Source organism: Lipophrys pholis, assembly GCF_963383615.2.
Source record: "Lipophrys pholis genome assembly, chromosome: 19".
Taxonomy (NCBI): domain Eukaryota; kingdom Metazoa; phylum Chordata; class Actinopteri; order Blenniiformes; family Blenniidae; genus Lipophrys; species Lipophrys pholis.
In genome coordinates, this window is record NC_137647.1 from 16,785,733 (window position 1) to 16,836,484 (window position 50,752).

Genomic DNA, 50,752 nt, shown 5'->3' on the forward strand with positions numbered 1-50,752 from the left:
CATCTTAGTTTTATCTACCTCAATGAATTTTTCACATTTTCAATAAAGACACGATTTTCAGCATCCGATTGGTTTCATAGAAGGTGTTTTGGGAAAATGTTTTTTAAATAACTTGCAAAGGAGTTTGTATAGTATTTTGATAGTTATGCAAAGGTTAACAATTTCCTCATGAGTCACAGAGCCGAGAAAACATGTTGATTAAATTTTTAGTATGTCTGAACCGTCAGCAATGCTTTTTTCCCATGCAAAATGTTTCAATGTTTCCGGATATTTGAAAATCGTCTCAAGTGTTTCTATAATAAGAGTGTCAAACATAAGGCCCGTGGTCCAAAACCGGCCCACAAGAGGATCCAATCTGCCCGCCAAACCACAAGAAACCTTTTAAACAAATTTCTTGTTGACACAACATAACACTGAGATTCGAACAGTGATATCAGTGATGCTGCCATGAAAGCTACTGTATCAAACTACAATTCGCCTCAAAGCCATGCTGTCAGTTTTGTAAAACATCAGTTGCAAGAGAGTCGCAAGGACCAAAAAAGTGAATACATTTGTTTCTTTTACGACGTTTGCATGCAAATTCCAGGTAAATTTCAACTCAATTTGCCAACTCTCTTGCAGTGCTAACAGTGTGAATCTCAGTGATAATTAGTCACTAATTTCTGTCTTCAATCCATTTTTGTGTCTCCAACTAGAGCAGAGTTGCCGCAGCCCAGTGAGACGGGAGTTCTACATTGCTGTGGAAAATGTGACTGATGCCGACATCATATTGCCACATTTATCTAGCCAGCTAGAGGAAAAAAAAGAGTACGGAGACGTTCGTTGTGATCATTTGTCAGGCATGTTTATTACCACAACATTTCCTTATTATGTAATAAATAAAACAACGTCTACTAGGAGAACGCTGCGTGATGACGACTCACGGTAAATAATCTGATTCTGCATGATAGGATGTGTGAGAAATGTGTGGCAGTCAAAATGGCACTGAAATGGGTCTAAATTATAATGCCCTGGCTGCTGAACCAAGCCGATGAGTCGGTGAGCCGGATTTGTTTAGTCATTTCATTGTGAACCAAACGAATCGGTTTGCTTTCCAGCTCACAGGGGTTTTTTACCCCCCCCTAATACGGCTTACCATCTGTTACATCTAACACAACTGATTTCAATCTCTTCAAGTTCACAACAAAAGAAGAACATCAACAATTAGTGTCATACCTCCTGCCCATCCATCCATCCGTCCGTCGTACACACCTGCTGGCCTCCATTCAGGCTGGAGCACATCCCAGTACGCTTTGGTTTAAAAGCAACAAAGCACTCAGGACAGGTCAGCAGTCCACCGCAGAATAACACAATTTCACACTCACATTCACACGTCTGGGAAAGTCAGTGGCTGCAGTCAACCTGACCCGTATGTCTTTGGACTGCGGGAGGAAACTGGAGCACCCAGAGGAAAAGCCTTGTGAAGTCAAGTCAAGTTTATTTGTACGGACCGATCTCACATAAAACGTCTCAGCGGGCTTCACGGGCTCACGATGGTTCCTAACCTTCATCCAGCTCTCGAAGAAGACAAGGAAACCCAAGTGAAAAGATAACGTGTAAAAATAAGGGACACTGGGGAATCTTGTAAATGAGACATTTCCCTTCCTCTGACAGCTGGCTATACAACAGGGACTCTATAGAGAATATATATAGAAAGATAATAGAATCATAAATATGTGTGAGAGAAACCTGTAAACACGGCTCTGAGAGGTTCAGACATGCCTGCAGATTTAAAGCCTGGATGTGTTAATGCTTCGTAGTCTTGACTTATTAGCCTGCCTGCCACATAGTCGACATCGAGTGGTAAAATACTGCGATTATAATTCTCATTGACCCCAACTGTGGCAATGAGGTATTCATTTGTAGGATTATTCTCATTTGTGAAGTTTATGATGCTTCACCTCCCAAGGAATCCATTCATCAGACAACCTTGTGGTCCAAAGGCCTGCAGAAAGGGCAAAGAGTGTGAAAATCTGCAGTCCCTGTGGTATAAACTATAAATGCTGCGATATCTGCAGGAGGCATCTGCAAGAGTGACTTTAAAACACTTCAAACTGCTCAGTTAAAAGTGATGCACATTTCACTGTAGACTGCACCTCATCCGCAATAATGTGATTTAACTAGTGACAGAAATTAATCTGTAGTGCTTCGCTTCGTGCCGTTACTGTATTTCCTGTCGTGTGGAGCCTGAAACGAATGTGGGATTGTGGTTGAATACATGCAACACAAACATTTCTCACATAATTCAGGGTAGACAATGAGTGCATAAACAGCATTTCCTTACATCTCGTGAGCTCTGTAGGTTATATGCATTAAATCGTGTTATAGTCTTTGTGGCCTTCTGACTGAAGGTTCCTGCAGGAGTTCATGCAGTACACTTGCAAGTCTATTCATATTTATGTTGTTTTCATTTCCCTATTCACCCTAATGAGGATATTCCTCGCCTTCCTGGGATAATTGTGTTGTTACTGCATGGTCATTTCACGAGATATAGTTTAAAGGGCTTGTTTTCTTTCTTTGGGCTTTTTCCCAGAGAGACCTGCAGCTGGTCAAAACACTGCTAATAAAAATAATGAGAATCCAGAGTACAGGTAGGTCTCTGTGTCACGATCCTGTGTAAATGATCAATAGTCTATTAAACCAATGCTTCGCATTAGAATTGCCAAACTTTGGCAACATTTTTGTTGATGAGCGATCATTACTGCAGTAATTATAAATTGATGTTACTGCGTCTGTTGACATAACTCATTGTTAAGCAAGAAAAGATCCGATAGGTCATGTGTGCAAGCAGAATATCAAAACCCAGCGCTACATTTTATGACAACAAAGTGCTCGAGTGTACATTGTAGAATGTTTCTCAAGAAAAGCCTATATAAATCAGCATTTTCCAACCTCAGAGGAGCTATATACCTGCATGTTTCAGGTGTCCCGCCGCTGCAGCACGGCCGATTCAAATGAACAGGTCATTATCGGGTTAAAGGGAAGTTTTATGGCGTCACGTTCATTTTAATCTGCCGTGTCGGAGCGGGGAGACAACTAAAACATGAAGGATAGTAGCTCACCTGGACGGCAGCTTGAGAATAGAGTTTTATGTTCGAAAAGATGCTCCCAGGGAAGACGTCAAGTTGCATAAAAACAACATAAAACGATGCACGTTTTTTCTTAAGAGTCAATGTAAAATATTCCAATGTATTGAGATAGTATAAGTCCAGCGTTTGTTTGCAATCAAAACAATAAGGCCTGCATTTATATTCTATAAGCTCCTTCAAACATTTCATATCAACTTTTGAACATCTAACAATGGCAGGTTTTGTGCACGTCAATCCAAGAAAACCAGCTTGCTTAATCAGCAGAAAATACGGTCTGATTTTTCCCCTTGTGCACTTGAGTTACAAACTATCCAAAGCCATGTTTGGCAGAGAAAAAGTCACTGAGACAGAATGGAAAACTGAAGTGTGGCGGTAAATCCAATGTTGTCTTTTGAGGAATTTGTACACCATAGTCGGTGTATGTGTCTATTCAGCAGCTCTCTTTTATATTGTTGGTCACAGTATGCCGTTGCCACACTGTAGACTTCAGGACTAAACTGATGTGGTCTAACGCAATGTTGCAATATTCAATACTCAAATTGTACAAAGTCAAAAATGGAACTCACGTCCATCCACCTTCTATAAACCTTTAGTCATCCTCGGGTCACAAGGGACAAGAGCTGATCCCAGCTGACTATGAGCAAAGGCAGGATACACATCTGATAAACAGACAAACAAAGAGAAAGCGTCTCACCTACAATCACCCCTATGGGCAATTTTCCAGACTACAAGTCGCAATTCTTTTCAGCCGTTTGTGTACCATCTTGTACTTTCAGATGACACTGTATAACAAGAGAATGCTGCTGCAGTCCCACCAAGCACAATGTCATCCAAAGCCCCATACACATGACGTTGAAGTGAGAATGGACCTCTTTCATTGTGTTTTGGGTGTTAGGAGTTGCTGAAAACGGCTCCTGAAATGGAACCTTTTGAAAATGCTTCATCTCTGTGTAAACGACGGAAAACCCAACCTTTTTTGAAACGCTGATACTGCACAATGCACTCCAAGGCTGTAGTAAACCATTCTTCTGCACATACACAAGTAGATGGACAATATCAACAATGACAGCCTCCAGAGTGTCATGACTCCCAGTCCATTTTCTCCTGGGACTTGGTCGCCTTATAGATGAGGATCATATGTAACAGCAATCCAATGTCATCGCCTGTCCATATGAATGTCCGTGTACTCACAATTGTCAATGTTTAAAGCGTATCGTTCTCTGCGCACGTGTGTGTGGTTTCATTACAAAACCAACCAACAGCACTCTCACTCGTGGCCCTACAAGAAAGCTACATTATTTTCAGCGTTCCTGCTGTTTTAGTGTAAACGGACATCATTTATAAAACGTAAACAGAGACTAAAAGTAGAAGTTACACGGCAAAATGTAACATACACACAGTGGAACACAGAGCGTCAAATAGTGTCCAAGAAACTGGCAATTAAAGCAAAGAAGTGCATACCTAGTATAGTTGAAAAAGAATAAATAAAAACGACGGGAGAACATCCAAACTCAGGACAGAAAAGCCCCCAAGCCAAAACTGGATTCGAACTGGGGAATTTGTCCCTTTGAGCAAAGAGTACACACATGTTCAAATCCATGCCGGATCCTTTGTGAAGAGTCGCAGCTTAAAATACAACTGGGGAAAAGGCAGATTTAGTAACTATAGCTTGGAGGAACTACGTCAGTGGAACTACGTCAGTGGAACTAACGGCGTAGAAGCGATCATGTGACCCCAATCATAGCTTTGCTGGATACCAGGAGGGACAGACTGACACTTTGAAATAGCCTTACAAACATGGAGAGCGGGCTAAATGGAAAGAGATCGAAGAAGTTCACTGCTTTTTCTCTGAAAAGTTGTATAGAATTTCAAAAAGTAATAATAGTATGCCACAAATCACAGCACAGATTTTATTTTGATTACCGAAATTCAAACCTTCAAATTTGCTTCAGTTTAAATGGTACTGAATTTTGAGAAAGAAAAAAGTTCATTATTGCTTCAGAAATATACGAAAGAACATAAAAAATTGAAATGTTCATGTCCAAATGACATGACAGTATTGCTCAGAAACTTCTCATTCAAACTATTTGAGTAAAGAAACAGACTTCTCCAACATTTCTTTAAATGGAAATGTAAAACATAGTAGATATTTAAACTATAACACGTCTCGTCTTCCACCTAATCATTTCTATTAAAAAGAAAAACACGGCAATTATGAGCTTAAAGTATAACAGCATGGGTCTGAACAACATAAACTCAATCAGTGCTGTTGTCTCACACAGCTGGATGTAATAGAAGCAGTAAATAGAGGAAAATTAGAAGTCAATCGAAGTGTTTACCATCTTCTGTTTCTTGCTCACATATATAAAACAAGCTATTAAATGCTGTCAGATACCAACAAACCAAAAAAAGCCAAACAAACAAGATATGTCAATTTGTAATCTAAAGGCAACACGGTATTTGAGTCTGCAAACAGAAACATACACATCAATAAAGAGACTCTATAGGAGTTCCTGCTGTCAGAATCATACTTTTAAACCTAATTTCTTGTAGCTCTAATGGGTGCAAGAATTACTTTGCATACATAAATATTTTTCTGCTGGTGCCAGCACAGTTAAATTCAATTCATTGTTTTCTTAATCATCTCTTTCTTATTCCTTTGTTGATAACATTTCACATGAGTCAACACATTGCGGCTCTAAGCACATTAAATACAACACGCGGCTGTAGAGGGAGACTTGAGAGGGAATCGAACCGCTCAAGTCAAATCTAAACTTTGTTCTTTATGTCTCGGTAATGCAATCTTCTTGTCTGATGCCCGGCTTAATTTGACATTGATTTTTAAGGCTTTTCATTATGTGATCAAGCCGTTGTCACGGCTAAATTTAACAAGTTTCAGTCTTGACATGCGAGATCAATGGTTCGCGGGGCTTAGAGATGGTGGATGGAAATGCATCAGCAGCGTCCTAAATCACTGGACTGGGCACTTCAAGGCAATATATAACACGTTACACACCTGTAACATTCTCCTCTAATAAAGAGTGTACAGCCACTAAAAAGAAATAAAGAAATAAAAAAAAAACGTCAGGCTGTGAAACCCAGAGGAGTCCTGCAGTTATGCCGGCTGTCAAGTTCAGTTCAGGCCATGTGGGGATACATGTACAAATGAGTGTGACGGCCTCACATGGAGCCGTGCATGTCAGCTGCTGTGAATATAGGAATATTGGAGGAGATAAGATTATTCGCGCAGGTCGAACAGCACCGCCGCATGACAGCTCACTACAGAGTGGAGGTTTAGCCCGGCATTTTGACGCAATTAGAAATGAAATTGAATTGTTCAGGCACCCTATAGATCACTGTGACTGAGAGGAAGAGAGATAAGGCCAACATTTCAGGATAGGGCTCTCCTTGCTTATTTCTTTGGAGGAACAGAATGGGGTGTCAGAGCAAGCCATTATCTCAAATTACATTCAACTCCTTGGAAAAAAATAAAAAATATCACAGACACTTAATTCAAAGGCAGATGCATTACAATATAGGGTGGATTGTTTTAGCAGCTGGCGCTACAGAAGATATACAGCCCTCATCTGAACGAAGACACTTTACCAACAAAGCATGTCTAATTTGAAAAAGAATGAGGCGGGTGTTGAGTTGGGGGTGAAGAGCAATTTCAAATGAGCCAAGAAAAGTAATGCATCTGGCCCAGCGGCTCTGTTGGGAGTCTATCAACCTCGGTACGAGTGCACAGATTTGCGTGGTCATTCACGTGCCGGGCTCTCCAGCTGAGAAAGAACACAGATGAGCTTCCGCACAGACCGTCAGAGACCTGCTGGAAGCTTCACCTCCGCATCCCCGCACTCTATGCGACCGCTGAGCTGAGTGACATCGGGTCAAACACGAAGCACCTACAGTACGCAGGTGAGTGCGGAAATGTCAAACGTGCAGTTTTCACGGCCAGTGAATCAAACATTGATTTGTAGACGTGGTAACATAACCCAGGAGGATTTTTCAGAGACTCTGGGGATGTTTTGTGGTTAAAAATGGCAAACAAAACAGAACAGATTGAATAAGCCCCTCAGTCTAAGTGTTTCATCCTCTGATATATTAAGTTATCTGTGGTGACTTAGTATGATGTACTGGAGAAAAAGCAACTGCTACTGATGTACAGCAATTCTGCAAATATCCCACTTCCAGTCAATATTTTACTTAATCATACTCAAAGTTAAAGTCACGATGTTCCGTTTCTTTAACACTGCCTGTATGTTATAGTGCTCTCGTGGCTTCATTTCACACTCCTCATCTGTATGAAGGACAGAGATTAAATGCAGGCTCGATGTCATCCAACCTGTGACGTGCCTAATGAAATAAACACCATGCTTCTATCCTGTCTCAATTACAGGAAGCTATATAAAATCACACACACCGGATGGCTTCATCATCTTTGCTTGGTTCTGGGAAAAAGTGACTCTTGGTGTGAGGCCGGGACGTGTGTGTTGGCTCACCTTGTAGTATCTGCATGGACTGGATTATGGAGGGTCGGATTGTTCTAGCTCTTCTGCTGGCTGCTGATTTGAAGTCCACGAATAAATCTCTTGCTCGACACCCCGGTCAGTTGAGTCCCTGGAGATAAAAATTTAAACGTTGGGGAAATTCAGTGCTCTAACAGGGGCAAAGCAGAAGTTGATTATCAGCTTAACTGAGCTCAAAAAAAACAATGAACTTGGAGAAAAACAGTAGACAAACAATCCGAGGAACAGAAGCCTATATTTTTCGTTTGTTGGGTTTGTTGTGCTTTTCTCGTGTGAGATGTGGATCGTAGCTTATGAACTGAGACAACTAGAATCCTTCGTGACCACTTACTTCTGCATCATTGAGTACAAATACTAAGGCTATATGTCAAGTAAGAGGGGCTCAACGGGACGCTGAGGTCTGCCAGCAGCAGCCCTACTTTGACAACCATGTGATGAGTTCTCTTGTTGGGATCTGCCTCTCCAGATCCCCGATGCCAAGATTTCCAAAGGTTGGTGCTGCTGGCAGGTAGGGATACATGTGACTAGTTGTCTCAACAGCAATACTGGTCAGCACGTGGAGTATTAGGTCCCGTTTAAATTTTGTTTTGGTATTTCCATTCAGTCTCAGTGTCAACGTGGAAAAAGCTAGATTTTTCCGAAAAGAAACAGTAAGAGACACAATTTTATTTGAACCATCATGAAAATGGGTATTACATTCCCCTGACTTATTTTAATTTAGTGTATTCACAACAGTGACTTTAAGCTCAAAGACCATTGTGGGAAAATGTGAATAAGTGAAATTGTATCAAAATGTTGTTCTTCTAAGCTGCTGGTCGTGTATCTGGTTGACCAAATAATCTACTGCTACTACTAGTGGGTTCTCTCTGTGTTCCATTTACATGTTCTACCTGTGCAAGTTCATTCAAATACTCCAATACAATGCAGAGACTTGCTTGTTAGGTTACATTCTAACTCGATTAGCAGAAGGTGGGAGGATCTGGGGGGGGTTGTCTCTTGGCATTGTAGCAGGGTGTCCAGAAAGTACCCCATCTTTCTCCTTGCATCAGCACCAACAGCCCCGAGACCCCATGACCCTCATCCGAAAGCAGAAGGTATAGAAGACGAACGGGTGGATCAGAGTTTTAAGAAACCCACACGTCGACTGTGAATAGATATTTCTTTGGCATTTAAAGTATTGAAAAGGGAATTGAGAGAGACCCAGCAAAACATGACGGCAGCCGTCCAGTAGTTCAGGAGTGCAAATGTCATCTGGGTTTCAACGAGGAACATTCGCAGACCCAAGCTTCTCGAAAAAGCGACAGAACGGCTCACGAGTGGTGGGAAATAGAGGACATCTTGCCGGGGTTATGACTCCAAACATGTAACAGCCTCAGCAGCAACAGGCCATGGGAACAGATTGCTCCAATTACAGCAAGCCTCACGCACCGGACTCCCCTTGACACATGCAATAGTCTATTGGAGTGGACTTAGGGTAGTGGCATGTTGCTTTGGAGCGTTGGGGGCCCACACATCCCACTGCCAATCTGTATTCCGTTTGAACCCACAGACATCTCCTTTTAGCCCCACTTTCATTTCAGATTCTGTTCATACGGGCTGTGTTTGGCTGCCAACACAGGTGATTGGCACCCTCTCTCTGAATTTATAACAAAATCAATTCTGTAACAGCATCCCTGAGCACATCAATCTAAGAAAGATGCTTTCTACCCCCTCATTTTCGGCTTCACAGGCTCAGAGTGGTTATAGATGAATCCCTCCGTATACTTACCCATATCGGCTGTGAGAGCAGCGGCAGAGCAAGCGTGGCTTTAATTGGCAGCGTCAAGTAATGCACGACATGTTAGGAGCCAGCAGCATTGGGAATCACCTTGTTAATTGAGGGCCGCAGTTGAGAGATTGACTAATTGATCAAGGCCTTTACAGAGGTAGATAATTCATGGCGGCAACACCATGGGGGGGAGGAGCCCTGTCAGTGATGATTCATGTATCTCCTGGAAGAGAGTTGGTCTCCATGGTCTCTTTTGTTCAGCAGGCCTAGTGTGAAGGGGACTGCATCATCAGCACCAGCCCCTAACCACTCGCTTCTCCCTCTAAATCAGAATTAAAAAGGTAAGGCTGGTGTTGATAGGTTGCCACAAATGATACAGTGTTGTATGTCTGTATGCTTCCCCAGATGGCTGCCATGCTCCCCGAGCACCATCAAGATACGGGGAAGATGTATGGTCGTGTTGTAATGAAAGCATGAAGGGACCCCAAGTCACAGAGGAAATGTCTCCATCACACAGGTAGAGACACAATCATGCCCCTGCGTACTGTACTCTCGGAAAAAAAAAGAAACATGTGGCAACAAGGCAAAGCTTATAAATTGAAGGAGAGGCAGCAATACTTCTCATCAGGACATCTGTTGTAAATATTCTCTGTAATTTTCCGATTTCTGTTTGAATTTAAATGTGGGGAAGCAAACACGGCTCACAAATGCTGAAGAAATATTGGATTAGTGTGGTTGAGTAATGAAAGAAATATAGTTTTTGGCCAAACAGATGGGGTGGATGGGATGTGTGGTAGCGAACAATAATAACCGTCTACTATAAATGCATCTACATCTTCACAGAAGACCTGTCCTATAAGATGATAATACAACAGTGCAGATGCCAACAGAACTAGTTTTTAGATTTAGCTTACTAAGAGTCATAAACCAATCAGAAGCCCCCAACCGTGACTTTATAGTTCTCAGTGGGGAAGTCATATTAAGTCAATTATGATCTTTTTGAGACAAGGGCCCCCATATCAGTAACATCACTGCAGGATTTAATCCACACAGGTGTGGTAGCAACCACCAAACCGATCATTATGCTACTTCTTCAAAAAAAAAATCATAATGACAAAAGATAATAGCCCACCTCCAAAGAGCAAATGTGCCTCTGTCATAAGAAAATGGAAAAAAATATATATATATTTATATCTGTGAGCCGGAGGCTGTTTTGATGCGTGTCAAAGTTAGTCATTATTGTAACACCACTACTTTTGAAAGGATTTTATTAAAAAGAAGGGGTGAAAAGGGATCCATAATTCTTAATCTAAGCCAGGAAATAAACTATTCCCTCCTGGACATTCTTTTTCTAGTTACACCCTTAAACTATCACGTTCACTTCCTTTAATAGATAAAATAAATTTAAAATGTGAACTGCATTTCCATTTTTTAAGCACACATTTGCTTTTTTTTTATAAAATAACAGTTATAACTTCATTTTCCTCGAGAGAAAAAAAAACACTGTACTGTTCCCTCACCTTATGAAGTCTTGAAGTCACAGTTGTAGATGAACCTAAAATGGGGTCTCAGGTGTTCAGCACAGGACGCTCACCATGCTTCCTCTAGAAAAGGAAGGAAATCCAAGTAAAAAGCCTGAGTTGACTTGAGGAGGTTTATGACATTTGAGATTCCAGTTTAAAATGTTTTACATTAACAACTGCTTTTATGTATTTGTTGACACTTTTCCAGCATATTATTCTTCTAAACATCAAAAACCTTATAAACAGCCCATGAGTTTAGGACTATGTCAGGGTTTGCTGAGAGGAGGAGTAGGGGCGACAGGTCATTAAGAGCAGGTGAGGCTGAGCCCCACCTGGTGTCATCAGCAAGGACTGCATGCAAAGTGTGTGATTCATTCCACAAGATTTTCCACAGTATTTTCTTGTCTGTGAACAAAATGTCCTCCTAAATTGCACATAATTCGTGTGTGACGACTCTACTCCCTGGTTGTTGGTCTCATCATGCGGCTTCAGGCTGTTTTCTCCTCATTTACAGCAGCGTTTGCATGAGCCTCTCTGTCACCACGTGGTGTGTGTTACGCGCAGTAAAGTGTGAGTGCGCATGCTCAGACTGTGGCTCTATTCATTCGGGTCACGTGATTTTGATGACCGTGCTGATTGGCTGGCGCTGATTTAGGCTCTACTTCACAGAACCTGAGTGAGTGTTCATCAATGCCAGCTTGTGAGCAGCTAGAGCGAACAAACAGTAAAGATTCTAAATGAATTAGGTGGATTATTTACTGGACTACCAGTTTGAAATGAACTGGAGGTAACTGTGACGCGGTGACCAAGACTATATAAGAATCTCACATCTATGTAAGCTTACCATTGTTCTAGTGGTAGAATTTCTGTGTATGAATCAGCAGGCCAAGGATTGTTCCTGTTATTGGCTTTTTTTTTCTTCTTTTTTTAATTATTTTTCAACAGCTATCTCCAGTGCTCAACCTTTTCTCGCGTTCAACACCGATATGGTTGTCATAATGTTGTGGTTAGAAAGTTGCGCACCCACTTTACTTTGGCATTCAGTGGTGTCACTAGACCTGAAATAATATGTTGACCCTCCAGGTATTTACATATAGAAACGCCACTGGAGAGGAGGACTCAAAATGCCACACATTGACGACCAAAAGAAGCCACTCCCACCAGGTGAAGACAATCAGTCACTCAGGCACGTGGTGAAACACATCAGGGCATCAGACAGCGGAGGGGAAGTCGAGGAGCCAAAGTATGTTATCAGAAATTAAAAATAGCTCATAACAGTTGAATTAAACCTGAAAATGCGTTGATGTTGGCAGCAATACAAACTCTGTCATATTGATTAATGTGAGCAATAATGTACATTTCTATGTTACTTTGGCACCATCTAGCTGTTTTAACTGCGATATATATCTATTAAGCTCAAGCTACGTTAACCTACAAAACTCAACCTAAATCAAACTTTCTACTGCACGAAAATAACACAGAAAAAGATACTTCTGTTCTTTTGTTTCAGTGGAGAAACCGCAATTCGTATCAGCTTTGTGATGAAATAACATGCTGCTATCGTAGTAACCTGGACATTAATGCCACATGTGCAGTAATTTGCTACAACTTCAGGAAGTCTCTGGTCACGTCATATATTTTACATAAAACCACACTAACTTAAATGAGTGACATGTCTTATTCTACATAATCAGCAGTCAGTTATAATACTCAAAAATTCAAAAATCATGATTGTAATTGCTTTTTCTTAACAATTCACTCGTTAACAGAAGACAGATCAAATCTGGATACTCTGGTTTCCTCCCACAGACCAAATACATGCATGTGAGGTTAATTGGTGACTTGCACATAGGCGTGAATGTGCGATTGTCTGCTTTCCTGTGCTTTGACTGGCAACCTGTCCAGGGTGTACCCTGTCCATAATAAGCTTATCTCAGCTGTTGTGCGGCTGCTTTTTTTCTATTTGTCCATGATCCAATTCTTTCAAAAAGCACGTTTCATGAAAAACCGCATCGCCCTAACAGAGCACATGATGTGCTAGCAGTTTATTAATAACTGATTAACTCGCGCAGACTTCCAACTAACCGATGTGAGTTCAGCTGAATTTAATGAGTGAATCAGTCAATAGTCTGATCCACCCAGTGCTGATTGCTCGGCTAATGTGTCACGGCAATGCAACTATGTGCACACTATTAAGACATCCTAATTAAGAGACACAATTAAAAGTAGCACACAAGTTACTTTTCTAAGTGACTCCATGACTTCTGTTTAACGAGTAAAGTGTGTGAGCCGGCTAACTACACATAAATGCTTCTTTTCAGTAACTTTCAGTTATGTAAATTGATTAGTCCAGTATGTTTAGTTTATCAACAAAAACAAACAAGCCTTCCCGTTTGAAATCAACAGTTGCGTAAGATAATGTAAGCCTTTTCACCACCCAGCAAGAAAATGGGTTGAAACTGTAAATTTTGAAGCAGTCTTGCTTCTGGGGCCCCCCTCGCTGTCGAGAGCCAGCCCCGGGGAGGTGAAAGTCAAGTTGCAAACAAAAACAGCAATAAACAACACACCATGTTGGTTCACAGGTCAAAGTGGTTCTGTAAATTATAAACAAGTATGATAACAGTATACTGCATTAGAGTCCAAGGAGAGCTGCGATGAATAATTAAACACCCATACACGCATACAGTAGGCGGCTACGTCGGAGTTAATTCATGCTGCATTTGTGTGCAAACAGCATGTGTGGCATGTTTTATTTATACGCGATCGCTATTAAGTGGCACAACAAGAATAGAGGACATATTCCGACATGTGTGAAAGTGTCTCGCATGTTTATAAAAGACTTGAAAATATTTGAACTCCTCTTTTTTTTGTGTCTCCGACTTTTTCATGTGAGCTTTAGTGTATATTTTCATAAGCTGCGAGCATATGAGCTTCATCACCACACACAGACGCACACACACACACAGCCAAGTTGCAATCAGTGATTAATGTGCTGATTAATTGGTGTTTGATAAGTACCAGCCAACAGCTACGCCGATGCTGAATACAGCTCATTATGTATACGAACATAAAATCAAACTTGCTAAATTAAAAGACAAGAAGCTATGGCGTCCATAGAAGACTGGGGGAAGAAGCCAAATGAATGACAGTATAATGGGTTTTTATAAAGTTTCATTAACTAGTAACATGTTTACCATCATTGTGTTTACTATGTAACTGATTACATTTTTCATTATCGCCGAAACTATTAAATCCGATCGTCATCATACGTTTCCTTTGAGGTCTAATAACTTTATGAACCAATCATGGGGAAAACCGATTTTGTCGGAGGAACGGAAACAACTCAACAGCTCTGCCATTTCTTTTTTATTCCTCCAATTTAAGATACTTGTGAGATCGGCATTGCCCTTCTTCCCAGAAAATAGCTTTCACTGTTTGTATTTCCTCCTAGAGATTTGGAAGTCATCCTGCTCTTTCCGATCAAGCGAGGTTGGAGGGTCTCCAAATTTAATTTTGTGAGAGTGTCTCGGGACAATTCCCATAAAATCAATTTTTGCACAGTGGCAGTATGGAGATTGTGAATTGTAACTTTGGGCTGAGATTATTACCTGATTATGAATGTATTCATATCGTTGTTCGTTGTTGGAGGAGGAAGAGCACTAGTAGTGCTAGGAGTAGTAGTAGCAGTAGAAGTATTAGGAGGAAGATGAGAAAGAGGAAGAGTAGTCTTGGTAATGGAGTAGTAGGAGCAGTAATTATTTGTTTTCTTTTTCTAGCATAAGGTCTTTTTTTGTAAACATTTAGAATACAGTTTATGTGCACATACAAGTCTGCAAATGTAAATGTATTCAAGTCACCATATTCTTCCCTGCTTTGTCCACATGTGCTGCTGTGGCAATATGGACGGCAACAAGACCCAACGTCGCTAGCAATTTCCCTCCCAGCTTATCTGGGTCTATCTTGACTCACCCCAGTACCAACCCTGAAATACAATATCTTCTAATCATATGCTCAAACCACCTCATCTCGCTCCTTCCGAGGTGGAGGGGGTAGTTGTGGCATTAATTTGAATCTCTCACAAACAGTAGGGCTCTCCATTCTAACTCATCGAGAGAGGCCTGACACCCTGCAGAGGAAAAACCATTTGACCCACTTTTTTATCAGCGTTCTAAATCTTTTGGTCATCGCACAAAGTTTATGTCCATTGCTGAGGGGAAAGTAGACCAGCTGGTAAGCAGAAAGCTCTGCTTTACAGCTCAGCTCCTTCTTCATCACAACAGCCTGGTACGGTACTGTGGCTGCATTTCTGTGGCCACTCGCCTGAGCTGAGGTCCGTTTTCACAATCTCTTATCCCATCTCTTGCGAATGAGACACCCGGGATACATGAATTTCGAAGACCGAGGTCGCCTCCCCCTCCCTACCTGAAGCATGGACTCAGACTTGGGGCTGCCGATGTTGTGGAACTGTTTGGGACCATCGTGAGATGGAGCCAAAAAGACCATATCATCAGCAAAGATGACGCCTGTATGACCGAGAATGCATAGAACGAAGTGAATACAAGGTGCAGCCATGATGGACTCCAGAAGAAGTAAAACTGAGTGTAAGGAAGAGATTCCACTCAGCATCAGCTCCAGCAGTTAGCTTGTGCAATAATGTTTGTTCTGTATCAGTGATGTCTGATTATACGGCAAAAAATAAATGCACTATGGTAATGCCAGTGATGGAGAAAATGAAAATGATTACAGTGACAAAACACACATGAATAAATACAAAATGGACTTTGATGCTGGCAAATTCTGGTAAGACTATATTTTATGATGTTAAAGTGAGCATTTTTTTTTTTTTTTTTTTATGTATTATGTGGTTTGATTATTTTCCCATTTCCTGCTGTGGAAGAAGAGCCACCAACCACCCGCACTGAGAAATGGGATGAAGTGAGCAGCTTGAATTATTTTCATGATTTCACACAGGCTACCCTCTGCTGCAATATTACCATAATGAATTCCACTATTTCTATGTTTTACTTAGCATTACCATCAAGATTAGAGGGGCATATCAAGGGAGAGGCTCCATTTTGAGACTGCACTCTATCTGAGCTCAAATATAACCTAGTGAGGCTTGCCAAGTTTGCCTGGAGTCAGTGAACTGCCAAATCTTTCACATCCTACAAGCGCAGGATTCATCACAGGGTTTCAACTGCCGAAAATATTGCAACTGGAAGTCTTTTCAGTGGCCAGACAGAGAATCAAAGGCTCTTCCCACTCATAGTTTAGGGTTTTTTTTTATGTATTAAGAACACAAAGTGCACTATTGATTACTGCCGAGCAGCCAATAAAAGAAAAATATAACATTATGACTTACGATATATGAAGCTATCTGTTGCAGGGAATTAAAATGCTGCCGAGTTAGTTAACTTCTTGAATCCTTTTTTTTTTTTTTTTTTTTAAATGTCAGTGTGAAAAATGCAATCTGTGAGGCCCACTGACTGGGCAGCACAAATCTCCCTTAAGGCAAATCTTCTCTGGAATAACTATTCTCCGAACTAACAGAGGAAGCTTAGGAATTGCTGGGGTTTGATTTCAAAGGAAATATAAGAAGCTTACAGAGGACAGTAGTCCTTCAACCAGTTCAACGGGGTGATGTAATTATTGTTTGAGACGTTTCATTTTTTCCTCCCTCCCTTTCTATTAAATCCAAAAGGACACAATGAAGATCCAGAAATGTCAAGAACATTGAATTAAAAAATTAATCTGTTCCAGGGATGTCACATCTTTTAACCGGATGGATGGATGGATGGATGGATGGATGGATGGATGGATGGATGGATGGAAATCAAATTGGGTCAAAAGTCAATAATAGCCCCCAGACTGCATTAAACATGTTTGATTCTACATTGAGACCACTGCATGGCCTTGGAAACACTTCCACCAAACTACTCTGTAAGGCAACGTCGCTTTGCAATCCACAGATGCAAGGTGAAGGTGTGCGATGCAGGAAAAAAAGAAAAGAAAAGAAACTACATACATATGTCCCACAGCCAAAAACACATTTCTATAAACCCCAGCACATTCAAAGTGAACCAAAGAAAAAAAAAAAAACATCTGAGATGTTGTTTATAATTTATTGCGGATACATGGTGGGTTTATAAAATTTCCAAATGCTTTTACTCTGTATTAGTTTTTATTTTGCAACAGTTGGTTGACTAAACAAAAAAAATGTTACAGCCATTTTAAATGAGGCCGCAGTTTCCAAGGATACCAAATTTGTTGATTTTCTAGCAACACATGGGAATAGATCATAATTTGTTTTTGATTGGGAGCGAATAGAAGAACTCTGTAAAATGACTTTCCTTTTTACAGACTTCTTCTTTTCACCACGAATTCCGCTCCCAACTAAATAGACACAAGGCAAGCTGAAAGCATCCATTTGGTGTGTGTCTATAGATTACAACAGACACCAATAGAAAGAGTGACACTGAGCAGCACAACATGAAAATGTGGATGTGTCTCAAAAAGAAATAAAAAATAAAACAACTCTTGTATGAAAATCCAACAAAACTGTGGATATTCAGAGAGGTCAGGGTGTCAAAATGTGAACACGGAAGCTGGATGATGGTTCAGCACCCGTTTGACAGCTGGATGTGATAAGAGCCTTTGGGCATGTTCAGAGACGTGTCCGTGTGTTTGTTCATTGGGGAGGCAGGTGGTTTGAAGAGCTGAATAAGTTATCTTTCTTTATTTTTCAGTTCAAGCTTTCAAACAGCCTTTAATGAAAGGAAATAAGGTGTGTGCGTGTGCGTGCGTATATATATATATATATATATTTATACTTTATATTTTATTTTAATCTTTTATTTCAAGAAGGACACTAATGATGATGATGATGATGGCAGGGATAAAGATGAAAAATGGACACTTCTGAGCGTATGCAGAACAAAGTGAGAGCCGGGGAGATGCCTCATTGTCCTTCCCTGAGTGGATATCATCAATCAGTACCTCAGGTTTCCTAAATCAATAGTATGTGATGACATTTTGGCAGCGGCGCGCACACTTCCGCCCCAAGACTGTCGGGACATCTTCCTTCCCCTCCCCCTCATTCACAGAGGCAGTTGTTTGTGACAGAAACAGCGGCAGGTCAAAGGTGCCATGGAAATTCACCATCTTCTTCCTTTCACTGCGAGCAAGTGCAAACATTTAACCCCCCCCCCCCGCATAGTGGACTATAACTCAGTGGATGCATTAAGTTTCAGCTGGCACACATGAAAAAGGGACTCCTCTTCAAGAGCAGAGGTGACTGCTGTCCCAGTTTAAAACTGCTAATGTGTGCCAAGGTCAGACACCCACTGGCTGATATTTGTTCTCAGGAAATCCAACCGCTACTCTCCACTCTGGTGTAGGAACCGCTATTGTTTATTTTCATTTATCACCTTTATTTATTTTTTGGGGGGCATTATTTCAACGGGGAGATAAAGATCTTCTTTGCAACCGAGACACAAGCAAGGTAGTAGCCGGTGCAGAAATACAATTACAAGACCATATAGAACCCACAAAACATGTGTCGAAGTGTCGCAATGAAGAACAACACAATAAATCAGTTTTGATAAACTCTTTGAAAAACTAACAACATCCCTCAATCAACAAATTCATGACTATGCCATTTTTTTTTACGGTTAGACATGAGAGTTTCTAGCTTGAAATCCCACCTGATTGAAGTAAATAGTGGCCTAGGGGCTGAGGAAGTGGACTTGGGATTAGGTTTGATTCCCACAGTGGACAGGTGACCGCTGTGGGTCCATGAGCAAGACTCGTGAACCCCAGCACGCCGAAAAAGGTTTTTCCCTGAGGGGATTTATAAAGTATGATTGGTTTAGTTTATTGAGTGAGCCTATGTAATAAAAAGATAATTGCAAATTATTATTATAGATACACAAAGACGATACGTGGCAAAAAGAAATAGGTTTTGTCACAGTCTGAAAGCTTTGATTGGTATTTGATGCAAACTATGAATGAATACAGTAATGTAAAAAACTTTATGTTATTGTAAATTTGCCATTTCGCTCATTTAATGTGTAGTTTTCCATTACATTTCCTTTTGGTAGCTGGTAGGTTTTCTGCTGTATATAGTACAGTCAATGTTTGTTGTTGTTTTTTTTTCTCCCTTTGTCTTGACTGGAGTTTGAAGGCTTAATCTCTGCTCCACAGCTGCGCTCTGTAATGTTGGGAGTGTCACTCATAAATCTGACCTGATGAAAGGCCTTTGGAGTCAACTTTGTCAACAAAGAAAGTACAACATGCGCAACTATCTCTGTCTTCCTCTTTGCATACTAAATCATTAAGCTGTGGCCGAGCAGCACTTTGCTGCCACAACACTGCTCTCTGCTGGTAAATTAACTTCTAATGCCAGGCTCGACCTTTTGAACAGCTGCTGGACACAAGTGAGGAGAATAAGATTTCAAAGGCGTTATTTGTTAAAGAAAAGAAGGAATATCGTTACAGCCGAGACCAATTTTTCAGAAAAAAAAAAAAAAAAGAAATCTTTCTCTGAAGTAAATTTCAATTCTCCCATGGTTGGGGTCTTTTTGCCATGATATTAAAAATGGATATAACATGTATTTGCATATGTATGTAGACGGCACAACCATCTAACCAGTGTAATAAATAATCTTTCGCCGTTCCGCTGGAGTAAATCAGGCATCAGATGCTGAAGAGACTACAGGCAAATGTTCTGTCTTCGTACCCCCCCGTACAGACCCTCCACCTTGCGAGTCGCAGATTTACAGACTGCATGGCGGAGGCCGTTTTAGTAATGATTCACAGGCTCCCCGGCTGCAGGGGCCTCCAAGACATTTGGAGTAATATCACTTTGTTCAGATGCTACGGTTGTATATGGGCTCTACACTTGCACCTTGTCGGGAGCTAAGAATTTCCTGCAGAGCCCCTGGAGCTGACCACCCACCTCTTTTTAGCCTTGTTAGAGAACCAAAGGGAAATCATATTTCAAGATGATACCCTCTCTCTTCATCTGCACTATGCTTATTACTGCATCCAAGAAAGATCAAAGCTACCTAAACTACCCTCAGAGCTTGCAGCCCACTGAAGATTTTCCACAGTACTAGAATAACGAGGTGAAGACTGCCTCCACTTCACCTTGCTTAGCAAGTGAGTCATATTTGTCAGAAGTGGATCTTTTTTGGCCAGAAGTGCCATGCTCTTGTTATAAATGCACTGAAACAGGATTGAAAACAGGAAATTCTTCAAACGGGCAAACATTTCCCATGTCACTATCACTGTTTTTTGGGTTCCGTGTATATATATATATATATATATATATATATATATATATATATATATCCCCCTGGTTGGTATTGATTTTGAGCATCAGCACTACCCAAACCTTGCAGCGATAATCAAATGTGACCAGTATCAAGTGGCGGCAGAGGCGGCGGACCTAACCCGGGGACCCTCCCCCTCGCTGTCTATCCTGAAACAGCTGTTTGAGCTCTAATTAAAGGGAAGTAGCAGGTGTCACCTGAGCCCCAACTGCAGGGGTACACCTGGCTGCATTAATTTGATCCAAAGTGGTGTTGACGGACTGCTTGCACTCCCGCGTCCCACATTAAGCCACTGGAACCGAGCACCTGCTTGGAGCGAGGAGGCGAGAGCCCTCCGTTAACACTGCTCCGCGGAGGTGCGCCAAGCTGGCGAGCACCGTGTCTTCGCGGTGACCCGGGGGACGGCGCCGTCATCCCTGCCTCTGACTTCCTGACAACATCTGCGAGTGAGCAGACCTGCAGCGCTGACCTGTAGTCACACCGAGCGGAGGGCCGGGCGTGCCTGAGATAATTGTCTGTTGAAACCTCCCCGAGGCCGTAAAGGCAGCTTGTTTCAGATCTCCTGATGATTTCACAGGACATTTAACTTTACACCTCTCATTTGTTACTTCTCTAGGGTATTTCTAAATATCCATTACCAGGTACCTAGAGTGTGTGGCAAAGCTTAAACTCCACTGGCTTTTATGTATGCATAAATCGTCATGGGGGTGGGTGTGACTCTGATTTCCAGAGGCGCTGGCAGGATGTGGTGGTTCTGTGCAGGCCTAAGCAAACGCGTGGCCCCTGAAACTGCAAGAGACAAAAAAATGAATTGCTGTCTCTCTGACACTTCAATCGCCTAATGAAATTTACATGGCCTGAGAATGAAGCTGCCGCGGTTCAAACGGGTACTGCCTCGGGTCATGCTGCACTCTCTGCGGCAACAGTTTCTTTGTGCCACGACAATACATTAATTTCATGAGTCAACAGGCTACGACTGGCAGTTTGTGTCAAGCTAAACAGTGTTTAATTGGATTCTGATCCATGGCAACACCACCGGAGGCTTGTTTTCCATCTTTTATTTCAGCAACACCTGGAGCGTAATGGTGGTGATTACATCCCTCCTGTGGTGTCCCGATGGTTCTTCCCTCGCAGACCCCCGGGAACGTGCTGCCGACAGTCACGGTCCACGCAGCCCCGCTGCCCCCGTCTGAATGCTGCCAAACCCTAAGCTGCTGCTGCTGCTGCTGCTGCTGCTGCTGAGTCTGCCGCCGCCGCCGCCGCCGCCGCCGCCTCCGCCGCCTCCGCCTCCGTTACCACTGCTGGGAGCTCGTGTTCGAGCACTACTGAGACAGGCCCAGGTTCAAAGGGATTTATGATAATACAAACCAAATTAATTGTTTACTACTCAAACACAGACACAGTTGAGAGTCCAAAAAATGTATCAAGGAAGATTCTCTGCAAAGGCAATCAATTAAAACAGTTTTCTTCAAACCAAAATGAATTACGATACTGAATACGATACTGAATACTTTCAAGACAAACTAAACATGTAGCCATATCTGATTGAGAAGAATTTAGGTTTAAAACTTTTTTTTTTTTTTTTTTTACCAGAAGAAATCTGCATCAATTGAAAATGAACACGCGCTCCAAATTTAACAGAGGGAATTAATTAATAAGATTAACGAACTAAGATCATTTTCAATGTCAGAGAGTTCTTTAGTGAACCAGAGGCCTCTGATCGGAGTTAAGTAGGAATAATCTTTGCTCACACCATCAGTACAGTCCAGCTTTCATGTGCTGGAAATGCATCAAGAGCCGTTGAATTGGCTTTAATCTGTACATGATCGGCACAAGTATGAATTGCCTTTGTGGTATTCGCTGGACGAGTTGACGGATGTAAAAATTGTCTGAGTCGAGAGTTTCCTGAAAAAAACTAAAGCCAAAATTGATGGCACTTTTCTTTACTCGCATTAAACAGTGGTAAACCTGCAATTAGCCATATTCTGTAACTACGGTGTCCAACTTAATGTCAAAGAGGGAGCCATCCCCAGCTGACATTAGGAAAAAGGCATTTTACACAAAGTTACCAGTCCATCATAGAACAACCACAGTCACTTTCATACTTAAGACCAACTTAACATTTTTAAGTGAAATTTAAAAAATATTATTTTTGGGGGGGGGAGCATTTTAGGGTTGCGCTTACACAATAATAGTGCTCGGAGCCACTGGAAACTATTAGAAAACAAGTGCCAATGTGGAACTTTTCAAAAATGCTCCGACTCCATGGAAACAGTGCTTGTGTGCATGCGCACCACGGCCGTAGTAATTTGTGCTTCTGCACATGTGCGAGTAGATGGACAATAACAACAATGGCGGCCTCCAGAGTGTCATGACTCCTCGTCCGTACTCTCCTGGGACTTGGTAGTTTTATAGTTGAGATTCATGGCAATCCAATTTCACTGTCCGTCCATACGGATGTCCGTGTACTTGCCAATATTAATGTTTATAGTGTATAGTTCTCTGCGTGTGTAGTTTCATTACAAAAACAAAAAAGAACAACCACTAGTGGGCCAGAAAGCTACATAATGTTCTGCATTTCTGCCATTTCCGTATAAATGGACATCATTTTCATTTGAAATGTTGTTGTATAAACTAGGCCTTTGACTATTTCACCTAATTGTAGTAAAGAGGCTGAATTAAAGGAAGCTAAGGTACGTGAAGACATACAGGGAATATAGTACAAGCTAAATCTCTCTCTCTCTCTCTCTCTCTCTCTCTCTCTCTCTCTCTCTCTCTCTCTCTCTCTCTCTCTCTCTCTCTCTCTCTCTCTCTCTCTCTCTCTCTCTCTCTCTCTCTCTCTCTCTCTCTCTCTCTCTCTCTCTCTCTCTCTCTCTCTCTCTCTCTCTCTCTCTCTCTCTCTCTCTCTCTCTATATATATCACAATATTTCATTATTTTGAGCTGAAATACTTCCTGACTGACATCATCAGAGTGTGATCACTATTCTCTTTTCACGCGAGCAGTGGGGAGGTCACTGACACCTACCGATGGAGCTCGCCGAGTCAGTCCTCCGAGCACAGGGACCCGTGACCTTCAGCATGGTCCTACACTGTCTTACAACCACAGAGTCAGGCGCATGTGAATAATACATCAGCCTCTCCTGCTGGGACCACCCTCACTGCGCACACAAGTAGACATACACAAACATGACGGGAGGTCGGTCTCTCTCGAAATCCCACACAATAACGAACACAGGGAGTTTGACCATCTGAGGGCTCTCTCTCTCTCTCTCTCTCTCTCGCTCTCTCTCTCTCTCTCTCTCTCTCCCCCTGTACGAATAAAGGGCTTGTTTGGTTGATTATGTTAGTCCAGTCTTCCTGACTCATTGATCGCCTATCTGACTGAGGTCTGGGCAAGTTAGAATCTATGGCTCTGAAATATAAGTAGCCTAGCTGTATTGATTAATCACATTGCATCAATAAATTCTCGACATGATTAAAAATCATAAATCACAGAGTATCTGTATCTTACAGTATACATTACGGGCACAGTGACCTGTAAGCGCCAATGCGCTCTTGACATGTAGTTTATTTGTAATCATTTTTAATGCAACACACAAGGTTATTTTTGTGTAGCTCAGGGGTGTCAAACTCATACACAAGCAAAACAATTTGGCCTCGAGTAAGCCGAAACCAGTCAAATGGCAGCATAATGACCTTCAGATACAAAATTCATGAATGATTTCAAATGGTTTTCTGTGTTACGGTGCAACATCTTTCCAAAACAAACTTGAACAAGTTGAATATTTTCAATAAATCTTCAAGTAATTTCAACATATTTTAACAATGCTTCTTGGTGCATGAAACAGTGAAATGTCAAAAGTTCTCAATTTGTGGCATTTTGCAGCCTTCAGTGTGCATGAAATGACACGTTTACCGTCAGAGTATGGCTTTGTTGATAATGCTGCCTTCACTGCAGCGTTACTGAGGTGTCAGCTCAGGTCTCAGTGCTGTCTCTCATCTAAACATTGAAATACAAAATATATCAACGTGAAACAGCAGCTAATTTTATAGAAAAATACCACTAACCATTTCTGTAGTTTTTGCACTTTGCTGTATGCGTGACACCTAGGGTATTAAGACAAGCACGCTCTGTCTTTCTTTATATGTAGCCTTGTATTTGAATTCAATCTCTTTTTTTTTTTCCTAAAAGTGATGGCAGAAGCTTAAAAAAAAAAAACAATAACATGAATTACACTGTATTATCGGTCCTCACAGTAATTCCTCACCTCTGTGCCAGTAAGTGAATAGATCGAGCCACGAGGATTCTGCTGTTTGCACTCTGAGAATGAGCAGAAATGCCTGAAATATTTTAGAATCCCCTGTGATTCGAGGAAAAGGCTGACTGTCTCGCTCTTGTTCCCATCTGCTTTACATACAGGAGCAGCTCTGCCATTTGCACTGAGATTATTTGAATTTCATGGAGTGTTTGACATTTGATAATAGTGCTGTATGTTTATAGATTCTAGACATCCCTGTCGAAGGTGTCCTATCATGTTTGCTCAGGCGACCTCCCCGCTCAAAAAAAAGAAAAGAAAGAAAAGAAACAATGCAAATGAATGTGAAACATTGAAAAATCTCAAATGAAAGTCAACCCGTTATTTTTCTAGCTTTGCAAGAGCAGTCCCAAACAGTCTTCATGGCATATTCCTGAGCAGCAGTAAAGTCTAAAATTGATACCAGTTACAATTTATAATAGCAGAAAAACCTGATTTACAAAAAGGCTGGGACAATGTGTACAATGCAAATAAAATGTGATGCAGTGGGTTTGCAATTCCCAATGGTTATTTCCATAAAACGGTCAGTAACATGGCATAGGGGCAAAAAAGAGTATTTTAAAGGGTTGAGGCTTCTCCAACAAGAAAATTGAGGAGCACAGACTGTGTGTGTAGAAAACTGTTTGTGTGGCCTTTGACATCAGAGATCTGGCTGCATGTTGTTTGTGTTTTGCTGTGACGGTGGTAACTGTCATGTACTGACTTGAGTGTGTTGTTCTTGGTATTATGTGGATGCATGATAGAATAGAATAGAATAGAATAGAAACACTTTATTAAACCCAGAGGGAAATTCTATGCAGGGTGTCTCAACATAAAAAATATAGTTAAAATTACAATAAGACAGAATAAAAATGAAAGTCATATAAAATATTAATATATGCAGGGCTCAGCAGTGAAACAGAGAAGAATGAAATGAACAAAAAACACAAACAATATTTACAAGAGGAGTTATACAATACTGCATACATACATACATGATATAGGAGAGATGCTGGGCTGCTACCATGTTTTGTTTTTAGGTTTTTAGTCTTAAGTCCCTGAACATTGCCACAGTTGGTTAATAATCTAATGAAATAGAGCTCAGATGGGAGAGTAACAGGTTTTATTTATTTATTCTTTTTTTAAGGCAGTGGGCACAAGCAACTGTGTAGGAGTCCAGTGTAGGAGGAGAGTGTATGCATAGTAAGAAAAACTGCCAACACACAGCATTACAAGCGGGTGTGTGTGTGTGTGTGTGTGTGTGTGTGTGTGTGTGTGTGTGTGTGTGTGTGTGTGTGTGTGTGTGTGTGTGTGTGTGTGTGTGTGTGTGTGTGTGCGCGCGCGCGCGCGCGCGCCAGCCTGGCTCTCACAGCATGGTGTGACAGTAATTTCACAGATTGGAGCCTGCCTGTGCAGATGTTACCTCCCTCTACTGGACCGCAAAGTGAATGCAAATTAAAGGTGATGCTGTATAAATATGAAAAAAAAAAATATGAGTAAAAGCTCGAAATGTTGCATTTCCCAGAGATGTTACAAAATCGGTCGGGTTTTTTTTTTCATGCTGCCTTAAAAATGGTGAATACGATGTGGAACCAATGTTTCGCTACCTTGTGTTTCCGCACGGTGCTCTTTCCTATCCCACTGTCAGCAGGTTTGTTTTGGTTGTTTGCAGCATCTCGAAAGCTTTAAAATGAATCGTCATTTAACTGAATAACGTTGTAAATGTGACAATAGCAGGTAGATTCAGTTCTGACGGCAAAATATGTATCTCCAGCTTGCAGCGTTTCGTCAAACTGCAGTTTAAACGTTGTTTTGAATGAATGTGCGTCATATATACGTTTGTTCTAATGTTAAATGACTGTATAAGGTTTATTTTTTTTCAGCAATAACATCATGATACTGCTTTCAATGATTGTATGTATCGTTCATTTTCTGAGTTTGTGCCCTGAAAGTGTACTTGGAAAAACGACAACAAAACACATCACCTTCCCTTACACTAATGCAAAGTGGAAAAACTATTTTTACCTTGTTGTTAGAACTTCCATATTGAAATCTGACAGGGCTGCAATCCTCCAAACACCCAGAATAACTGGAGTTTAAGCTTACACACATATCGATGCATGAATGGGCGTTTGGAATGCTATTGGAGGTCACTTCCGGGTCACAACACACCCTCGGTCAGTGATTCACAACCTTTTTCTTGAGGAAAACTGGTTTTTACCATTGCAAACCTCGACAGCTTCATCCATAGCACACCCTGTGCAATTACAAAGAAAGCTGAAAGAACCTCTTTAGACGCGGTATGTGAAACACAGTGTCTTTGTTATGATCTGTAAAGATGAGTTCTTTTTCTCTGAGGACAAACTCTTTGGGTTTACACACCGTCTCAGGGTGTTTGGTGGACTTCATTCTGTAGTTGCTCACCATTTAGCGGTTTTTCACCATAAGAGGTGCATTCAGCTCCAAATTTGTCCATTGCTTCAATGAAACCATATTTTATGTAACTCTCTTGGTTCACTCTTATTTTCTTTACCTCCCTTTTGCCCGATTCATCTCTCCTTTGCCTGGCATGCCGCCACTTATTCTTTCCACGGCTGACTTTGTGAGCTTACCTTTGTCTGTCTTAGAGACAGGATGATCACGTTCAAGCCACCCATATCCTTGCAGTATTTGAAGACTTTTCATTAGTCATTTTTTAAAGACTTTTAAATAAACAATACACTTTACACTAATGTAACGTGAATCACTGCCTCAGACTATGCAGCTTTTTAGAAGCAACCATTCAGCTCTGTTTCGTGCAAGTTTACACGGCTCTGCTTGTTGTCCTCAAATGAATCAGGTGCTCAGAGCTGGCTGCCTCTTGCTTTTGGCACCTCCTCCATGGATGGAGTCACACGGAGGCAGAGCTGGCGGCTCTTGAAATCCACGCCACCAAAGTGTCGTCATTGTGCATGTGTCACGTCCACGGTTCTGGCTCAGGACGCCCTCACCTGCGCCCAGCGGCTGCCAATTTGGAAATTGGGTGTATACATCTGTTTCAGTGTAGCATAAAGACTGTCAGTGATGGAGCAAACACGTGTAGTGGAGTGTGTGTGTGAGAGGAGGGTGGGTCGTTTCAGCAGATTGTTACGTTGGTGGGTCCAGCTGAGCCTTGGAACGAGTGATTAAATTACAACCCTTTCTGTCTCTAAACATGTAGATTCATCTTAGAATTATAAACCTTATCAACAGGAGTTTAGCCTGAATGAGTATAGCACTGAGTAACCTCTGTTGTCGTCCCACAGTTTAAGTAAAGACCTTGTTGATGGCATCGCTGTGGTCAAAGATTTGTGCTGCTCTGCCTGCGAATGAAGGCCAGTTCGCGCTGGAGTTCAGCGACAAAGTGGAGTCAAGTGTGGTGGAAATGCTGAAGCGCTCGCGGCGGCAGCTGTACAACGAGGCAGAAAGCTCCAGCCGTGTGCTGACCGCTCAGATCGTCCTGGATATTTCATGGGAGAGACTGAACACGGGAACGTGGCGGCATGTGGACAAGGAATGGAGACGCGTTTACTCCTATGGCTGCCTGTTCAAAGTGGCTGCGCTGTGTCGTGAAAATCCCTCAGAAGATGAGATTCTGCAGGCTGTCAGGACCTGTGACATGGGGTTACTCATGGGTGCAGCCATCATGGACGACATACTTCACACTATTGTTCGGCTCCTGCAGAGTGAAATACGGAAGTCTTCCAGAGAAGAGGATGAAAATGAACACGATGTCAAGGTCGGCTGTCTTTTTTATATGAAATGCACATTCTGTGCGAGTTTGTGACCTTATTATTTTATTTATAGGAAACTAGACACGAGTAGTTTTTTTTTGTTTTTTTTTTGTTCTGTGTAGGCAAAGGATGTCATTTTAGATTAGATTCCAAGATTGGAAGCTCACAACAAACTATGTTGAATGAAGACATGTCAGGATAAGCTGTTGGGAAGTATGTTGCCGTCTGTTATTTTTCACTCCATCAGATGTCACAGAAGATGCAGTGCAACAGAATCTCTATCAGATCGCTTTGAGACGCCACAAAACCGAGAATGTGAAGCCAAAGCACAAGGACTTCCTTCAGTCTGCCATTTATTGTCTTGGTTATCAGGTCACTGAAATGTCAGTCCGGTTGCAGAAGCACTCATTACTTTTACTCAGATTAAAAAAATATCTTTTAAAAATAAAAAAGGGCATGAAGATTAAAATAGTCAATACAAATTTAAAAGGATTAGTAGTAATAATGAAATCTTGCTTTTTATTTTGCTTTGAATTTCATTACCAGAGAACAAAGACTGCTGGCTCTCACCCTCCTGTGGTCAAAGAGGAGTCGGCCGTTCCCAGGATCAAGTGTCCGTCTTTAGAAAGCTTCAACACAGATTATCTCCTCCCCCTCAAACCGGTGATTTTAGAAGGAGTCATCGACCACTGGCCTGCCCTCAACCAACACCCCTGGAGGTTTGGCTCACTTTTTACTCTTTTAACGTATGTCTTCCTTCATCTGTTCATCAAAATCACTTGATGGTTACTTTCCTCTTTGGCGGGAATTTCTTTTTCAGACGCTTCCAGTAAATAAAATAAAAAGAAACAGTATGTTGCGAAACAGAATCCAGCTTATGTCGCACTGTAATCAGACTGATTTACACTTGTGATGACAGCAGAGTGCTCTCCTCTGGCTGAGAGGCCAGAAAAACCTACATCACTGTGATGATTTTTGTCACCCAAAAAAAAAAAAAGAAGACAAGAATGCAGGTCGGTTTACTGATCACTTCTTCTCTGATTGCTAACTCTTGAGCCTGACACCAGTCTGATAAAACTTCCTTTCAATTTAAGAATATCCTTCACTGTCCTCCCTCTCACTGCCGCCTCCTGACAGCTGATTGTTCACTCCAACATCCGTCAAACTGCTTCTGGCCCCTCGTTCGCATTCAAAAGTGCATATGTGGCTTTATTTTAGATCAGTGCTCAAATACGCAATTAATACAATACAAAGGACAAGTTTCCGTATGCACATAAACTGAAATCTGAACTTTTTTGTTTTGTTGTTATAAATAACAGTGAACCTTTCAGTTATATTTGAACGTTTGAGATGCAGATTTGTGTTTAGATTTTTTAGAAAGACCCGTGTTTGTCTCCTCTCCTGCAAAGCATCGAGTACCTGAGGTCTGTGGCGGGCTGCCGGACCGTCCCCGTTGAGGTGGGAACCAGATACACGGACGAAGACTGGTCCCAAACCCTGCTCACAGTCAACGAATTCATTGATAAATACATTTTAAAAGGAGTGAGTGCCTCCCCGGCATACATTAAACACACACTGCTAATGAAGGATCGTCCACCGTGTGAATTTTAACCCAACATTTTGATTTATTACCCAGGACGGAGGAGAAGCTTCGGGCTATCTGGCTCAGCATCAGCTCTTTGAACAGGTACGGTTCCGCATCTCACTTCCACAGCGCGTTTAAGAGAAAGTGGCAATCTATTAATTTTGTCAGTTCAGCAATTTAGCATTCCGATGACATTTTCAGCACTTTGACGAATGAGATTGTTTCTTTTCTGGCTGTCATCCTCACCACCACATCGCTTTGGACAATATTGACTTTTCCGCCCTAATTTCACCGCAGACGTCAGCGCGTTGTCTGGAGTGAACTTTCCAAAAAGGGCACCTTGTCAGGATGAAAAGTTTGGTGTTTTGCACAGTTTGATAGTTGTGGATGATCCGGAATGAGAGGCTGCCAATCATGCTAAGTTTTCATAATGCATGCTTATGACGGTTTAAGAATGAGTCGCTGGGGATCAGGTGAAAGGAGGATTCAGCGGCGACGAAGAGTGCTGGAAAGTTTCTCTACGTTCAGTGACCAGACGATGGGGGCATACAAAAGATCATAACTAAACAAGATAAAGTCTACAACCACGCTGGTGGTTCGGGAAGTTTTAAGTTCCAGCATATGTAAAAGAATTTAAATCAAACTAAACAATACAATACAATTTTTTTACATACAAGCTCAGGAACATGAAGTCAGATTGACCCGTGTCCCCGAAACCCGATTGGACCCTTCATGAGAACTGAACTCCCTCAAAGCCGTCAGTGCTTTTGGCTTTTCAAGTAGCACAAGTGACCTTCCAGAGTGGAACCTTTGTCCTTTTTGTCCACTAAACTGTATCGGCACGTCTTTAGGTGTGTGTTCATTTGTGTGTCAAATCTGAGAGAGAGAAAAAAAACTCACAAGATATTTGGCAAAGTGCTGAGCTGAGAATGGGACGGAGTGCCAGAGGCGGTAAAAAACAAAAACGATTAGCGTGGCTGAAATGCCAGGGATCATTGGGAGTTAAACGGTGTCCTTTTTATTTTTTTCCTCCGCTGATTATTCAGAAAACCTGCAGCAGGTTTCATGACGGTCCATCCAGCTGTGTGGACACAAACAGTGGGCACGCTGAGTAAATAACCGCCTTCCCTAAAGCCATGTATTTTTAATCACAGCCTAACAGAGTAAAAAGAACGATAATTGGTAATTAATTTAACTTGCAGGAATGTTGGCAAAAGCCCCGGTTTCAAAAAAAAGAATATTTAGTGAGTGAAATTCGTCCTAAATACCCAATTGCTGTTCTTTTTGGTTTTTGTTTTGATGTTTTGTTAGATACCAGAGCTGAAAGAAGACATCCGCCTGCCGGATTATTGCTGCCTGGGTGAAGGAGATGAAGAAGATATTACTGTAAACGCTTGGTTCGGGCCCGGCGGCACCGTGTCTCCTCTCCACCAAGATCCCCAGCAGAACTTCCTGGCCCAGGTGACGACGAGACCGAGAAAGTCGGAGTCGGATGTCTGAAGATCCGTCACGCGGCCGCAGATTGTTTACCGCCTCTGTGTGTACATTAGGTGGTTGGAAGCAAATACATTCGCCTATATTCCCCGGAGGACACAGACAAGCTGTACCCTCATCAATCACAGCTGCTTCACAATACCAGTCAGGTGGGATTGACAGTCCACAGAGATAACGTGTGGTGAACCCGCAGAATATATGCACTTTTTTTTTTTTAAATTTCTGACGCCTTCCGTGCAGGTGGAGGTGGAGAATCCAGACGCCGAGCGCTTCCCGCAGTTTGCCAAGGCTCCGTATCTTGAATGTTTGCTCCAGCCTGGCGACGTGCTGTTCATCCCCGTCCAGCACTGGCATTATGTCCGAGCGTTAGAACTCAGCTTCTCTGTCAGCTTCTGGTGGTCCTGATTGCAGATTTATAATAATTATTAAAAAAAACAAAAAAAAAAAGCGATTCTTTGTAGAAGCGAGTCCGAGTCCAGCTGGATTTCTGCTGCAGTAGAGGGGAAATCAATCCTCGCTTTTTAACTAATGTGAGGCTAATTCTGGAAAGTGTAAGGACGACTGCTGATCACACAAACCTTTGATCCCTGAACAATGAACACACACACACACACACACACACACACACACTGCTGAATAATTACTTTTACTGTGCTGCTGATGATTGCAACAGCATCCATTGTGTGGAAAGCTACCAGCAGTAAGAAAAAAAAAAAAAACAACCACCCTGACAAGTGAACAGTTTGTGCTTATTTGCTTCTGCATATCATTTAGAGGGCTGTTAGTCATTTAATTTGATAGGATATGTTTCCCTTTTCAAATTGGCTTGTATAATTGTATTCTCAACCTTATTCCCACAAATATTCTCAGATGTGTGATTTCCATAATTCATGGAAATGAGACAAGTCTTCAAATTTAATAACCGAGCGAGCTACAGGTACGGGGACGTGGTAATAAATCCTTCTCGCTGGTTAAACCGACAGTCTGAAGCAATCAAACGGGTCACAGATGAAAATTAATAAATGAATTAATCCCTTGAGCATAGGCAGACTCGGAAATGGAAAGGGCCTCATTGGTTAGGTACGCCGATGCTGCAGAACTCCCGAGCGGCACCGAAAGCACAACAGCGCGCCGCAGATTTCAGAGCAGCCGTCACGTGAGGATGAGGCGAAAGAAGAGCAGCTTTTATCTGTTATTTAAACTAAATTCACAGTCCGCAGTCGGAAATTGTCCTAGAAATGTATTTCAAGCAGGTAAGTTGTTTAAATATTTGAAGGAAACTCAACTTGCTGAAGGGGAAGACATGAAATCCACATTGAGGAGTGTGACGTATCTTGAAAAGGCAGAAGTAATAATATTTGATTAAAGCACAACAGATTAGGAGAAACACATAAAAGCTAAATGACGATGAAATGAAAGATTGAAGTCAAGGAACAAAGAAGTCAGGATCAAACCTGGAAAATGTTACTTTGGGACTACGTTTACCAAAGAGCTCACGTATTTCATGATCTTACCTTAATGCGACAGTGCAAACTGTATCTTGTGTTTTTATGTTATTGCGAGAAGCCTGAAGCGGTCTCTCAATTGGAAGGTTGCAGGTTCGATCCCCTCATCCCCCCAAGTGTCACTGGACTCCGCAGTGCCTCCTATGGATGGACTGAGCCGTCACCGTTGGTGTTTGTGTGAATGAGTAAACGGGATTAACGTTGTAAAGCACTATGGGGGCTGCTAAAGTAGTGAGGAAACACTGAGTGGAATCCATTCAAATCAAACTGGAGTCTTCTCCTAGTGAGGCAACAGTGCTCACCACTACACAACATTCTGAGGAAACAAAACAAACATGCAAACACAGGGAAAACATGCAAACTCCACACAAATAAAACCCCAAGAATCAATCCAATGGTTTTCTCACAGTGGATACCACAGTGCTAACCACTACACCATTCTTCTACTCATTGAACTTTTTCCCATTTTCAATTCCCTTCCCCGTTTTCTGGAGCTTCATGGCTCGTGGATAAAGCACGCTGCTGCTCCAGTAATCGATTAGGCCAAAGATAAGTTACTTTCCTCACAAGGTTATCTCTCCGAAACCAATAATATGAACGCTGCCCGTGTTTAATTCTGTGAGTAAATGCTGTATACTTCACTTAGCCCTTCAGTGCTTTGTTGTTGTCAAGTAAGTGGCACAATTGACTTAAGATCACAGAAAACTGCTTACTCTCATTATAATGTAATCAATACTCAATTACCAGTGAGGTAATGTGGGACCTCTGAGCCTGTAACCCATACTCTTAAACTTGGACCTCGCCTGCTCCTTTTTTTTTTTTTTTTGATTAATGGCCTCATTGCTTTTCAAATGAATCAGGCAAATTAGGATTAAATCCATCAGGTTTATCTTGTGATACGATGGAGTGACTACGAGAGTCACGTCTTGACCAGGAAAAGTGGAAATCTTTAAATCTCAAACACAAGCTAGTAGAAAAATTTTGTTTTTTTTCCCCTTGTAATGTTGATAATTCAGTAAGATTGCTCTTTTTATGACTCATTGTCAAATGTGTTGTGGGCTGAATACAAGCCTAACGAGGGGAACAAACATAAAACACAAGCCTGGATTCTCAGTTGGTCTCATTTACATATGCAACCCAATCAATGAGCATGAACCGTAAAATATGCCCTCGAATCAATATTTATGTGCAGATTCAAACCGTTTCTTAGCTATGTGACGAGTACAAAATGCTAAACAGTGAAAATGCACAAAACATTTATTCATCAAATCTCAAAAATACATTGACATTAGTATTCAAAATGTACAAATAAGAGTAGTGATTGTCATGCATGAAAACAATATCAGATATTTAAATACCGATAATAAACGGCTTTAAAGGGTAAAAGATTATGTCAGCAAAGTTGCTATAATTATTAAAAACCTGAGCTGGAAGCAATAAGTCAGTAGTTATTAAATTGCTAAGGCAAGAGAGTTTAATTGCTTAATGGGAAAATTTTTTTTAAAAAGCTTTGTTAAAAAATTAACAAAAATGACTGTTTTGTGTAATTAGGACAAACCATGTGCAAAGTACAATCCAGGCTGATTAATGACAATGTAATACTATGAGAGGTTTCCTCCGGGTAAGGCGGCTTCAGCAGTGGCCGATATCCAAATGTATCTGACCTTTGCGATGCGTCCTAATTGGAAGGACGTGGGGCTGTTTATGTGACAGTCCCCGGGACGCAGTCGATCCGGGGACGGAAACGCCGCCTAATATTCTTGGATGTCCACGGCGAAGGTCTGCGTCCTCTCCACCACGAAGAAGCAGAGCGTCCCCGCGAAGCCCAGGATGACCATCAGCAGGAGCTGCCACATCAGCAGGACGTAGCCGCTGTAGAAAAACGCCACGGCTGCGAAAACGGACTGAGAAGGGGGGGGGGGGGGGGACATGGAGACTTCAGCTGTGGCGAGATAACAGTGGCCCACGTCTCCACTTGATAGGCTGGAACACACTGCGGCTGCTTTTCTGGAGGCCGGTACTATTTCAGCCAGGGGTCTCCGTAGTGTGGGAGGACGAGCACCGCCCCCAAAAATGCTCTTTTTTTTCCCTAAACCTTGCAGAAAACCCAATATATTTAATATTTATAAGACGTGTTGAGAAAACACTGCCTTCTCCCAGGTTTAACTCTTGTTAGAAGATCAATTTGTGAGCAAAGAAAGGTGGATAGAGGTTTAGCGCCGCTGCCGTTTGCCTTCTAAATGTGGCTTCAGGTGAATTTTATTTCACACTTGACGGGGCGACGTTTGGACCCCGGCTTTGCTCGGCTCTGCTAACAATGTCGGGAGAATTTGCAACTCGGGGATTACCTGGATGAATTTGAAGATGGCGAAGGCGGGCGTGCTCTGCTCGGCGTACACGTGGCCCAATATGCTGTAGAGCTGCGTGTTGAAGCAGCTGTCGCCCAGACCCAGCAGAAAGCTGCACAGCAGGGCGATGGACACACTGGCAGAGGAAATGGGAGTTAATATCGGAACGTGACCTCTATTATTAAAGCTGACATGGTTTTACTCGCTATAGAGGGAGCAAACGTCATTTTAAAAACAGTACTTTAGAGTGATGGAGTTACATCAGTGAGGCTGAATGAATAGATAGAAGATGTAGCGTTCCATATCGACTTTAATATTATTTTCTTTTAATTTCAAAAACAAGTTCGCTCCTGGATTGAAATAATAATGATCTGTGTCATTTCTAATTATCTAGCTGGTGTATCCACCATGATGAACATGGTGTTGCAATAACAAGTTATAATCTGTGTATGTACGTTAACATACATGTGATCCTCCACCACCAAAATAGGTTCAAGATGCTCTAAAAAAAAAAAAAAAGGCCTTATTTATCAATAAAGTTGAGTTTTTAAACTTTTTTTTTTAAACTTAGTTTTCATTCATTTACACAGGTACAGAAAATAAAGATCACTCACCAATAATGCTTAGTCAGAAGCAAAACCAAAAAGCGGGGTGTGGGTGGGGAATCTGGGTGTCAGTAAAGCAGCTGAGTCGGTCCATGTTTAGTTGAGGGGCTACTGGTAGAATTGGTGTGACTCGTCTCCATCTTCTAGTAAATATTGCCTTTTTGCAGCCTCGGGGAAAATGTTATTTGTTCCATTTGGAAAACTTCCCAGGCTTTCTCAGGCCACATATTGTGTGTTGGAGGCTCCAGTTTGCGCCACCTGATTGTAATACATTTGACTGCTGCTGTTTTCTCAAAGACATTTCTGAGCTTCATCATTAATAGTGCCACTCTGGGATCTTTTGTAATGTTGAACGATCGCCCTCGGTGCCTCAAAGACTTTTTGTGACTTAGGGCATGTCCAGAATACATGAGTCTGTGTGCCGTGGGTTCATTTTTGCCAATAGCTCAGGTGTGAATCTTTTTCTTTTGTATTCTCTCCACATAGTGGAGTGAGTTACCCTGTGGGCCTCAATAAACATTTATTCTCATTCATCTGGTCATACACTAGTCAGTTTCTAATTCACGCTGCGTATTCATCTTTGATGTGTCATTATGTTTCATAAGTATATGGTAGATATGGTAGATATGGTAGATATGGTAGATTTGGACAATTATTATTTTTTCTTCTGATCTCCTGATTTTATTTCCATTAAATAAATCAATTCATTGGGTTTAATTACTTTATTTAATTCTTTATGCTTCATTAGGAAAGATTGTATTTGTGGGTTTCTTAAAAAAAAAAAAAAGTGTTTTTAGGAGATTGAATTAATTGTGGAAATGACTTGAACTTGTCATTCTTGTGTAGTTGATGTAAGATGGTGACCCCCAGATTCAGCCCATTTCTTTAAAACCCACATCAACATGCGACGGTTTGAAATCCTTTTGGGATATTTAGATGACTCATCTTACTTATTTCCAAAGAAATGCCATCAATACGTCACTTTAAAACAAGTATTTGTGCTTCTCCTGAAGTAAAGACGAGGAGTGATACCTGGGAGTGAGGTATGGGGTCATCTGGGTGCTGGTGTCAAAGACGACCGAGGCGTCATTGGGGATGCTGAGGAAGATTAAATAGAACGCGACGAAGTGGACGACCATTCCCAGGAAGACCACCGAGGTCCGTCTGAAGCGGCTGTTCTTGCACAACAGCCCAAACAGGCCTCCGCCTGCAGGGGAAGTCAACGTTCTGTGTGAACTTCGGCAATTTAAATCATCCAAACTTGCCCTCGGTGAGGGGAAAACTCAATTTACCTATGATTTCTCCGACGCCTACCACAATCCCCGACATCCCGATCAAGCCCTTAGCTGCCGCTCCGAACTGTGCGGTGGCTCCGATACAGGTCCCGTACACTCCGCTGTAGAAAGATAGCTCCAGGCCTGGAGAACAAGGGGGGGTGGGGGGTTGGGGGGGCTGTAGCTGGGAGCCTTTTTACCCGAGGCCACAGAAGCACTGTGATGCTTTCCACTTACCGCTGTATGCCATGCAGGGACTCAGGAGGAGCAAAGTTTTAGTCTTCAGCAGCCGCAGGATGGTTTCTGAAAGGGAAGCAACACATGCCCATTTCAAATGCTAATAAACTGGATATTTATCGGATTAATGCGTTTTATTCTTTTAACCTCTGTGCAATGCTCAGACAAAAAAAAAAAAAAAAAAAAAGACTTAATTTTCCACCGACAATTAAACTTCAGTGTTAGTAGAACATTCCCTATTGCCAGGAAGCCACATTGAAATGCAGATGGAGAAGCACCCAGGAGAGACTTTCACCGAAGCTATAATTCAGATTATAAAAAAAGGAAGAAATCCCACTCAGTGTGTTTATATATGCCTGGATGCCCTTTCTTGACATGAATCGGCATGCATCTTTGACAAAAGCAGATACCTTTAAGGCGGGTGTACACATGCACACCAGATACACGTGAGACAAAGAGCAATCTGATCATGCAAACAACTCGGGGCGCCACTGAAGGCAGGTGCAAGTTCAGCACACTTTCCCGATGACAAACACCGATATAATCTGAAATAAACTCCGGCGCAGGAGGAAGCTTCTGTGTACTCGGTTTGTGATGCCAGGAGATTTTTATCCACATGAAAAGCAATTTTTACTTCAGGAAAAAAAACAAAACTGGCTGCCACCGCCTGCTAATTTCAGTTTAAGAGCAGCAACACAACACAAACAGAAATACCTGGGAAGGGGAAAAGATGGCTTGTTCACAGTCTTTTCCAGTGGCTATCAAGACATTATGACAGATTAGATATATTTAGAGGAGAACGCACAGTATTATTATCCTGTTTGGGCACTTTCAGCAAAATTGGTGACTAAATGGAGTGAATGGCAACTTCAGTCTGAGACAAGCACATCAAAAAGAAATTCAAATAAAATAATAAAGTACATTTTGCTCAAATTTATGTGAAACTTCCAGCTCTGCTTTTGATTTATGACACTTAAACTGCAGTATTTTTTTGTTTTATTTAATTAGAATTTTATCTCACAATCCATGAACATCAAAAACAGTATCTATAAATACTATATATATTCTAAGATCACATTTATTTTTCTTTTGAATTTTTAACCTGAGGTATAATCATCACAATTCATTTAAGTCTGTAACTTTACGCACGCTTGTTGATAGGATGTGAAAAATGATACTCGCTTGTGTCTTTAAATAGTTTTAAGTTTCAGTTTCTATGTTGGCTTTAAAAAGGTTTCTAACAATAACAATCCTAATCTGTAATCTGAGCCGCAAAACAAAAAAGAAAGTGGGCCTTTATTTTTTTTTTCAAACTTCCACTAATCGACACGATGAAGAAGGGAATTCATTCAGTCGCTGTTGATGAATCAGCAGCTCTGCCTGCAGCGATCACGCTGCACTGGATAGTGTAAAAAGTTTAATCAAATCTTAAGCGACTTCAGGGATTATTTGTTTCAGCTCAATTGGGCTGTTGGCCTGTTTACAGTGTTTACAGCTTCCAGTTACTGTGAGTTAGTGTCGTGCAAACATATTTCTTGTTGTAGTTTTAATTAATTTTCTAACTTGAGCTTGGGTTGCGAGAGAGAATCACTAGTGTGTGTGTGTGTGTGTGTGTGTGTGTGTGTGTGTGTGTGTGTGTGTGTGTGTGTGTGTGTGTGTGTGTGTGTGTGTGTGTAAACACAAGAAATTGATTGGAGAAACAGACTAGTACGCCCCAGCAGGCCTTTCTTTCATGCGAGGTTTCAAAAGAATAAATACATTTTAAATGCACGGTAGAACTAGAATTTACTTTCAATTAAACATACCGTTTTAGATCTCTCAATAAAAATAAAAAAGAAAGATCTTCTATAGTGAGAACAATACGCTGTTGCCGAGTGTGTTAAAAAGCATGTTATGATGTGGGAGCGTCCGTTTATTGTCTCGTGATGAAGGTGTGAGACTTTGTGAGATGATCTGAAGAGTTCATCTTGAGGTCACACTTGTTAGTATTTGTAACCATCATCTACATTTAAAAAGAGGAAGCAGCATCAAAAAGTCAACCAAAGAGGCTGTATGCACACTTAATGCAAACTACTTTTGAGTTCAATCAGATTTGCTCATTGACCCACTGCAGGACTGATGAAAGCAATGTTGGATGCCACTTCCAGATAATCTACTTTCCTCATGACTTGAAAGTCACACTTCAGCTTTTCTACAAACACCTTGGTTGAAAATCCTCTTTTCTCGAGCGCCTCCTCCCCTCTTCCTCCGGCCGTTGCGTGACATAAATCGATCGCAACCGTATTTGCGCATGCAAGCAGTCTGACTGGAATCTATGACACGTTCTCAATTCTTCTACACACAAAACAGTTAATAAACACAATTAGTCCCGTCACAAAAGGTTATTTGTACTAATTCCCATGTAGAAAATGTGCGTATTGAATTTACTCGTTTGCCCGTTGCATCAGCCTCCGCTCATTATGTATGAATGTATAATGAGAGCACTGAGTGCACGTAAACGAGCCCATGTAACATAGCAGGTAAACGTACTTCGGCAATTCAAACACTTACTGAATTCTGACTTGGTGTCTTGGATTGCAGTATTTGCTCTTTGCGTGTACCTGAACAGGAGACATCAAATCAGTGTTAACTCCTGCAATGCTGGTCCGAGAGCGATAAACTGCATCCCTGTTGTTGGGAGTAATTGAGATTACAGTCTCAGCTCCATCAAACTATCAACTTTTCCCAAGGACTTTTCCCACCGCCTATATATTTTTTTTCACATATTCTCTTGGTTTGGATCGAGCGGCGTCCGCGCTCACAAGCGCGCGCACACTGTGTGTCTGAAGCGGTCTGGAGAGGCTGAGGGGATTCAGACCGTCGTCCCTCTCCAAGAGAAAAGTCTCGGCCTGATTGCACCCTACTTGTGCAAAGTGCTGTGATTAGTGCCGGCTCCGTCAGAGCCGCATTGATCCGGGGAAAAAATGGACATTGTCACTTTTTAGAAGGACATTAGTCTTCTTTAAAAAATAAAAAAAAATCCTCGTGAAAATTGTGTCACCGAGGAAAATAATAACCTCTTAAGTGGTTTCAAGGTCAAGTGCGTGAAGGGTACATCACTTCTTTTCTTACCAGAGCGCACGTTTTTTCTCAACTGTACGAGATATTCTGAGGGATTTTTCAGGCACTACAGTGAAAGGAGGTGTAAATATAGAAGAGACCGTCATTTACATGGTGCGAGTGGAGAGCAGCGACTGCCCCTCCTCCTCGGAGAGCAGCTCCTCCTCATGGCGGCTGCTTCTCAGCACCAGGAAGCTGAGCGTGCCGAGAACAGAGGTGACCAGCAGGGACAGGAAAAGGTTCCTCCTGCCGCTGTCTGGGAGAGCCAGATTAGAATAAACCGCTTAATTAAAACGCAGCAGATATATTAACAACATTAAGCAGGGGGCATGTTGAGAACAAGCAATCACTCTTTTAATCCTCTTGATATTTAACTTTCATCGCGGTGCGACATTCTGCTTCCACAGCGCCTTATTCGGTGGCCACCATACCTGGTATCTCCGTCTTTCCGTTCCAGTCAAAATAAATGTAGAGATTGCCGAAGAGCATGCTGCGGGGAGAAACGATGACATGACATTAATGCCACAGCTGAAATATAGCGCTCCTTCCTTTTTATGCACTTCACGTCATTTGTGTGCTTCTCTGCTGAATATCAGCTGGTGAATGCAATGTTACATTTTAACACCATAAGATGTCTTTATATACAGCTGCTGGCATCCATATTCTTGTTACTGGCTTTTCATTTCAAACAGGATTGTCAAACATAAGTTACCGGTCCGCAAGAGTCTACATTTCAGCCCGAGAACCACCAAGCAAATTGTAAAAAATTTCAAACAAATCATAGATTTGTATTTTTATTTTTTTTTACAATATATATATATATATAATAGCAACGAATATAGTAGAAGTTTTTTTTCCTTTTAACATTTCACTGTATTTTTCAGCAGAATGTGTTATCAAAATTGGCTTTATGTTGAAATTGTAGTCATTTTCGATAGTAATTGTGAAAATATAGACATTTATGTCACAACAAAGAAAGACTTTAAAGTGTAAATTTAAAGATTATTGCGGCACTATTTTCCCATTCCGGCCGACTCAGGAGGAAATTGGACTGTATGAGGCCTCTGAATTAAAATATGTTTGACACACCCGATTTAAAACATTTGGATGGATGGATGGTCTTTATATATAGTCTGCATGTGGGTTTGGCCTAAAACTCTTTATGATTTGGATTCTTCTCCATCACTTTATAGTTTTATTTCCTGCTTGCTCTTTTTCATCATTACTAAAACAATACCATTTAAATCCAAAATTTTTCCTGCCACTGCACTTCTAGAGCTCTCTGGCGCCCCTCAAGACGACCCCCTCCACCACCACCACCACCACCACCACTTGGAAAACACTTTTACGAGATCAAGCAAACCCTCTTTTCTTAGTTGACATTTTGGTTACGCCTGGTTTCCAACTGATAAGAGCAATACGCTGTCCTGATCAAAGCCTCGGAGACTGAAATTGGCCCTCACGCTAAACACAGGGGGACCCAACCTGAGCCAAGAAGCAGGAAACCCTCGCACTGATCTTTGACGTGGATCTTATTTTCAAGGCTGGCGTGTGAGAGGTGCTGCACAGGCTGCGTTTTATCTCCGGAAAAACATTTAGACTTCAGCCATTTTTTTTTTTTTTTCCCCCTTTCCCTTCTCTCCGAGCGCCACAGAGACGACTGCACTCCTTTGTAAATAGCTGCTTACACGACTGTGACACTCTCTTTCCTGCTCCGGCACCAAAACAGAATTCATCAGCTACGGTCAATTTTAAAATTCAGCTGCACACAAGATGAAGACCAAAAGGAGGGCACATTATCGCCAATTTATCTTGTGTGCAGCTGAATTTTAAAATTGACCGTAGCTGAAAAGTCTGCACACTGGCTACCTGTTAGTTTTTTTTTATTATTATTTTTTTTTATTATTATTTTAATAGCTTACAAAGCACAGCATGGTCTTGCACCAGACATGCTTTTGATATATGTATCTCCATACACATGCATATGACTGCACTAATGTGAAAACCCTCCTTAGACCTTGTCATTTTAAAATTCACTGGCATTGCCATCTTTCATTATTATTTCATTCCATATATGCATGAATTTGTAAATATTTTATTCAACTTTACTTTTTTTCCAATAATTACCTATATCGATATATTACCCAGTGTTTACTGACTTGGTTTGCACAGGCTTTGGTCCATTTTGTGACGATTATCATCATCATCATCATCATCATCATCATCATCATCATCATCATCAGTGGTACTTTCATTTGTAATTGAAAACGCATCCTGCTAAAAGATCATCTAAACTAAACCGAGTTATTTTGATATAATTTCATGTAATCTAAAGCAATATTTTATGTTTTGTTCGGTAAGCTGTCAGACTTAGTTTACACTCTTTTACCATAATCTTTTTTTTTCTTTCATGATTGTATAGTTTTTGCATTACTATGTTTTATTGATATTATATTCTTGTTTTATTGACTTGGTTTGGACGCGCTCTTGTCTGTAAACTAAACACTTTGTGTATTTGTATGCATGTATTAGTGTGCACAGCCACGAGTGTCTCAATGACTTTCTAACGGAGGTCGGACCACTAAAATAGTGCCATAATAACCTTCAGATTTAAATGTATCACCTGGCACAGAGTATATGTGATGAAAACGTTTTGACAAAACCAAACAATTGTAGAGAACTACTACAATCTCAACATAAAAAACTATTTTCATGAAACCTTCTGGTGCAAAATGCAGTGAAATGTCATAAAAACTTTTCTTATAGCTGTTGCATTATGCATGATTTTTTTTATTTTTTTTTTACAAACTTTCATGTAATAGTATTTTGCCGCGATGCTTATCGCATGTTGTGTCCCTCCAAGTTTGATCATAATTAGAGCTGTGGTGTCGGAAATTGTACTCTAGTTAAACACTCGCTTTAATTAGAGCGCCCTCCGTGCAATTTATTGTGTACATCAAGTTTCGTGTACATCAAAACTCCGGGGGCCTTTCAGGGCTTCACACTGTGACCTTTAATTAAAGGGCTCCCGTTTGGACAATCAGCGTAATTAAAAAAAAAAAGAAGAAGAAAAAAACAAAACAAAGGCCGGTTATGGTTTTAGTTGAACCATTTGAGAAACAATGTTTGATAGACAGCAAATGTGCACTAGATTCTTTTCTTTTTTCCCTTCTTTTTCTTCCTGGATCAAACGCTGGTTTTATAAACATAATAATCTGCATTCGTGCCTCTGGGGGAGTTTTTTTGAAGCTGCTTTTTCTTGCCATTCATGGTTAACATTGCAGCTCTGTAAAAATACTATGATCTATTTCCGCCTTTAATTACTTGTCTACCTAAACTAAAAAATGTAGATGAGCAATTAGTTCCTCCCAGAGCCACAGCGAAGGTTGGTGGTGGTGGTGGTGGTGGTGGTGGTGTTTCTCACAAACAATCTGTGTTTGTGTCTGCGGGCTGTGGAGGAAGAGATTCCTGAGTTTGCTGTGGCGGCGGCGACCACCACTGCGGAGTCAGATTAGCAGCGCCCTGTTAGAAGCTTTGGCCCAGGTGACAGCCAGTGTAATTGCTGTACTAATTTCATTTGCATATTTTAACAAATACAGACGAGTCGCCCGAGCCAGCGTGTGAACCACGGGGCCAAAAAAAAAAAAAAAGTAACGAAAAGGTACAAAACCCTCCCGTGTTTTTAGGTGCAGAGAAACTAATGAGTCGCCGGATGGAAGAATGACAGCGTGCAAGAGGGTCTAACAAATGTATTTTTAAATTAGAGCCTAAAGTAATATAGTGTGTGCTGTCAGGCTAAAAATACAGACGGGATTTTGAAGTGCAATCACATCTTTGATCAGCGAGAGGAGTTGCATCAAACAAAAAGATTTAACAAAAACGTGGTGAAGTGTGTTTGTGTTCCGACTGTAGCGATGGAGGGAGCAATAATAATACGAGGCTCGTTTAAAAGCAACCTTGAGCACAGATGAGTTGGGGGGGATTGCGCGGCTTCTCAAAATAAAGCATGAGCCATTAGTGTATGGGTTTCGCACCTTGGCTCGCCAATTTTGCAATGGTTACCTCACAAAAAGTGTGTTTCACAAAAGACTGTTAATGAAAAAGTCTGGTTTTTAATTTACTGAACTCGTAATCATTATTTCCAGACAGATAAAGGGAAAGAAACTGTAACGTAAAATAACAATATCTCATAAAACTGCAGCTTTTTTTTTTTTTAACCAAGAAATTATTCTCATTAAAAAAAAAACGCAAGGCAGCTCATCTCTCGGGCCTCTATAGCGGTGTTAATTTATCATGTGACCGTTGACCATGTGACCCCTGGTATAGAGTAATGTGGCGGTGAGCACCACCCACCTCACAGCTACAGGACCCTCGGTCCTCCTTGTGTGACGGTTGCGTAGTGTCATTTTACAAATCAATCCTAATTTTGCTTTGCGCTGCTCTGTAGTGGGAAGCGTTGCTGTTTCACGAGAATAAAGTCCATGGTTTGAAACCGCAGGCTGACGGGGGTCTTCCTGTCTGGAGTTTGCATGTTCTCCTCGTGCCTTCCAACCAAAAACCAAAGACACACTTCTGAGTTCCCTAAATAGTTTCGCCGGGTGTCTACGTGTTTCAGCTTGGTCCAACGGCCAGCTTCAACGACCTCAAGTCAAGGGTCACATACGGCCCCGATTCATCAATTACTACCATCTCAACAGGAAGTCAATTGTAATTATACCTTCTGTTGCAAAATGCAGTGAAATGTCAAAAAAATAAATAGAATTCTCCTTTAGCTTTGTCATGATGCATCTTTTTAGAAACTCACGCCGACAGCATGGCTTTGAAGCTAATGCTGTTTTCATAGCTTTCATGGCAGCATCAGCGAGGGAAACATATACAAGTTCATTACAAAATAATCTGTATTTTACAGAAAAGAGCAATAAGAATTGTCTATAAGTTTGACTTCCTGGAACACTAACTCACTATTTCTACAGTCAAGAAGGATCCAATTCATGGATCTGGTAGAGATCAAAACTACTCCAGTTTTGTACAAGGCAAAGAATAACTTATTACCAGGAAACATCCAGAAAATGTTCAGTGATCCAGTGAGTGGGTCTGAGTTTAGAAGAAAGAGGTGGAACAGATTAAGGACTCGGATGAAACAATCATCAAATATAATTCAATGTAAGAAAAGATATAAGGGATTGATATTTGACAAGTAGAGCAGTTTATCTTAGTGATGGTCTGCTTGTTTAATAGAGAATACTGCATTAAGAGTACCACAGTTTATCATAACCTGTGCAGTTGTTGGGGTTAAATGAAATCACGAGGGACTTTTGTCACTGAGCGTTTGAGGGGTAGGAGTTAATACGTTTCTATACTTCTTCCTTCTCGTCATACAAACGTGGATCAAGAGGGATGTGTTGTTTCATTGTTTTGTTTTACCAATTTAAATTTAAATGTTTCTCTTTTGCTTTCTTTTTTTTCCCCCTTTATATTTGTATGTTCAAAATAAAGTTTCATTCATTCATCAGCCATATATCTACTATTAAGAAATGTGTTATAAAAAAAAATCTATGTTTTCTTTGAAATTTGTACAATTTGCTTGATGGTTTTTCAGGCATTTCTGCCGCTCACTAATAATTCTATTCAATTCAATCTATCCTCCTCTGTGGATGGATGGATGGATGGATGGATGGATGGATGGATGGATGGATGGATGGATGGACTCGCCGCACACCTGCACTGCAGAAGAGCCCAGAACATCCCCGTGTTTCTGTTGATGGTGGAGGCCTCCGAGTTTTCCACCAGGAATTGCCCTTGAGCCGTCCAAAGCACTGCCACACAAAAGAGCCATTCCAAATAAATACACAACTGGTCAGTTGATTGCACACATGAAGCGAGGAAAATTCAGTGTTTCTGGGCGTAAATAATGCATCCAACCTGACAGGAAGCCCTGGGATATGATCAAAATTCATCACACCACTGCGATTTGATGCAGCATTAAGAAAACAGCCCTGAATCACTTCTCCTCATTTTTCCCCCCCAGTAAACGCTCAGCAGAAGGCCGCTCCCTTTGTATTTTCACCAACATGTATGAGCCAGCTCAAGGTGCAGCGCACTATTTGGAGAAACAGCCCCCCCCCCCCCCCCCAAACCCATTTAAGGTCTAATTTGGGATATACTGCTTATACGCATCATCGCACCCCAGCCATGATAATCCCTGCATGCATGATTAAACACTATTTGTATTTTGACACAGAAATCCAGCTTGCATGGGCGGCAATGAACAAAAAAAAAAAAAACAGCAACAGCAACCGCACTCAAGTATTTATGTGCCTCAATATCTTGAGCTATTGTTAATACACTGTATCCCGCTTCAGTGATCATATGAACATTTTGGTAAATGGAATGTGATTCAGCACGGGACAAACAAAAACATGAACCCGGCCCTTCCTGAATATAAAACAGGCATAAAAATCAGCTAAAGATGAGAAACAAAAACCCCCCTGTATTAAAACTGTATTTCCCTCTTTGGGCTGTTGATCAGACGAGGTTAGATCTTCAGTTCCAGATGATTAAAATAAAAATGCTTCCTGATTTTTACCCATTTTAAACAAACAAGCCAACGTGTTTGTTGAAAAACCAAATCAAGCCAGTTGAATTAAAGTGAAGAATAATAAAAAAATAAAAAAATAAATGAAATCTTTTCATCAATGCCCTTATGTCACAATTTTTTGGGTCATCAGATTAAGGCATGAGTACATTAAACCAACACAGAGCCAGTAGACTGGCATCCCGTGACTTTCCCTTCCTCTAATTTGAGGAATTAGTTGTTTCTGTTGTAGATTCATACAGAGCTAAAGGCCCCATTTAAAGAAAGTTTGGTTGCTGTTTTTTAAAAAAAAAAAAAAATACAGCTGAGAGATTACAGGCATCACATTTATAAAAAAAAGTAATTCAAGCAGACGTTACATTTTAAATTGATGAAAGAGGAACTTACAGGCTGCTCCAACGCCGATGAGGACAGACGTGAAGTAAAAAGACCACGTTGAGGGGCTGATGAACACAGCGATGTAACCACTAAGCACAAACACAACCAGGATTATTTATGCATAAGCATCGCAGTAAGGATACTTCGAGGCGGCGCAGGGTCACGTAGGGGCAGCGTAAGACTTTGCCTCAAACTAGAGCCGCAAACTTTAACGTGAGTTTTTCTAGAACAGGGACGTACATTTTAAATGACTATATAAGTGTAATAAACAATTCATTGTCAGTACCAGGGGGAAATAGCACTTCCTCCTGGAATTCAAAAACAATGTTGGATATTGATCTATTGGAAATAACTAACTGCTCCTCTCTAAATTAAACACACACGCTTGATTGTTTTCACTCTATATGCTCTTATTAAGGCAGTGACTGCAGCTGATATTGTATTCAATCCCAATTAATAAGAGCTCCCATCACATGTAAAACCAATAATTCCCACTTTTGTGTCGGGGAACTGACAACAAGTGTTATCCACAACGTAGAACCGACTCATCACTAACATATAAAGTTACCTGTACAACGTGCCGCTCAAAAACATAGTCATTTTGGGGCCGACGATCGTCACAACTGTCGGGGCAAGCAGGTTGGAGAATGAAAAGATGCCATAGATGATTCCCAGACTGTGGAAGCAGAAGCACAGAGTAAGCACATATTTCTAACTAAAGAAACTGGATAACAAGCATGGGTGAACTGCTGTGTTTCACCTGTGGTATCCACTCCCAGAGAAAGTACCATTTCCCAGGCTTTTCACCACAGTTTGCTGAAACAAAGCAGAAGATGCTCAGGGTATGATCGGGTCCTAAACTGATCCATCCGGTTTCATCATCCCATTGACCAGAGAGGGGAAATTAGAAACACGAGATTCTCCTGGCGGCAGCCTGTTTGGCCTCTTTCCTTCTTCACATACAAGCATCTGTGCTTGGATTTCATTCTTCTTTTCTTTTCTTTTTTTTTTAAGGCTTGCAAAAATATCTCCACTGTGTTGAGCATACACATGTTGCCAAACACATATTTAGACGCGCACCACTGTGGGTGTGAGATGGGATTATTCTAGGATTTCTGAATGGGCCAAGAAATCTGTTCCAATTCATTCATGACAATAAGAACATAGAAAGATCCCGGTCCGCAGAAACACAACCTGCAGTGTGACTTACTTCAATATTCCCACACGTGGTGAAGGCTGTGAAGATGAAGAGAAAGCCCACTCCCAAGATCACAACGTTGAAAGTCCGTCTGTCCACCATGGTGTCTTCTTAATCCAGACGAGACATTTGAAATGCACATCACCTTGTAATGCTGCAGAGTAATCTGGAACAGAAATCAACACTCCGGAGCGGACTGGAATAAACCCATTTGGAGAGAGTCACGGCGGTAAAAGTTAACTTCAGCGTTAAGTTACAGTTTAACGCTTCAATAAAAAAAAAAAAAAAGAAAAGAAAAGAAAAGCTCGGAGAGGAGGAGCACGGCGGCAGAAAGAGTCATGAGGACACTTCCCTCCTCTTCCACAAAGTACTCATGACTTCTTGTGACTTTAATTATGGACAATGTTTGTGGTCTTCACTTCCCTGTCAGGGTGACGTCACTCTGGTTTTTTTTTTTAACCTTCCTCTTCAACTCTGCTGCCCCCGAGAGGTCACCAGGAGAACTGCTTCCCCCCAAAAAACCTGAAGATTTATAACAATAAATAAATAAATAAATAAATAAATAAATAAATAAATAAATAAATAAATAAATAGATAAATAAATAAATAAATAAATAAATAAATAAATAAATAAATAAATGAATGAATGAATGAATGAATGAATCTATACATCCATACTTACATCCATCCATACATCCATCCATCCATACATCCATCCATCCATCCATACATACATACATACATACATACATACATACATACATACATACATACATACATACATACATACATACATACATACATACATACATACATACATACATACATACATACATACATAGAAGTACGCATAGGAATACACAAATATTACAATATGTAGTTTAACGTGTCTGAAAAGGGGTAGGAAGAAGAAACACGTGTTTAATCCCACACTGTCTCAAATATTCAATAATTGCATTTTATAATCATCCGGCTTCTTGGGTCTTTTATTAACATATGCCATTTAAGCTTCCTCACTGTTTTTTTAAAATGTTAAAATACGACTGAGTACACCCACAAAGGCAGTGGGTGTTGGGTAATAGGTAGTGGGGATTGCCATTTAGCATACTAACCTGCAATTAAAGTATTAAATTGTGGACATTCCTGATTTTTCACATTCTCAAAAGGATTAAAGATAATTATGTGTGCAACAATCAAGAGATTCTAACAGGTCATTCCATCTGAACTAGAATAAGTAAAACTGTTCCCCTGGGACCTATACAGGTAGAAGATCTCCTGAAGGTACCAAAAGGAGACTTCTGCAAGATTGACAAGTGTGTATTTCACAAAGCCTTTAGACAGCTCTCTGATATGGAGTACTTAAATAAAGGTACGTCCCCTCACTGTGAAATTTGACAACACAAAGAACGGTGGGAGGATTGAAGGACAACCAGAACGTCGAATGAATTGTGGAAGCCTGGGCTGAAAAATACACCAAGGATTCAGATCAAACCTGGTGAGGCCAAAAAAGGCAGGATTGACGGTTGAGTGATCCCCTGCCTGTCAGAAAGTAAGTGTTATTGGGTTCGATGTCTGTATTAGGCAACAATGTATTCCAAAAAAATGACAAATCTATTATAAGAAAGGATTGGGACTTAGGATGGGGAAAAGATGGAGACTTAGCTGCTCAGGCTAAAATACCGGCCATCACACACAAAAGGTGCAGTTGATGGGTGAGAACCATCAGGGCTGGGATTTTATATACATGATTCCACTGTTGGATTCTCACAGTATGGGAAAAAGGAAATACAGAAAAAATAATCCGAAAATTCAAAGTTAGTAAAAAACAACTTTTACATAAACAAAACAAAAAGATTTGAGTATCTTGAGGCAATTTGCTGAAAAGAAGACACCCACTAAAATGTATGATTCCCCATTTTTTCAGGTACACAATGATTAAATACATATCATCACCCAACAAATGAATAGATGTAACTAGAAATTCAAATTCAACTATTATGTACAATATTCTGATGGATGGTACATTTAGATAGAACGCACCTCCTTCCTGTGGTCATCAGACATTAAAACTCTTCCCTGTAAATAGTGTTGTTTGTGTGTATTTAC

General features: G+C 41.1%; 2 protein-coding genes across 4 annotated transcripts; one reads left to right on the forward strand and one right to left on the reverse strand.

Moving 5' to 3' along the window:
- Positions 1-26,196: 26,196 nt before the first annotated feature.
- kdm8 (lysine (K)-specific demethylase 8) lies at positions 26,197-31,873 on the forward strand. Of its 2 annotated transcripts, none has more exons than XM_080487886.1 (8): positions 26,197-26,227; positions 27,861-28,333; positions 28,875-29,047; positions 29,738-29,870; positions 29,965-30,015; positions 31,225-31,374; positions 31,464-31,556; positions 31,648-31,873. In XM_080487886.1, exons 2-8 carry the CDS (start codon positions 27,881-27,883, stop codon positions 31,810-31,812), a joined length of 1,218 nt encoding a protein of 405 aa, XP_080344012.1. In that variant the 5' UTR covers positions 26,197-26,227; positions 27,861-27,880; the 3' UTR covers positions 31,813-31,873. The 2 variants fall into 2 exon arrangements, with proteins under 2 accessions (XP_080344012.1, XP_080344013.1); XM_080487887.1 differs by having other exon boundaries at positions 26,217-26,876; positions 31,648-31,830.
- A 2,278-nt stretch (positions 31,874-34,151) lies between these two features.
- Positions 34,152-49,079, reverse strand: LOC308124121 (UNC93-like protein MFSD11). Of its 2 annotated transcripts, none has more exons than XM_080486943.1 (13): positions 48,659-49,079; positions 48,209-48,264; positions 48,017-48,124; positions 47,458-47,537; positions 46,195-46,291; positions 40,907-40,965; positions 40,587-40,731; positions 39,927-39,976; positions 37,377-37,442; positions 37,158-37,283; positions 36,898-37,072; positions 35,261-35,396; positions 34,152-34,816 (listed from the first exon to the last, which is right to left on the reverse strand). In XM_080486943.1, exons 1-13 carry the CDS (start codon positions 48,746-48,748, stop codon positions 34,664-34,666), a joined length of 1,341 nt encoding a protein of 446 aa, XP_080343069.1. In that variant the 5' UTR covers positions 48,749-49,079; the 3' UTR covers positions 34,152-34,663. The 2 variants fall into 2 exon arrangements, with proteins under 2 accessions (XP_080343069.1, XP_080343070.1); XM_080486944.1 differs by having other exon boundaries at positions 48,017-48,071; positions 48,237-48,264; positions 48,659-49,074.
- Positions 49,080-50,752: the final 1,673 nt, after the last annotated feature.

What these genes read in the sequence shown, in the direction of transcription:
- kdm8 (XM_080487886.1), top strand. Translation starts at nt 27,881, where the DNA reads ATGGCATCGCTGTGGTCAAAGATTTGTGCTGCTCTGCCTGCGAATGAA. An exon ending in ATAAATACATTTTAAAAGGA is followed by an intron (nt 29,871 to 29,964) that starts GTGAGTGCCTCC and finishes TTTATTACCCAG; the next exon opens with GACGGAGGAGAAGCTTCGGG. An exon ending in AGCATCAGCTCTTTGAACAG is followed by an intron (nt 30,016 to 31,224) that starts GTACGGTTCCGC and finishes ATGTTTTGTTAG; the next exon opens with ATACCAGAGCTGAAAGAAGA.
- LOC308124121 (XM_080486943.1), bottom strand. Translation starts at nt 48,748, where the DNA reads ATGGTGGACAGACGGACTTTCAACGTTGTGATCTTGGGAGTGGGCTTT. An exon ending in CCACGTGTGGGAATATTGAA is followed by an intron (nt 48,265 to 48,658) that starts GTAAGTCACACT and finishes GCTTTGTTTCAG; the next exon opens with CAAACTGTGGTGAAAAGCCT. An exon ending in AGGCGTCGGAGAAATCATAG is followed by an intron (nt 37,073 to 37,157) that starts GTAAATTGAGTT and finishes CTTCCCCTGCAG; the next exon opens with GCGGAGGCCTGTTTGGGCTG.